This window comes from Macaca fascicularis, chromosome 2 (assembly GCF_037993035.2).
Source record: "Macaca fascicularis isolate 582-1 chromosome 2, T2T-MFA8v1.1".
In the NCBI taxonomy this organism is placed as follows: Eukaryota; Metazoa; Chordata; class Mammalia; order Primates; family Cercopithecidae; genus Macaca; species Macaca fascicularis.
The window spans coordinates 53,362,034-53,434,122 of record NC_088376.1 but is presented as its reverse complement, the minus strand read 5'-3'; the positions used below and the strand labels follow the sequence as shown (position 1 = coordinate 53,434,122).

The following is a 72,089-nucleotide window of genomic DNA, read 5'->3' as shown; positions in this document are numbered from 1 at the left end:
AGAAGATGCAAAAACAAAACAGAGTGGGCACAAAGATTCTCTCCAGTGAAATCACAATTCTAGGATTTGCTCTTTAGCTTCAATGAACATAGTCAAACAAAACTGTGCCTGGAAGTAATTTTGCCCAATAGTGTAAAGGCAAAAACCTCTGCTTTGCCAGGCCTGAGACTCTAAAAAATACAGCTGACTTTACTTTAAAAAAGAATTTAAGTCCTAAAAGGTTTGTGGATGTATTCCCAATCATATAGTGCCTGATTTGCAACTACTTCTGGGGTAAATCCCTGGGTTACCCATTCCTGGTTATCCGTTCCTCTCACTTCAAGAGTACTTATTCCCAACTCTCCCACTCAGTCCTCAAAAAAGAAACTGAGGTGGTGTCCTGGATGATGGCTCCCACTTAATTGCAAGGTCTCTCCCTCACTGCCCCCTTTCCTTCTCTCTTTCTCTGTCCCTCTTACGTATATCTCTTTCTCCATAATGCCTTTCTCTCTTTCACTCCTCATCTCCAGTTTTTGCTTAATGATCTTAGAAAAATCTGTTTTCTTTCTTTCCCTTCCATCATTTTGTTTGTAAACGCTGGATTACTTCAGTCATGGTTAAGCTTGAGAATGGTGAATTTTATACCAGGGAAAAGAGAAGATAAGCTTATATAAAGAATCAGTATCTAAAGCACAAAAAGCATCCTTGGGAATCTCCTAAAAATTATTTTCCCATACTTTTTCCTTCATTTTAATCTGGTTTTTCTAAAATAAAAAAAGTATTCAAACTTTCAACAAGAACTTTCATTCTATTTTCTTATTTCTTATTCTGGCATTAATTTTTAAATACTACATAGTTTTTTAAAGACAATTTTTGGGAGTTGTAGGTTCACAGCAAAATTGAGCAGAAAGTACACATTTCACACATACCCCCTGCATGTATAGCCTCCCTTACTATCAACATCCCCCACCAGAATGTGACATTTGTTATAAAGGATGAACCTGCCTTGACACATCATAATCAAAGTCCATAGGTTACATTAGGGTTCACCCTTGGTGTTGTATAGTCTATGGATTTGGAAACATGCTTAATGACACATATCCATCATTACAGCATCATACAGAATATTTTCCCTGTCCTAAAATATTTATGCTCCCCACTAATACCTGGCAGCTACTGATCTTTTCATTGTCTCCATAGTTTTGTCTTTTTCAGAATATTATGTAGTTGAAACCATACAGTATGAAGCCTTTTCAGATTGGCTTCTTTCCATTAGTAATATGTATTTAAGTTTTTTCTGTCTTTTCATGGCTTGTTAGCGCAGTTTTTAAAATCCTAAATATATTCCATTGTCTGGATGTATCACAGTTTATTCACTCATTAAAGGACATCTTAGTTGCTTCCAAGTTTTGGCAATTATAAATAAGTTTGCTATCAATGTATGCAGGTTTTTGTGTAGACTTAAGTTTTCCACTCCTTTAGGTAAATACCAAGGAGTGACATGCTGGATTGTATGTTAAAAGTATAGTAATAAACTATACTTAGTTTAGTAAGAAACTGCCAAACTGTCTTCCAAAGTGGCTGTACCATTTTGCATTCCCACCAGCAATAAATGAGAGTTCCTGTTGCTCCCAATCCTCATTAGCATTTAATGTTGTCAGTGTTTTTGGTTTTGGCCATTCTAATAGGTGTAAAGAGGTATTTGACTATCGTTTTAATTTGCATTTCCCTGATGATGTATGATGCGGAGCATCTTTTCGTGTGGTTATTTTCCATCTGTATATCATCTTTGGTGAGATGTCTGTTAAGGTCTTTGGCCCATTTTTTAATCAAACTTAACTTCATATATTAAACAACTTTTACATATTTTTAAATGAATTTTCAACTTTAATATATAAAGTTGTTTGCTTACTGTGGAGTTTTAAGATTTCTTTGTATATTTTCGATAATCCCTCTTTATCAGATACATCTTTTGCAAACATTTTCTGTGGCTTCTCAGTCTCTTGAAAATTTAAGTTAAACTTTTTTTTTTTTTAATGAGCCTATACTCAGTTTTTGCATTTAAGGGTTTCACAGGCTCACCTCAACACCAATGACAATTTACAATATTCTTTCAATGGGAAAACACAGTCCTCTTTGCAAATAGTTGACTTATAAACAAACTGTTGGAACGTGATTCATTTGCACCAATAAGAGATCACTATCACAGAACAAGTTTAGGAGGACGGTGGCAGTAAGTCTAATGGAAAAAGGCTAAAGAGGGTTAAGTTTGACAATGAGAAAAGACAGACTGGACAACAGTGTAAGATCCTGTCTCTAAATAAATAAATAAATAGCAGTAATCTAGGCTATTAAAATGGCAAGTTTTAAATGAGTGAACATATTTTCCAGTTATGTTCTAAAATTTTGAATTCCTCATTAATTTCCCTATACTCCAGATCTTTAGAACCCTCTAGTGTCCATGTGAGGAACTGGTTTAGGTGAACCAAGTAAAATGCTTTTAATTTGTACATTCATGTTATATATATATATACACATACATATGCTGGATGCAGTGACTCATGCCTGTAGTCCCAGCACTTCAGGAGGCTGAGATAGGTGGATTGCTTGAGCCCAGGAGTTTGAGACCAGCTTGGGCAACATGGCAAAATCCTGTCTCTACAAAAAATACAAAAATTAGCTGGGCATAGTGGTGCATGCCTATAGTCCCAGCTACTGGGGAGGCTGAGGTCAGGGATCACTTGGGCAGTGATCATGTCATTGCACTCCAGCCTAGGCAACAAGGCAAGACCCTGTCTCAAAATGTATACATATATTATAAAATACAAAAAACCTTTAGAAGTGTGCTTGTCTAACTTCCAATTTAAGATAACAGACTAAGCACATGCATCTGCCTCCCTCTTCTTAGGATCTGAGTGACATGACAGGAAAGTGGTATAAGCAATAATTTTGTAGCAACATTGAAAAGAAAGAAGGACCAGTGGTCCAGAAACTGCAATCCTCCGGGAAAGAAGGAAGGACCAGTGGTTCAGAAACTGTATTAAAAACTCTAGAAAACAGAAAGATGGATTCATAATAACTGGTTTACTTATCATTTCCACAACATACCAGCGGTAAAATGAAGTTTGGGGCTGGCGAAGTACTAGAGAGGTTCCAAGAACAAAATGGAGCATTATAGAGGGAAGGAGTGGCCTATAAAGCAGCAGCTCAAGAACAGCCATGTGTCACATAACAGGGATAAGTTCTGAGAAATGTATCACTAGATGATTTCCTCACTGTGTGAACATAGAGTGTACTTACACAAACTTAGATGGTATAGCCTATTGCTCCTAAGCTACAAACCTGTACAGTATGTTACTGTATTGATACTCTAAGCAATGGTAAGTATTTGTCTATCTAAACATATGTAACATAAAAAAGGTACAGTAAAAATATGGCATAAAAGATAAAAAATGGTACACCCATATAGGATACTTAACTTGAATGGAGTTTGTAGGACTGGAAGTTGCTCTGGGCAAGTCAATGAGTGAGTGATGAGTGAACATGAAGGCCAGGGGCATTAGTATACACTACTATGGACTTTACACTTAGGCTGTGCTAAAAATATTTTTCTTGTTTTAATAATCAATTAACCTTAGCTTACTGTAACTTTTTACATTTATAAACTTTTAATTTTATATAACTTTTTGACTCACAGTAACACTTAGCTTAAAATACACATTTGGCCAGGAACAAGCCTATAACCCTAACATTTTGGGAGGTTGAGGTGGGATGATCCCTTGAGCCCAGGAGTTCAAGACCTGAGCAACATAGTGAGACCCCGTCTCTACAAAAAGTAAAAAAAAATTAGCTGAGTGCAGTGGTGCATGCCTGTAGTCCCAGGTACTTGGGAGGCTGAGGTGGGAGGATCACTTGAGCTTGGGAGGCAGAGGTTGCAGTGAGCCAAGATTGTGCCACTGCACTCCAGTCTGGGTGACAGAATGAGACCCTGTCTCAAAACAACACACAAAAAACACATTCACACACATTGTACAGCTGTACAAAAATATTTTTTCTTTATATCCTTGCTTTAAAAGCTTTCCTCTATTTAATTTTTTTTTTAACTTTTAAAGACACAAACCCACACATTAGCCCCAGCCTACACAGGATCAGGATCATCAATATCACTGTCTTCACTTCCATTTCTTGTCTCACTGGAAGGTGTTCAGGGGCAATAACACACGTGGAGCTGTCATCTCCTACAGTAACAGTGCCTTCTGGAACTCCTCCTGAAGGGCATGCCTGAGGCTGTTTTACAGTTAACTTTCTAAAGTAGGGATACACTCCAAAATAACAAGTATAGTATAGTAAATACATAAACCAGTAACAGTCATTTATAATTATCCAGTATTATGTACTATACATAATTGTATGTGCTAGACTTTTTTTTTTTTTTTTAAGACAGAGTCTCGCTCTGTCGCCCAGGCTGGAGTCCAGTGGCGCGATCTTGGCTCACTGCAAGCTCCGCCTCCCGGGTTCACACCATTCTCCTGCCTCAGCCTCCTGAGTAGCTGGGACTACAGGCACCCACCACCACGCCCGGCTAATTTTTTGTATTTTTAGTAGAGATGGGGTTTTGCCGTGTTAGCCAGGATGGTCTCGATCTCCTGACCTTGTGATCCGCCCACCGTGGCCTCCCAAAGTGCTGGGATTACAGGCGTGAGTCAGTGCGCCTGGCCTTTTGTGCTAGACTTTTATAGGACTGGCAGCACAGTAGGTTTGTTTACAAACAGCATCACTACAAACAAGTGAGTAATGTGTTGTGCTAGGATGTTACAAGGCTATCATGCCACTGGGCAATAGGAATTTTTCAGCTCCATTATAAGCTTATGGGACCACTATCATAGTTGCAGTTTGTCAGTGACAAAAACATCTTTATGTGACACATAACTGTAGCTGATTAGATCACTAGCTACTACACTTCAGGGCAAAGACTTTCTTCCCCCAGGTGCAGAGAACAAATGGTTGCAGCATTTCCTCTGGTCGTAGTCCTGCAAACTGCTCACCAAAGACAGTACTGAGCCTCAGATGATGTAGACCTCCTCAAAGTCCTAAAGAGTAGAAAATGCTCCTCCCCTACAGAATAATTTTTTTTTTTGGAAATTGTGAGGCCCCTGTCATCCTACAACCACACTAACAGGACACTTGCCAGTCACAAGACCAACTGTGAGCAGGCACTCAGCTCCGCATTCAGGGCAAGCCTTTGGTGTAAGCAGCTCTTTAAAACCGCCATCGTGTCCACGCCTACCACTTAACTTCATTGACTCTGCAGGGCTGAACTGTCCCTGAAGAGGTGTAATCTTATGGCTGGGCCTACGACTGACCATTGATCTGATGCAGGGGTTACAGACAGTTAGCAGGTCTATGGCTGTTAATGGACTGTGTCTTTCCACAGAGAGCTGAAGAGCCAAGAATAAAATGCTCACCTTACAATTTACTTTTGGAAAACTCAACATCTTACCTTTTCGCCTTTTTGGATTGCAACAAAAACATCACAGAATTTCTGACATTAACTTTATTTTGGAATGTATGTTGTATTCTTTTTTACTTGGCAAGGGGTATAAATTTAGGAAAGGTTCAGTTTAGTTTTTTAAAATCTGGTTTAACAGTTTGTCTGAAGCGGATTAGTGGCCCATGATCTTCATTAATCTTTTGGGCAATAAATGTTTAAATTGTTCAATCTGTGTCAAAACCAATCTGGCCCATTGCTTTATTTCTTTTTTTAAACAAAGTTTAAGGCCAGGAGCAGTGGCTCATGCCTGTAATCCCAAAGCTTGGGAGACCGAGGCAGGCGGATAACTTGAGGCCAGGAGTTGGAGACCAGTCTGGCCAACATGGCGAAATCCCATCTCTACTACTAAAAATATAAAAATTAGCCAGGCATAGTGGTACGTGCCTGTAAAAATCTCAGCTACTCGGAGGCTGAGGCGCAAGAATTGCTTGAGCCCAGGAGGCAGAGGTTGCAGTGAGCTGAGATCAAGCCATTGCACTCCAGCCTGGGTAACAAAGCAAGACTCTGTCTCAAAATTAGATGTTAAAATGCCAATTGCGGAGTCACATCTGATTCACTTAAGTAACTTGATCATGCTTCCACTAAATGAAAACAACAGTCTCAGAGTAATAACAGTACCAAATGTGAAAATAAATTGAGTAAAAAAACCCCAAACATAGTGAAGGAGAAAATCAGCAAGTAAAATAAAGATGATGATAATAGTAATAACAAAAAGTATTTACATTTTGTTGTTGTTTGTTTTGGAGGCAGGGTCTTTCTCTGTCACCCAAGCTGGAGTGCAGTGGCGTGATCATGGCTCACTGCAGCCTCAGTCTTCTGGGCTCAAGTGATCCTTCAGCCTCAGTCTTATAAAGTACTGGGATTACAGGCATGAGCCTAAATTAGTGCCTGGCCTAAATTTTCTAATGTGACGGACGTGACTCAAGAATTCCACTTCCAGGAGTTTACACAGTCAAGAATACAAGAAGCAACATAATTACATGGTTATTTCCGTGTTATTTTGTATTCTTCTACAGAAGGAATCAGTAATATTTTTCTGTAAAATGCCAGAGAGTGAATGTTTTAGACATTGCAAAAACATGACTTGTTGTAAATATTCAACTCTGCAGTTGCAGCATGAAAGCAGCCATGGAAAACAAGTTAATGAGTGAGCATGGCTATGTTCAAAGAAAACTTTACTTATGGACAATAGATTTCACATAGTTTTATACCATTTTCACATGTCATCAAATAATCTTTTGATTTTCCAACCATTTAAAAATGTAGGCCAGCTGCAGTGGCTCATGACTATAATCCCAGCATTTTGGGAGGCTGAGGTGGGCAGATTGTTTGAGCTGAGGAGTTTGAAACTAGTCTGGGCAACATGGCAAAATGCCGCTGTTTAAATGGGGGGAAGTCCAAATGTTAGATTCTGGACTTGGCTCTTCCTCTATTCAGCTGCCAACCATGATAAACACTTTAAACCTTAAAAAAACAAAGAAACCATTTTCCTATTTAGAGCATGTTAAATCTTAGTTTTTCCCATAACGTCTTCCTTGATTCATTAGTTGTCCTTTACTTTTAAACAAACTGAAATTTATACTCTATATTGGTCTCCTCAGGTTGCCATAACTAAATACCAGACTAGGTGGTTTAAACAAAGTAAGTTTATTTTCTCACAGTTCTGGAGGTTAGAAGTCTGAGATGAGGATATCAACAGCATGGTTAGGTTCTGGTGAGGACTCTCTGGCTTATAGTCAGCTGCTTTCTCACCATGTCTTCACATGGCAGAAAGAGACAGAACAAGCTGTCTGGTGTCTTTTCTTGTAAGGACACTAATCCCAATCATGAAGGCCCCAAACTCTTCACCTCATTTAAACACACTTACCTTCCAAAAGGCCCATCTCCCAATACCATCACATTGGAGGTTAGGGCTTCAACATATGAGTTTTAAGGTGGCACATTCAGTCTATAACTTCCTGTCCATATATTAGTTATGTATTAGGTATTATGTATTACCTAATGCATAACCAATCTGTATTAGTCAGGGTTTTCCAGAGAAACACACACACACACACACACACACACACACACCCCCCGAGAGAGAGAGAGAGACAGACAGAGGGATCATGACCTCATCTAACCCTAATTACCTCCCAAAGGACCCAACTCCAAATATCATCATAGTGGGGGGTTGGGCTTTAACACGAATTTTGGGAGGATACAAACATTCAGTCCATAACACACCCAACTCACCTATTTATTTTTAATTTTTTTTTTTTTTTAGAGACAGGGTCTCACTATGTTGTCCAGTCTGGTCTGCAACTCCTGGGATCTAGTGATCCTTTTGCCTCAGCCTCCCAAAGTGCTGAGTTAACAGGTGTGAGTCACTGCACCTGGCCCCCAACTCACCTTTGTAATGCCAATTTCAGACTTAAGTACCCTGATGGATAAACGAACATTTTAAGCAATCACATGGTGCTTCCTGACCACCAACATATGTTGCCTTCTTGGTCTCCTCATCGGTATGTGTGCAATAATCTATTTATATCTAATATCTCATTATTTTAACCACATGAATCAACAATGAAAAAAAGTGGTAATACTTAGAATAAAAACCTTTAGTCTTACAAACTTAATTCTGAGGACAGATGGAATTAATTAGGTGTGCCAAAAGAGAATATTACTACCACATACCCACAGGATTTTGTTCAAATGTAAACAAAGAATAAAATTGTATGAAATATTATCAATATACTGAATAATATGTCCATAAAGCAAGCTGTAAAATATTTATATTTTAAGCTTTCTAGTGATGAACATATTCTACAGAAGAAAAAAGATCACTTTACTCTTACACATTTTCAGGAATGTATTAATACTGTAGGAAACTGAATAGCATAGGCTAGGTCTGTTTCTCAAACTTTGCTAACATATTGGAACAGCCTGGGAAATCTTTGAAAAATACCGATACCTGATTTCTATCACTAGATTTTTTTTTTTTTTTTTTTTTTTTTTTTGAGATGGAGTCTTGCTCTGTTGCCCAGGCTGAAGTGCAATGGTGTGGTCTTGGCTCACTGCAAGCTCCACCTCCCAAGTCCATGCCATTTTGCTTCAGCCTCCCAAGTAGCTGGGATTACAGGCGCCCGCCACCACACCCGGCTTTTTGTATTTTTAGTAGAGACGGGGTTTCACCATGTTAGCCAGGATGGTCTCGATCTCCTGACCTCATGATCCGCCTGCCTCAGCCTCCCAAAGTGCTGGGATTACAGGCGTGAGTCACTGCACCCGGCCCAATATTCTTATTTAATTGGAATGAAGGGGAACTTAGGCATTTGAATTGTAAAAGTTCCCCAAGTGATTTTAATGTGCAACAGAATTTGGGAATCACTGGCGTAAGTTATCCTGAGGATGAAAAGCATCTCCAAAATCTCAATGGTTTAAAAAACAAGTCTATTTCTCACTCATGCTACAAGTTCAAACTGAGTCAGAAGGGGGATTTTGCTTATCCTCCTTCTTTGCCATCTCAACCCAGGCCTCAGGGTCCATCACACCAGGCGAGAAGGAATGAAGAATCATGTACTGGCTTGTAAATGATTTTATGCAGAAACAATTCACATCACTTGTCCCTAACATTTCATTAGCTGAAGCAAGTCACTTAGTCATGCCTAATTTCAAGGAGATGGGAAGTGTAATTCTCCCACATGATCAGGAGATAAGAACAACTAGAAACATTGTTGAGGACAGTAATATCTCCACCCCACCTCTCCCTTTTTTTGAGATGGGGTCTCACTCTGTCAGCCAGCCTGGAGTGCAGTGGTGTGGGCTCACTGCAACCTCTGCCTTCCGGGTGATCCTCCTACCTCAGCATCCCCAGTAGATGGGACCACAGGCATGTGCCACCATGCCTGACCTATTTTTTATTTTTGGTAGAGATAAGGTTTTGCCATGTTGCCCAGGCTGGTCTCGAACTCCTGAGCTCAAGCAATCTGCCTGCCTCGGCCCTGTAAAGTGCTGGGATTACACGTGTGAGCCAACGCATCCAGCCCTATATCCCATAGTTTTATATCAATGCTTTTTTTTTTTTCTTTGAGACTGAGTCTCGCTCTGTCACCCAGGCTGGAGTGCAGTGGTGCGATCTTGGCCCACTGCAACCTCCGCCTCCTGGCTTCAAGTGATTCTTTGGCCTCAGCCTCCCGAGTAGCTGGAACTACAGGTGCGTGCCACACCTGGCTAATTTTTGTATTTTTAGTAGATACAGGGTTTCATCATATTGGCCAGGTTGATCTCCAACTCCTGACCTCGTGATCTGCCCACCTCAGCCTCCTAAAGTGCTGGGATTACAGGTGTGAGCCACCACACCCAGCCAATGATTGTTTTTATAATTTCCCCATGACACATCTTTTGGTACCAGGTCTTGAATCTTAAATTGTCTTTTATTTCATTTCAAAAACCAACTTATAAGTCTACGAGTAAGTATATCTACAAATAATTTGATTTTTTTTTTTTTTTGAGACAGAGTCCTGCTTTGTTGCCTAGGCTGGAGTGCAGCCGCGTGGTCTGGGCTCACTGCAACCTCCGCCTCCTGGGCTCAAGCGATTCTCCCCCCTCAGCCTCCTGAGTAGCTGGGATTACAGGGGCCTGCCATCATGCCCAGTTAATTTTTCTATTTTTAGTAGAGACACAGTTTCACCATGTTGCCCAGGCTGGTCTCGAACTGGGCTCAAGCGATCTGCCTGCCTCAGCCTCCCAAAGTGCTGGAATTACAGACATGAGCCACTATACCTGGCCACTTCAGTGACTTTTGTTAACATTAATGTGCATCACTGTGAAGCTAGTGTGTGTGTGTGTATATATATATTTGTATAAATTATATAGTATACATACAGTGTATATATATTTATATATAGTATATATAGTACAGTGTAAATATCTATATACTATAGTGTGTGTGTGTGTGTGTGTATATATATATATATATTTTTTTTTTGAGCAGGAGTTTCACTCTTGTTGCCCAGGCTGGAGTGCAATGGCGCAATCTCGGCTCACTGCAACCTCTGCCTGCCAGGTTCAAGCAATTCTCCTACCTCAGCCTCCCAAGTAGTGGGATTATAGGCATGTGCCACCATGCCCGGCTAATTTTGTATTTTTAGTAGAGATGGGGTTTCACCATGTTTGTCAGCTGGTGAACTCCTGACCTCAGGTGATCCACCCACCTTGGCCTCCCAAAGTGCTGGGATTACAAATGTGAACCACCACACCTGGCCTCCAAAATATTTTAAGGGAGTACAGAACCACTATGTTGAGTATAAGCTGGGCATGGTGATGCAAGCCTGTAGTGTCAGATAATTGGGAGGCTGAGGTGAAGGATCACTTGAGTCCAGGAGTTCAAGGTGCACTACAGCCTGGGAGACAGAGTGAGACCCTGTCTCTAAAAACAAACACCACCACCAAAAAACCCCAAACAGAACAGTGAGTATATGCCATCATTTTTTTTTTAAGTGTATGTATATGTATACTTGAATATCCATATGGTATCTATCATTAGAAAGATACACAAAAAACTGGAAAATGTGGTAGTGGAACAGACTTAATTTTCATTGCATGCCTTTGTATTGTTTGAATCCAAAAAAAAAAAAAAAATCCCGCATGTATACTTAAAAAAAAATTTTTTTTAAATAAAGGACTTTATGGGCCAGGCACGGTGGCTCACGCCTGTAATCCCAGCACTTTATGAGGCTGAGGCAGGTGGATCACGAGGTCAGGAGTTCGAGACCAGCCTGGCCAACATGGTAAAACCCCGTCTCTACTAAAAATACAAAAAATTAGCTGGGCATGGTGGCACACGCCTGTAGTTCCAGCTACTGGGGAGGCTGAGGCAGGAGAATCACTTGATCCCAGGAGGCGGAGGTTGTGGTGAGCCAAGATCATGCCACTGCACTCCAGCCTGGGTAACAAAGTGAGACTCCATCTCAAAAAAAGAAAAGAAAAGAAAAAAAGGATTTTATGTTACTACATAGGATACTCTTACAAATTAAGAAGAGTGTCAAACATCCAAACAGAGACATGGGCAAAGGAAAAGAGAAATAAATACACTAAAGAAATACAACCAAGTATCAAACATGGAAAAGTACATAATCCATTTCTAACAAAAATAAATGTATATAACAGTAATGAACTATCATTTCTCCTTTATCAATGTAGGAAACATTTGAAAGCCTTATCACTTCTGATATTGACAACAGTGTGGAAAACTTTAAATGGCGCAAGTACAAAGCTTGAGATAGGGCAATTTGGCAGTATCCATGAAAACTAAGCAGGGTGCTTAGTGTTACTAAATGATGCATTACCTGGGGATATAGGAGTAGTATATCATAGTAACCTAAAGCATAGGCTCTGGGATTAGATGGCCATTTCCTAGCTTTGAGACACTGGCAAATTTCTTAATTTTATGGCCTTAGTTTTTTCATTTATAAAATAGAGATTATAATAATTACTTCATAGAGTCTTGTGAGAATTAAGTAGTTTTACATGTCTTATAAATTAATAAAGGATATCTGAACTAAGGAACTTATAATAAAAACAAAGTGATTAAATTTAAAATGTCTTTATTCATTTATATGGTATATATCACACTCCACAAAAAAATGACACTTGTCTTTCAATCTGTCAAGCTTAGCTAAAAAATTCATGTATCTCTTTTCTATATCACATATTGACATGATATAGGATGCAAGATATAAATATCAATTCAATAGACATTATTAAATAATTTTACTTATGTAGAATCTTAGATAAGTGGTTAAAATTATAGATTGACATTAAGTGTGAGAACAGGAATATTCTGTGTATACCAATGGGTTTAACAGAAGATGTGTTTGCACTGATTTCTGGTCATCAACTTGCTTTCTGTGAATCTTTAAATACCCAATTCCAAATCTTCCAGCTCCTGGAGAAGGGCTGTTTCTTTCTGAATTTTCTCCAACTAGAAAAGTTTAAAACAATGAAGTTATTATGAAATAGTTAGTGGATATGTAACCAAAATAATACAGAAAAAAACATGGTATTTCTGACAATTTATTATGTTCACTAGTAAACACAGATTTTAAAACACAGGTTAGAAACAAATTCTGATTTGTTATCTGGTATGAATCAAGAGTGAAAAGAACAGACACTGTTTTATTGCATCCCTTTGGGCCCAAAACATTTTCAATTCTATATTTGGGATTAAAATTGTTGAAAGGAGGAGGGAAAAGGCAAACAGGGCAGTACAACTTGAGATAATAATCTTATATTTGTCTAATACAACAAATTGCTATTATTTTCAACAGTAATAGCATAGTATGCCTCTTAGGAATATTGACTTTTTCATTCACATGAACCATATCTCCTCTATTTAAGAGTAAAGCTATTTAAAAGTAAAAACATTAAAAAGAATATGGCATATGGTTTTCAAAATAAGTTTTTAAAATCTATGTGCTCTTTTACCTGACTAAATACTTGTTTATAATAAAAGGGGGAAGGCTGGTGGTCACCACAAGCCTAAATGGAAAATGCAGAAAGTACCTGATTTTTTTCTAGCTGTTTTCCAGTTGCTGCTTGTTCTTTCAGTTGTTCAATTGCTTTCAGTTTCTGCAAACATCAAATATGAGTCAAGTGGAAGGAAGTCACTTCAAATGCAAATTTCCTTATTAAGAATGTGAAACTCAAATAAGGAGATTAATAATCTTACATTTGTATCAAGAATGGTCTGTTAAAATGCTAGGATACACTATTTTTAAAGTTAAATGCTTTGGGAGGCCAAGGCGGGCAGATCACGAGCTCAGGAGATCGAGACCATGGTGAAACCCCATCTCTACTAAAAATACAAAAAATTAGCCAGGCATGGTGGTGGCCGCCTGTAGTCCCAACTACTCGGGAGGCTGAGGCAGGAGAATGGCATGAACCTGGGAGGCGGAGCTTGCAGTGAGCCGAGATCACGCCACTGCACTCCAACCTGGGTGACAGTGCGAGACTCCGTCTCAAAAAATAATAATAATAATAATAATAATGATAAGTTAAATACAAAATTGTAAATGTTAAAAACACGAAATTTCGAAAAATATTTTTCTCAGGCTTTTAATTAATGTTATCATGTATGTATGTGTATATGTAAATGTATCAGTAATGGCACATTTCAATGCCCCATTGGACCTGGGTGATGTTTCTGGCTTTGAGAGAAATCTCACTGAGAGCATTCTGAAAGACTGTTGGTCCAAAGTCCTACCCAATTAAAAAGAATGAAAGAGAAACCTCATAATGCAGCTGTGAAGCAGCTTGTTTTATCCCCAGGGCCACCCCAGCACACTGGCTGCAATATCACAAGTCAATACACTTCTTTTTCATCTCTGTCTCTTGATCTTCAAAACTAAAATATCTGCCCCTACTTATCACAAGGTTTCTAATGAAACACTGAGTATAAAAGTGTTCAGTGGCCAGGCATGGAGGCTCACGCCTGTAATCCCAGCACTTTGGGAGGCCAAGGCACATGGATTACGTAAGGTCAGGAGTTCGAGGTCAGCCTGGCCAACATGGTGAAACCCTGTCTCTATTAAAAATACAAAAATTAGCCGGGTGTGGTGGCACACACCTGTAGTCCCAGCTACTCGGGAGACTGAGGCAGGAGAATCACTTGAACCTGGGAGGCAGAGCTTGCAGTAAGCCGAGGTTGTGCCACTGCACTCCAGCCTGGGTGACAGGGCAAGACTCCGTCTCAATTAAAAAAAAAAAAAAAATTGTTCAGTATATTTCTATGCTAATGCACACTGAATTTTATTACTCCAAAAATCAAAGTATTAAGAGTCTTCAGACATTTGTGAATAGAACTAAAATCAATACTATTTCTAAGTGACAATGCTTCTAGTGAGAAAACAACAATGAGAACTGCTAATACCAACTTCTTAGATACCTGTCTTTAGACATCTAAGTACTACCTTATTTATATAATTTTCATGTATACCTTTCAATACGCATGTCTATTTTTCATTTAAGTCTCTCACCTTCTTTAGGTTCTTGATTTTTTTGTCTATCTCAGGGTCCCCAGAAATTGACTGAGAGATAGTGTTTCGTGGTGTGCTCTGTGGGGCAGGAGTAGGTGCCAAATCTGGACTCTTGTCACTTCTTGCTTCCTGCAGGAAATATTTTTAAAAATTCAATTTAAAAAAACCAAAAACATTACAGTATTTAAATCAACATAGCTTTGGTATATGAAATACAGAAACTAAATATGTGATTTTATCCACATTTTATATAAAAAATCTGAATTAAAGGTCTCATGAAGTATGCTACATACTCCCATATTAGAAATAAAATGACCTTATCAGAGTAAACTAGGGGGTTTCTATACCAGCAAACAAGCATTCCAAACTTTTGGATATTCTGAGATGTGCCAGCAGATAGATGGTCTGAATATATGAGAGGGCTTTTCTATTTAACGTGTTTCAAGTTTCACTCTTACAAGGCTCTCTCCAAAACTATAAAGAATATGTATGATCAAGTATATGTAATGGATTATGCTACAAGAATAAGAATCCTACAGATGTTAATTCATAATCAGATCAATTCAGCTCTGCAACAAAGTACCACAAAACTTTTTTCCCCTTAAAGGGATGCTATATTGCTTCCAATATGATCAAACCTCTGATAACTTTTCTTGTCCCTCCTTACTGATTCTGAATCACTTTTATTTCTGCTAAGATGCTCTATACTCTTGCCCCTGGCCTTTGTGTACGTCTCCCTTAACCATGGTTTCAGTAACTAAGGGTCAACTGCAGCCCAAAAATATTACATGGAAAATGCCAGGAATAAACCATTCATCAGTTTTAAGCTGTGTGATGAAATCTCTTAGCATCCAGCCTAGGACAAGAATCATTCTTTTATCCAGTGTATCCACAGTGTATTCGCCCCCCACCTATTTTTCACTAGTAGCTGTCTTTGTTATCAGATTGACTGTCACAGTATCAACAGTACTTGTGTTTAAGTAACCCTTACTTTACTTAATAATGGTCCCAAAGTGCAGGGTAGTGATGCCGGCAATTCGGATACGCCAAAGAGAAGCTGTAAAGTGCTCCTTTAAGTGAAAAGGTGAAAGTTCTTAATAAGGAATAAAAAATATTGTATGCTGATTTGCTAAGATTTACAGTAAGAATAAACCTATCCATGAACTTGGGAAGAAGAAAAAAGAAATTAGTGCTAGTTTTGCAGTTGCATCTTGAACTCTCTATCTTCTCTATCTTCTCTTTCTCTATCTTCTCTTTCTCTATCTTTGGCTACTTACTTCAGAGTCAGGACTAAGAAGGCCTGGATAAGGTGAGATTCTGTCAGGGGCCATTTAGCTTTGTTCCATCACACAGCCATAACTTTTACTAACTTCAGCCAGTCGTCCCCAAAATACATACTGAATAGTTTATCTTGCAAGTTGAAAACCTTTGCTATTACTGGAAAAACAACTCAAAAAGCAACTCTGCAATGAGGGATTACCGGTATCACCTTTGGTATCATCTTTAGTAAAAAAAGGTGTGTAGGTGCTTGATGAATGTATTGGCTCTTTAAAAAAAAAAACTGACAGTTTGTATAAACTTGTAACTGAGAGTTATAAATTTATAACTGATCAGCCCAGGTGATCATACTATTTTTTTTTTTTTGGAACGAAGTTTCGCTCTTGTTGCCAGGCTGGAGTGCAGTGGCACAATCTCGGCTCACTGCAACCTCTGCCTCCCGGGTTCAAGCGATTCTCCTGCCCCAGCTTCCTGAGTAGCTGGGATTACAGGCGTCCGCCACCACACCCAGCTAATTTTTGTATATTTAGTATACAAAATATACACCATGTTGAGCAGGCTGGTCTTGAACTTCTGACCTCAGGTGATCCACCCGCCTCGGCCTCCCAAAGTGCTGGGATTACAGGCGTGAGCCACCATGCCCAACGGTGATCACACTATTATCATGAGCTATAAAGAGTTACACATTTATAACTGAGAGTTATAACCATTATTTTTAATAATCATAATTTCATTATATTAATGTGAAATATTAAATAATTTATATTATAAAACATATAAATATAATTTGTATATATTATTTATATAATTAATATAATTTAGTATATTAATGGTTGTTATAATTATTAATAATTATAATCATGTCATTATGTAATTATTTATATAATAATTATAAAGGAATCTTTGTTCAGTATCACCAGTGGTCATATTAAAAATATCTTTTGATAAAGTGGAAAAAACTTTGCTTATAAAAATAGAATTCTAAGTTGAGTGGGTTTCAGAGAGGCCCTAAAACTCAAAGGGCATCTTAGTTATTAAGTTGTAAGGATACTACTACTGTGTTGTAATATCCAGGGCCAGTAGAGGTCCCTACTTGTACTGATGAAGGGACAAGACTTGCTTTTATACAAATCTAATATCAAATGCATGAAACAGATCGTTTTTACTTGGAATAACCTAAAGCTGACCAATTAAGATACTTCTGGGGATGAAATATATTAACTACAAATGAGCAGAATGGTTTTTCTAAAAGTCCAGATTTTAGCAGAATATGGTTGCATAAGACAATTCTACACCTTAAAATAGTAACTGCCTCCCAAAACACATAACTAGCCTAGACCTGTCAAAATTCAAGAATTATCAGCAAGACTGTACTGGTGATATAGCAATCAGCTGTTAAAAATCTGCTCTTTCTAGGATGGCCACAGTGGCTCACGCCTGTAATCCAAGCACTTCGGGAGGCCGAGGTGGATGGACCGCTTGAGCTCAGGAGTTTGAGACTACAGCAACATGGCAAAACTCGGTCTCAAAAAAAACCCCAAAACAAAACAAAACCAAAAAAACCTACCCCCATTTCCAGCCTGAAAAACATAGCGAAAACCTGTCTTTACAAAAATGAAAAAATTAGTTGGGAATGGTGGTGTACATGTATAGTCCTAGTTACTTGGGAAGCTGAGGCAGGATTACTTGAGCTAAGGGTTTGGGGTTGCAGTGAGCCGTGATCATGCCTCTGCACTCCAGCCTGGATAACAAAGTGAGACAGAGAGTGTCTTGAAAAAAAACAAAAACAAAAAAACCAAAAACCTTACCCCACTGCTACCGTCTGACATATTGGTGTTTCCCCAAAATTCATAGTTTGGGACCTAATACCCAATATGATAGTATTAAAAGGTGGGGCATTTGGAAAATGATTAAGTCATGAGGAGTAGCTTTATAAAAGAGACCAGCGAGAGCTCCACTGCCCCTTCCACCATGGGAGGACACACAGAAAGAAGGTGCCATCTATGAGGAACGGGTTCTCACCAGATACCAAATCTGCCAGCACCCCAGCTTCTAGAACTGTGAGCAATAAATTTGTTTATAAATTACCCAGTCTAAGGTAGCAGCCTGAATGGATTGAGATATGTACTCTGCCTGAATTGCAAAAATGTGATCACCATAACTTCACTAACCAGACATCCCCAGCCCAGCTGATCACATTGTCACCATGAGCTATACAATATCACAATTTGCAATTATTTATACTGGTGTGGCTTTTCAACTACATTAAATAAAAAATATTCTGGAAATATCCCATTATTTGGGTACTTCTGGTATTTTGATTCCCAGTTAAATAATTTCATATAGTACTATAATACTGAGTGCCCAAATGGCTTTCTAGTCATGTAATTTCCAGCTTCTCTTAGTAAATATATGCTTCAAGGAAAACAAACTACACCACTTTACACAAGTGCCACCAAAAGGGTCTACAGCAAATAACATGCTACATAATACTATTAGTGTCCGAGGTTATGATGTCAGGTTCCATTTCTTTTGTTACCCATAATATAGACAGGATTACTTAGAAATTCATAGGCAAACACAAACAAAAGATATTCTGCCTATTTAAGTCTAACTACAACTACATTTTATAATGTAAGAGCCAAGGTTTTTTGTGTTTTCTTTTTTTGAGTCATGGTCTTGCTCTGTTATTCAGGCTGGAGTGGTACAATCACAGCTCACTGCAGCCTCAACCTCCCAAGCTCAAGTCATCCTACCATCTCAGCTTCCCAAGTAGCTGGGACTATGGGGTACATGCCATCATGCCCAGCAAAAAATTTTTCGTAGAGACAGGGGTCTCACTGTGTTGCCCAGGCTGGTCTTGAACTCCTGGGCTCAAGCAATTCTCCCACGTTGGCCTCCCAAAATGCTGGGTTACAGGCATGAGCCACCACACTTGGCCACAGTCAAGTATTTAGGACCACAATTCTTTAAATTTTAAGGCTTAGCGCTAACTTAACTGCCTTTTTTTTTTTTTTGGAGATGGAGTCTTGCTCTGTCCCCCAGGCTGGAAGGCTAGATTGCAGTGACACGATCACTGGTCACTGCAACCTCCACCTCCCAGGTTCAAGCAATTCTCCTGCCTCAGCCTCCTGAGGAGCTGAGATTATAAGCCATGCCAAACTAATTTTTGAATTTTTAGTAGAGACAGGGTTTCACCACGTTGGCCAGTCTGGTCTTGAACTCCTAACCTCAAATGATCCACCCGCCTCAGCCTCCCAAAGTGCTGGGATTACAAGCGTGAGCGACTGCTCCAGGCCATAACTATTTGTTTGTTTTGTTATGAGGAAATTAGTGCCCCAAATACCTGCTTTGCGGCTTTCTTAGCTTCATGCTTCCTTTGATTTTTAAGAGCTGTTTTTGATAATGGCTTATCATTTCCTGATTGTGATTTCATATTCTGAGGTGGTTCCTCTTCATGCTATGGAAAATATAAAATAATTTTGAAATGGAGTCCATGTTGTAAACACCTACAACAACAAATTACACACTTCTGCTAATATAGGATAAACTTATTTTATCAAATTTAGGATCATTAGCAAAGATTATTTCAAAACTCATTGGTAGTGGCACACTCCAACTGTCAGGATGGATTTAATCAGGATCTTCGTATTAGTTGCTATATCTTTCAGTCATATCAGAGCTTGCAAAATTCACTTTAGTTTTGTTCAAACAACAGAATTTTTCTTAGTACTACTACAGACACATGAGTCTTATAAAAACTAGATACCAACAACAGCTTCTTCTGAGGCCTTTTTGGTTCTAACTACTGTCAACAGAAATCTAGTTGCCTCGCTTATTTTCTTCACACAAAGAATTACTTGCTAGATCTTTACTTGTAAAATCAGAGATTAGAAGATTAAAAATAAAAGCAAATGGAAAACCAAGAATAGATTATAAGAAAATAAGTGAAATAGAAAGGAATAATTAACTAGATAATTATAAATCTGGGACTGACATAATGAAGAGGCCAAAAAAAAAAAAAGTACATGGTTTGTCAGATTACACAACGAAGATAATAATTTCCAACATCAGATATTTATGTAACCATGTAACAACTATATTCCACAATAGAAAATATAGTGAATTATAGGTTCAATGTATCTCCAGAATAGTTTTAGACAACATACAGTACAAGTGATGGCACTACAACTCCCTATCAGATTCATGTACTTACTGATTTCTATCTGTGTTGCTATTATTTTAATGTTAACTCTTAGACTCTATCATAACTCAGCACATCAAAAGTATCAGCTCTCCATGAAGTTTCATGAGTACTAGGTCTCAGATCTGCATTTTATTTATAAGTCCTATGTGGAAATGAGCAGAGCTCAAACACTTAAGATGCCGAATAATAAATAAGAAACCATAGAGTGACCTTATCTTAGCAATTCCATCAACTATTTCAGGTCATCAAAGTTCTGGGCATGTTCATATTCTACTTGAAACAAACTGAATATTATGAGAACCCACATTTGTAGAACAGCAGACACATTTAGAGTGCAAGGCTTTTTCATTTCATGTTTACCCATGTTGCATAAAATGCTACTTAAGTTATATAATATTTGCTGAACATTTGTTTTATACATAATATGAAAATCCTTTCAATAGCGGGCTCTTCTGTAGTAGTTTGCTTTGGCTAAAAAGTTTCTGCTCAGGAGAACTTTGATTAAAAATGATGCAAGAAGAAAAGGTAAGTTACAAGTCTCTTCCACACTTACGAGCATCATGTAAGCTACTGAGAGCCTTTCACTTGAGACGAAAAAGTCCACACAACTACTATAAATCATGAGTTTTTTCTGGTTTTGGTACTATGTGCTCATTATGCATAATTTCATTCTTATTAATAAACTTTGTTTATTCAGTTATATCAGTTATTATGGGACTGTTTTTGATGAACACATTTTAATTTCTCAGCTCAATGCAACCTCCTCCTCCAGAGCTCAAGTGATTTTCCCACCTCAACCTCCCCGAGTTGCTGGGACCACAGGCAGACACCACCATGCCCAACTATTTTTAAAAAATTTTTAGTAGTGATGGGGCCTCGCCATGTTGCCCTGGCTGGTCTCAAACTCCTAAGCTTAGGTGATCCATCCGCCTCAGTCTCCCAAAGTGCTGAGATTACAGATGGAAACCCCTGCGCCAGACCAACAAACACACTTTAAAAGGTGAAGGTTTTTTGGAAAGCTAATAAATATTCTTTAAGTATAATTTATATATAAATTTGTACTTATAAAATTTTTTTTTCTGCGGGGGAATAACCCAACACCTTTTTTCCACTGCTGTGTAACCCTCCTCCTTTGTAAAGTTATCTACCACGCTGTCTTTGTTTCTAGTAATTTCTTGACAGTATTTTCTTTGTAATTTAGCTCATTTCTGGAATTAGATACATGTAAAAATGTCTAATTACTGGGCATATAGCTACTTCAACTAAAATGATTTGACAGGACCACACAATCATCGTACCACATAAAAAAGCAACAATTTAGTAGAAATCTTGAATGTTAAAAAAAAATCCCGGCCGGGTACAGTGGCTCATGCCTGTAATTCCAGCACTTTGGGAGGCCAACGTGGGTGGATCACCTAAGGTTGGGAGTTCCAGACCAGCCTGGCCAACAGGGCAAAACCCCGTCTCTACTAAAAATAAAATTAGCTGGACATGGTGGCAGGCACCTGTAATCCCAGCTACTCAAAAGGCTGTGGCAGGGGAATTGCTTGAACCCGGGAAGCAGAGGTTGCAGTGAGCAGAGATAGTGCCACCGCACTCCAGCCTAGGTGACAGAGACTCTGTCTCAAAAACAAACAAAAATCCTGATTTTAAGTTCTTACCTAATTTCATCACCATTTCCAAAGTATTATTTTCTGTATCAATTTCTCCCCCTCACCAAAATAAACCTACTAGTTTTATGGATCAAAGAATTGTGCCATCATGCACAGATAAAGAAAGCAGGATGGGTTGGAGTTACTTTTGTTTTTATCTGAGGTAAGGAAAATTCCAATACAGAAATAGGACAAATCCAAAGTCTACTATATATTTTCTTTTTAAATCTAAATAAATATGATAAATACAAATACCATGTGTTGTTTTTATATAATTTTACATAAATAAAACAATACTGTTTAAACAGTAAACTTTTTTTTTTTTTGAGACGGAGTCTGGCTCTGTCGCCCAGGCTGGAGTGCAGTGGCCGGATCTCAGCTCACTGCAAGCTCCGCCTCCTGGGTTTACGCCATTCTCCTGCCTCAGCCTCCCGAGTAGCTGGGACTACAGGCGCCCGACACATCGCCTGGCTAGTTTTTTTTTTTTTTGTATTTTTTAGTAGAGATGGGGTTTCACTGTGTTAGCCAGGATGGTCTCGATCTCCTGACCTCGTGATCCGCCCGTCTCGGCCTCCCAAAGTGCTGGGATTACAGGCTTGAGCCACCGCGCCCAGCCGAAATAGTAAACATTTCGATGGATATTAAGAAGTTTCAGACCACTGATACATTTTGTCCAGTCCAAGAGAAAGGTGGTGGTGGTTGTTTGTGAGACGGAGTCTCGCTCTGTTGCTCAGGCTGGATGGAGTGCAGTGGTGTGATCTCGGTTCACAACCTCCGCCTCCAGGGTTCAAGCGATTCTCTTGCCTCAGCTTCCTGAGGAGCTGGGAGTACAGGCATGCGCCACTATGCCCAGCTAATTTTTGTTATTTTTAGTAGAGATGGGGTTTCAACATGTTGGCCAGTCTGGTCTTAAACTCCTGACCTCAAGTGATCCTCCCACCTCGGCCTCCCAAAGTGCCGGCATTACAGATGTGAACCACCACTCCTAGCCCAAAATAAAACTTTTTTCTATAAAAGTAGTAAAACTTTACTTACCAATTTGGAATTGGTGATTGGTTTATTTCTTAAAGCTGGGGGTCTATAAGCTGTTGCAACTTTAGGTTCCTCACTGGGTACTTCACTTGGAACTGCTTGGTAAGTTATTGTTTTTGCTGGAAATACTCCATCCAAAAATGGCTGCCAAGAAACCTGCCATAATTCTGCATTTGATGGCACATCATACTTGTGCAAGATAGAGCCAGTATAATGCCAAATTTTGTATCCATTATTAACCCGTAACCTGGGAGCACATGTAGCTGTTAAAATATGCTCACCATCTGGGCACCAAGCAAAATATGTAGAATCAGAAGCCACTGGTTTAGAAATAAGTTTGTAGTTTTTCACATCCCACACTTCCATTTGTCCTCTCAGATTTCCAAATCCAGCTAATACTAATATATGTCCATGAGGGCTATAGTAGGCTGCATTACGAGGACCAGTTCCAAAGTCAAATACAGGATCACATCTCAAGTTGAAAATTGTCGCTTTGGCAGGCATAAAACCATATACAGCACAAAACTCAGTAGAACTAGAATTCCAAACTACATCATAAATGGGGCCATTTTTTGCTAGAAAAAGAATATAAAGCCCAAATTAGCAATAAAGAACTATATAAATATTTGTTAGCAAAAGTTACCATCATATAGTACTCACGAACACATCAAACAGATAAAAAAATTTCAAGGAATGTTAACATTAAAATACTCTTATATTATATACTAGGGCGATTAATGTATAATCATAAATTTATATTTAAGAACCCCTACTGAATCTTAATGTCTTTTAAACATTTTGGTAATATGGCCTTATAGTAATAGTTACTATTAATAAACATTTTTTTTGGAAAGGGTAATACGTGCAGACGGTAATCAAAATACAAACTATTTTATTTATTTATTTATTTATTTATAGAAATGGGATCTTACTTTGTGGCCCAGGCTGGAGTGCAGTGGCATGATCAAAGCTCACTGCTGCCTCGACTTCCTGGGCTCAAGGGATCCTCCTGCCTTGGCATTCCAAAGTGCTAGGATTATAGGCATGAGCCACTGTGCCCTATATTTTTTAAAAAGGCACAAAAGGCCAGGTGCAGTGGCTCACGCCTATAATCCCAGGACTTTGGGAGGCCGAGGTGGGCAGATTACCTGAGGTCAAGAGTTTGAGACCAGCCTTGCCAACATGGTGAAACCCCATCATTACTAAAAGTAGAAAAATTAGTGGGGCATGGTGGCATGCACCTGTAATCCCAGCTACTCGGGAGGCTGAGGCAGGAGAAGCACTTGAACCTGGGAGGCAGAGGTTGCAGTGAGCCAAGATCGCGCCACCGCACTCCAGCCTCGGCGACAGAGCGAGACTCCATCTCAAAAAAAAAAAAAAAAAAAAAAAGCCACAAACACAGGTCACTTTACACAAAGGCAACCCTATGTTATATTTCTTGGATATTCTTTCAGAATTTTTTTTTGTTTTTGAGATGGAGTTTCACTCTCGTCACCCAGGCTGGAGTGCAGTGGCACGGTCTGGGCTCAACACAACCTCTGCCTCCCGGGTTCAAACGATTCTCCTGCCTCAGCCTCCTGAGTAGCTGGGATTATAGGCATGAGCTACCACGCAGGGCTAATTTTGTATTTTTAGCAGAGATGGGGTTTTACCATGTTGGTCAGGCTGGTTATGAACTCCCGACTTCAGGTGATCTACCTGCCTCAGCCTCCCAAAGTGCTGGGATTATAGGCAAGAGCCACTGTGCCTAGCCTCTATCAGCAGTTTTTGATGATGCAGGCTTCCCCCTCACTATACTTCAACCATACTGTGTAGTTTCATATTTTTATCTTCATCAGCCTATTAAGTGAAAATATCTATCTTGTTTTCATTTCTATTTTTTTAATTATAAGTTAAGCATCTTTTAATATAAGTAATTTTATTTCTTTTTCTAAGGGCTGATTTTTTTTCTTTTTTTTAAAGAGATGGTCGCATTCCGTCACCAAGGCTGGAGTACAGATGTGGGATCTTAGCTCGCTGCAGCCTCAAATTTCTGGGCTCACACAATCCTCCCACCTCAGGCTCCTAGATAGTTGGGATTATATGCATGAGCCACCACACTGGCTCTGAGGACTAATTTTTACTATCCTACGCCTATTTTATTTTTCTCCAATTATTGGTCTTTTACTTGGCTTACTTGATATATTAAGAACATTTACCCTTTCTCATAACACATCACTTGACTATTTAAAAAATATATTTTCCCCAAATTCTTGTTCATTTTGTTTAATTTATGGATGCTTTTCTTCTCTTACTGCAATAACCCATTATTCTATGGTCAAATTCATCATTTTCCCCCTTAGTACTTCTGTCTTGTTTAAAAAGTCTTTTTCCACTCTTAAGATTAGAAAAAAAAATTCTCCCATATATTCTTCTAGTTCCTCTGCAGTCTTATGTATAAGTTTTTGACCCAACCAGAATTTATCTTGGTGAAGAAGATAATAACCTTTTGTTTCAAATGACTAGCCAGTTGTCCCAAACCATATATTAAATGATCAATATTTTCTCCTCCATTGATTCATTGATTCAAATGCTGACTTTATCATATATTAATGTCTACAAAAGTATGGATCTATTTCTGGACTCTGTTCTCTTCCACTGATTTATCAGTTTTACCAGTATATCCATATACCACAACCAAACTGTCTTAATTACAATTGCCTTACTTTTCTTTTTTGTGACGGAGTCTCGCTTTGTCACCAGGCTGGAGTGCAGTGGCGCGATCTTGGCACACTGCAACTTCTGACTCCTGGGTTCAAGCAATTCTCATGCCTCAGCCTCCTGAGTAGCTAGGATTACAGGCACATGCCACCACACCCAACTAAATTTTGTCTTTTTAGTAGAAACGGGGTTTCACCATGTTAGCCAGGATGGTCTTGATCTCCTGACCTCATGATCCGCCCACCTCAGCCTCCCAAAGTGCTGGGTACATTTTAATATCTGGTAGTGTCAGAACTCCAGATAACTTCCCCTGCCATGCTCTTCTTTTACACAAGTTTCCAAAATACTCTTGTGTGTTCATTTTTCAACACCAACCTTAGAGCCAGTTTATTTAGTTAAAAAAAAAAAAAATCAGTCAGCATTTAAATTTAGTTTTAGATTGATAGCAGAGAAATGACATCTTTATAAAAATAATTCTTCTTAGTAAAGGCCATAGTTTGTCTCTCTGAAGAGTTTTAAAGTTTTCTTCCCATTGGCCCTATATATTTGTTATTTTTTTTTGCTATATATGGAATCTTTTATTTTTTTAAAGTAGCTGTTGGTTATAGTGTGACTTCGACTACATGAGCAGAGATGATTTTGTTTTCTTTCAAAACTGTATATATTCTACTTCTGCTGATTAGTTAGAGTGACTAGGTATTTCAGAATGTTATTAAAATAAAGTGAAAAGGGGAGCCATCCTTGTTTTTTCTTTGACTTCAATGGAAATACAGTTTTTTAAAAGGTAGATTACCCTACTTACATAAGTTCAATTCAAAACGAGAAAATTAGGAAGCTGTCAGTATTTTAAAACTATTATTTTAAAGTTTTAGTTCATTAAAACAACAGATGAAGTGGTAACATTCTTGGATATTATTATTTTGAGACGGGCTTTCACCCAGGCTTAAGTACAGTGACATGATCATAGCTCACTGCAGCCTTGAACTTCTGGGCTCAAGTGATCCTCCTGCCTCAGTCTCCTGAGGAGCTGGGACTACAGCCATATGCCACCATGCCTGGCTAAGTTTTTCTATTTTTTGTAGAGGCGGGGTCTCACTATGTTGATCAGGCTGGTCTTGAACTCCTGGGCTCAAATGATCTTCCCATCTCAGCCTCCCAAAATGTGTTGGAATTATAGGCATGAGCCACCATGCCTGGCCTCTTGGATATTACTAACAATTCTAAAGATAGTATTAAGCAATTTGCTGTCATAATTAGCTAAGTAAGCTCCAAAAGAGCTACTACAACGGAATTACCTCACTCAGGAAGTTTACTTCTAAAACGCTGGCATAACTCAAATAACTAATTGTATTCTGCCAAAATAAGGTATGTTTGAGGATGATTTTAAGTTTCTTAATTAAGAAGAATTTTATCTTGGCCGGGCGCGGTGGCTCAAGCCTGTAATCCCAGCACTTTGGGAGGCCGAGGCGGGTGGATCACGAGGTCAGGAGATCGAGACTATCCTGGCTAACATGGTGAAACCCCGTCTCCACTAAAAATACAAAAAACTAGCCGGGCGTGGTGGCGGGCGCCTGTAGTCTCAGCTACTTGGGAGGCTGAGGTGGGAGAATGGCGTGAACCCGGGAGGCGGAGCTTGCAGTGAGCCGAGATCACGCCACTGCACTCCAGCCTGGGAGACACAGCAAGACTCCGTCTCAAAAAAAAAAAAAAAAAAAGAAGAATTTTATCTTAAAGGTTATTAAGGTATTTGAATTCTATCTTTTGATCAAGAATTTAGATTATATCATCTTTATGGCATAGTATTTTTTACTACCATTGTTTCTAATCAAAGGAAGACTGCTGGAATACTCACGTAATTGCACTACAGCACTTTCGCCATTTGTTGCAATATAGTGCAGAGTTTGCTCTCCATAGTAGGAAGCTCCTGTCTTGTCAACATCTGTGCTAGCTATTACCAACACAGCAGTAGCTATAACAGTAAAAACTTTAATTAGATTTAAAACACAAATTACATGGGCATTGATTCTTCTGTTATATGCACAGGAATATAGCCTAAATTAACAACTGGTAAACAAGAGGGATAAAATATACTTAGCATACCTTTTTTATTCCACAGCATTGTAACTTTATCTGCCTTAAAGAAACTTTTATTAGCTAAAGCTGCATGAGGTCCAGCAAAGTTGGGGTACTGATATAATCTAACAAATGAAGGTGCACCTTTACTTCCTGGAACATAGACAGCCACCTAAGATACACACATAAATCATTACTTAATTTTTTGAGAATAAAAACTGAGATGGACATGTTTTTACAGTCACAAAAAACTAGGAAAAGGTTTAAACACATAATATTCCACTTAAACAAAAACAGCAATTACCTTGTATGGTTGGGGTCCAGGTGATAATACAAAATCATTAATTTTTTGCAAATGCAATTTATTTGCAATTGTGTCTAAAAAAAAGAGTAAATTAAATCAGATTGATGAGAGAGGCTAAAAGGAACATGTTAAACTCTGAATACATCATAAAGGATTACTATAACTACACACTAATAGTACTCACTGTAGTCTCCTGCTGGTGACACACAGTAACACAGTGGAAAAAGCATGGGGTAGGAGCAAGACAAATGTAGGCTTCAATTTCTACTCAGTCATTTACTTGCAGTGTGAGCTCAGGCAAGTAATGCGATTAAACCACCCAACTCTCAGTAATTGGTTTTAAGAGAACAGTGCCAGGCACATGGTAGGTATTTGATAAATGTCAGTTATCCTCTCTTCAATCACTGAAATAAAGTGGTCTTAGAGCCTATTAGAAGGAAAAGATCAACCTTGGCCTGCTACTGCAGAATGTGGATATGGAAATTCTATAACTTAATGTGATAAACAGATGCATGATAACCATGATCACAACCATAGTAACAATGGCTGATATTAAAAGCAGTCCAAATCATGCTGCTATTAATAAAACTGCTACCCTAGTTAATTAGATCAAGAGCTACTATACTTTCTTTGTTTGATTTCAGAGATCAATGGCTTTTCAAACGCAGCGCACCAAATTGTCAAAGTGGTGATCCCTCTTCATTTGGCATGCTCACAAAGAGGCGAATCAGACAAGAAAGCAAGTTAACCCTGAAACAGCGAGGTGACAGTGCGCCTCAAACACAGGAAAATGAAAGGCATAATTATACTGATTGGATATTGCTCAAAATCAGCCTACATGCCATCTTTGGTATGTGTGAACAAAGTTACCAATTCCTATTCTAACTATGATATACTCAAAACTGTACAATCAGTAATGGGATGCTCTAAAGACAAAAATAACTGCAAACCCTTTTTAAAAAATTATTTTCAGCAATAGTGTCACTTTTTGGTATTAAGATTCTTTTTTTTTTTTTTTTTTTTTTTGGAGACGGAGTCTTGCTCTGTCGCCCAGGCTGGAGTGCAGTGGCCAGATCTCAGCTCACTGCAAGCTCCGCCTCCCGGGTTCCCGCCATTCTCCTGCCTCAGCCTCCCGAGTAGCTGGGACCACAGGCGCCGCCACCTCGCCCGGCTAATTTTTTGTATTTTTAGTAGAGACAGGGTTTCGCCGTGTTAGCCAGGATGGTCTCGATCTCCTGACCTTGTGATCCGCCCGTCTCGGCCTCCCAAAGTGCTGGGATTACAGGCTTGAGCCACCGCGCCAGGCCGGTATTAAGATTCTAAGAATACCCTGTGGATAATGTGGAACAAACCAAATGAACGCTTATGTGAATGTGATATTCTCAAATTATCATCCCTGGTATTCCAGAGAAACAAGATTCTTGGTGGTAACAAAAGGCAATACAAATAAGATAGAAGAAATTAAATAAAAACCTTGTAGTCTTTAATTTAAATAAAACTATAAGCATAAAACTTTAATTTTAAAAAAACTATGATTGTTACATTTTTTAAATAGAAAAAAATGCCTAGAAACAATGACCAATGCAACAGCTAATAAGAATCCCTAGAACCTAAATACAACTTTTTTTGCTAGACTCAGCCAATTTTTCAAGAAACCCCATTTCCTTTTAATGTTTCCTTTACTGAGATCAAGAGCTAATACTTTTATTTGTTCAATTTCAGAGATCAATAGCTATTCAAAAGTAGCACACCAAAAAGGAGACAGGGTTTCCTGAAAAATTAGCCAGTTCTAGGTGTAATGGTTAGAAATGTACAAATTAATCCTAGAATGACTTTTCTTACCATATAGCAAAGAAGTCACTAAAGACTAATTGGTCAATGATGAGACGATTTGAGCATCCATAAGAAAAATAACTACAATGGACTGAAACACATATATTTTTAATCCACATTAAGAATGGGACTAAAAAGTCCAAGCACGGTGGCTCATGCATGTAATCCCAGTACTTTGGGAGGTTCAGGCAGGTGGATCACCTGAGATCGGGAGTTTGAGACCAGTCTGACCAACATGGCGAAATCCCATCTCTACTAAAAATATAAAATTAGCTGGGCGTGGTGGCACATGCCTGTAATCTCAGCTATTCAGAAGGCTGAGGTAGGAGAATCGCTTGAACCTGGGAGGCAGAGGTTGCAGTGAGCCAAGATCGCATCTTTGCACTCTAGCCTGGGCAACAAGAGTGAAACTCCTTCTCAAACAAAACAAAACAAAACAAAACAAAAAAAGAATGGAACTAAAAAACAGCCTGGGCAACACAGTGAGATCCTGTTTCTACAAATAATCAAAAATTAGTCGGGCGTGGTGATGCAAGCCTGTAGTCCCAGCTACTTGGGAGGCTGAGGCAGGAGAATTGCTTGAGCCCAGGAAGTCGAGGTTGCAGCAAGCCATCATTGCGCTCAGCTTGGACAAAAGAATGAGGCCCACTCTCAAAAAACAAGAATGGGGAAAAAGCTAATTGATTACAATGAAGGTTGCTAGAAATAGAATACATTATATTAAAACTGATAAAAGCAAGAATATTGATCCTGCCTTTTCTATATAAATGCAGCACTAGGTAACCAAATAGTAGAAGGGGAAATTTTTCTTTATAGAGGCAGTACAGCTGAAAAATAAGGGAGGGAGAAAACACCAGAATATCAACAATTTGCAACCACTGATGAAATAATGCATCTAGGCATGAAACATTGTCAGCTAACCCTACAAAGTTAAAGACAACCAGACATTATGTGCTTCTTGATAAAAGAAGTGAACATCACCTTATAATGTAGTCTTACCCTTACTCATTTAAAAAGGAACCTGAAGCTGACCAACTCTAGAGTTAACTGGCAATTTATAGGGGACAGACGAACATGTTAAATTACACCATGGGATACAAAAGCAAAATTCAAACTGTGGGAAAATACGCAAGACAAATAACCTTGTTTCTTAAACAATAAATTATGAATAAAAAAAAAAAAAAAAAAAAAAAAAGATGGTGTGGGAACTTATAGGACCAAAAGAAACATAAAAGATATATCAACCAACCACAATGTGCAGTACCTTATTTGGATCCTGAGTTTTAAAAAAATTGTAACATTTGCAAGTAGTAGAAATTTGAACACATATTTAATAATTTGTGATAATGGTTTTGTGGCTAAGTTTAAAAAATGAAAGGCCCCAATCTTCAGAAATCTACCCTGAAATATTTACAATTATATATTTAACAAGTATATAAAATTATACCATGTCTGGGATTTGCTTTCACTTAGTAAGAGAGATGGTAGCTGGAGAGATGCATGGATAAGACTGGCCATAAGCTGATGTTAGGACTAGGTGTCTGAAGTTTTATGTTTAAAATTCTACAGTATAAAATATCTAAAAAATTTGTGTCACAGAATTTCAATAGCAATTACTTTCAGGAAAAGATATTCAAATGTCTTAATAGCAATTATCAGATAATAAAAAGTTATTGTAAAAGAAAACCTTTGTGTTATAGATTTTCACTGAATTCAGACTTATAAAAAATTATGAAAATGAATGTAATAGCAATTATTGATTAATAAATTAACAGTATTTAGGAAAACCCTATGGTGTCATAAAAGTTAATGAAAACTGTATACGATTACAGTAAGTAATAAAATTATGTCATATATCTTTCCATACTAAAATTGTTGTTTTCAAAGAAGTGAACTTCATTGTTAACATTGCGGGCACAAAGAGTTTCATCTTCTGACCAGGATGGACACCTATGTCAAAAAAAAAAAAGTATAAAAAACATTCAGACGGAACGTAACATCACATTAACATGTTAAAGTAATTTATGATACTGGTTACTATTTAAGGAAAAACACTTATAAACACTTATAAATATGATATCAAGTCAGTTACTAATAGTTTTAGTCAATATATGTTAATAGAAAAGTCTGGGCACAGTGGCTCATACCTGTAATCCCAGCACTTTGGGAGGCCTAGGCGGGTGGATCACCTAAGGTCAGGAGTTCCAAGACCAGCCTGGACAAATGGTGAAACCCCGTTTCTACTAAAAATACAAAAATTAGCCTGGCATGGTGGCACGCACCTGTAGTCCCAGCTACTTGGGAGGCTGAGGCCGGTGAAATCGCTTGAACCTAGGAGGTGGAGGTTGCAGTGAGCCAAGATCACATCACTGCACTCCAGCCTGGGCGACAGAGCGAGCCTCCGTCTCAAAAAAAAAAAAAAAAAAAAAAAAGAAATATTGTTCCTTTCCACTTAATACTAAAGGAAAGAAAGATCAAGTTTTTGCTCTATTACATTCCTACATACAAAATCCTTAAAAATGTAGATTTTTGTCTGATAAGTTATTTTTTTAAATCAATATCAGGAAAACAAATATTATACAGTAATGACATTAAAAACACTATGTAAAAAATTAGTATTTTAAACCATTTATTTACCAATTTTGCGTTTTTTTCTGGATGAAAGATTTCAAACATGTCCCAGTTTTCACATCATAAAGTTGTAGGTTGGGTATCCCAGCTGTGCCATCTTTAGAAGCTGCAATAAATTTTTTTTTTTTTCAGTAATTGCCTTGTAACATTTGTAAAAAGATTATTTTTCTTATTTATTAAGTTTGACATGGATTACTATCAAATGGGTTAAATCATGAAAGCTTGCCTCTGTTACCAAAAAAAAAAAAAAAGGTTACATAAACCATTCATGATTCTACACTGATTCTCAGTATCTCTTTCATTCACTTGGAAAAATAAGATTCATTAGAGTTCATGCCTTTTGAAAGAACAAAAACTCAGGATGTTTGTAACCCAATGACCTATTATCATTTACTTATTCAACCATATCAACATTATTAGAAAATGTTTCTTAAAATAAGCCCTATAATATATTATCATTAGGTATCCCTTTAAATATATTGGAAAATGGCACAACATTTTCTACTGTTATACACATCCCTTAGATGTTCTGTCTACTGTACTTCCTTTCACGTAATAATTATTTAAAATGTCTTGATTTTAAAAGTCATTATTATTCTTAATCTTCAGAAATCTCTATCCAGCAGTTATTTACTTTCTGAATTTTCCCTTGAGCTTTTTCTTTTCCTTTAGCTCATAAGGGCTCTTTACATTAACTTACCATAGACCTTGAAATTACTTTCAATACATTGTTTATTTGGAGAGTACAAGATTCACTGTTGATCATAAATATTCACAAACACAAAAGTATCGTAAAGACAAATTACTTTCTTATGAGGTTATAAACTTTATAACTTTTTCCCCCGACTAAACGTAATTGATCCTGTCAGAGTATTTTTACACTGAGAAAATACTTACTAGTATAAGGCTGCCACGTTGCCAGGACAGTATTTTTGGGCGAGAATTCAAGGCAAACTGCCTTTGGGAGGTCGAAGGAGTGCAGTAGCCCCTTGTTAATGACACTGATAATATTTACTCTGGTTTCAAAAGAAATTATTTCAACAATGAAATACTGTTTTATAGTAGTCAACACTAACCAAAACATTCATAGCTCTTTTCAAACACAGATCACTCCAAAATGTTCATTTTTCATAAAAAGCAACTTCAAGTTGGTTCTAGAAAATATCCAGGAAATACCTTAACTTAAAAAAAAAAAAAAAAAAGCCAGGTGCAGTGGCTCACATCTGTGATTCCAGCACAACCTCTGTCTCTACTAACATTACAAAAATTAGCCAGGCGCGGTGGTGGGCACCTATAATCCCAGCTACTCGGGAGGTAGAGGCTGCACTGAGCTGAGATCGTGCCACTGCACTCCAGCCTGGGCAACAGAGTGAGACTCTGTCTCAAAAAAAAAAAAAAGTATATATTTTACCAAAAGCCTCCTATATAAGGCTAGTGTTGGGAAACGATATAAAATAGAAGACACATGGATGATTCCACTTTCAGCTGAAAAGGAAAAAAACGCCTTTAAGTGAACACAAAACTAATCTACAGAGTTGAGGTCTATCAAATCAAAGGAAAGGCAAAGGTGCTAGAGAAAATGGCAAAAGCATACTTTGGTTTTATTTTTTATTTGAGATGGAGTCTCACTCTGTCACCCAGGCTGGAGTATAGTGGCACAATCCTGACTCATTGCAACCTGGGTTTAAGTGATTCTCCTGCCTAAGCCTCCTGAGTAGCTGGGACTACCGGCGCATGCCACCACACCTGGCTAATTTTTTGTATTTTTGGTGGAGATGAGGTTTCACCATGTTGGCCAGGCTGGTCTCGAACACCCGACCTCAGGTGATCCACCCACCTTGGCCTTCCAAAGTGCTGGGATTACAGGCATGAGCCACTGTGTCTGGCCCACAAAAGTATACTTTTAAATTTGAATAAATGGGCCAGGTGCAGTGGCTCATGCCTGTAAACCCAGCACGTTGGGAGGCTGAGGTGGGAGGACCACTTGAGCCCAGGAGTTCAAAACCAGCCTGGGCAACATAGCAAGATCTCATTTCAATTAAATTTTTTTTTTTTTTAGTAAATGGAAGCTATAGCAGCTAGGGAAATCAGTAAGGAGACATTTGACGTCTACTACAATCTCAAGAGCAATCTTTAAAAGATATGATTCTAAGAATTATTATAGTACAAAGACAAAAATGACAATAATTGTATGATAAAAGCAGTTCCATTTTGGGATGTTTTCTATGTACCTAACCACTTTACGTACATTTTCTCATTTAATCCTTAGAACAATATTATAAACCTCATCATTTCTGTTTTACATGTGCTTAAATTTAGGCTTAGAAAAATGATTTGATAATTTGCTCAAGATCATACTATTGATAAATGCCACAGCCAAGCTTTGAAATCAGTTTGGCCTGGCTTGCTTTTATGTACTAAACACTCTGGGGTGTTAAAAAAAAAAAAAAAAGACACTCCATCTTATTCCAGAAGTTGCTGTAAGTAACTTTGTTCTACTCAGGTTTGAGGAAGATAACTGAGTTTAAGATAAGCAGTCACTGAAAAGAATGAAAAACTACCACATATTATTTAAACACAGACACCTACATGGAAGTCTTTACAACTTGCTGCAAATAACCTATTTTAGAATTACGAGACGCTTTCTTGTTTTCTTGTTGTTGCTGTTGTTAACCTTCATTTTTTTCTTTGCTTTTCAACCACAGCCTCCTCAGAATTGATGGTCTTTAATAGTTATTCTTAGTTTAATGACGGATGTTTATTTTAATTAAGAAAAAACATATTTAAGGAAGAATCATAATGGTTTCTGACTTAGTTAACCAGAAACTGAACAAAGACCACAATCAATACATGAAATCTAGTTCTCTTGGCCCAGAACAATAAGTACCATTGTGGTCACAGCACTTTAATGAAATAAATGCTAGAACGTAATATAGATGAAATCTATTAAAATCATGGACATGACATACGGGGACATACTAAAAGGATTCAGAGTTGAATCCAACAGAAGGTTAAGTGCAGATACGAGTGAACTATTAACAATAACTGCCAAGGTAAAAATAGACTTATTCAACAAACTCTAAGCTAGAAGAACAAGGAATACCTCAAAAACAAAACAAAAAAGACAATGAAAAGAAGTATAGTATAGCCCATTAGGTAGTAAATTTCGATTGACTCATTACTCAAATAATACAAATTAAAATATGGATTAAAAAATAAAATTTAAGTACCCACAATAGGTTACACAAAATAAGAAATTTTGAGATCACATCTTATTTTTTGAGGCTGAGATTAAAACTGTTAACATTGTAGATAAGACTCATTATAATTATATTATTAATGATTTGAGAGTAGCAGATTCAGGCTGGGTGAGGTGGTTCATGCCTGTAATCCTAATGATTTGGGAGGCTGAATGAAGCGGGTGGATCACTTGAGGTCAGGAGTTAGAGACCAGCCTGACCAACAGGGTGAAACACCATCTCTACTAAAAATACAAAAATTAGCCAGACATGGTGGTGTGGGCTCAGCTTGTAGTCTCAGCTACTGGGGAGGCTGCGGCAGGAGAATCGCTTGAACCTGGGAGGTGGAGGTTGCCGTGAGCTGAGATGGTGCCACTGTACCACTCCAGCCTGGGTGACACAGTGAGACCCTGTCTCCAAAAAAAAAAAAAGAGAGAGAGAGAGAGAGTAGTAGATTCAATAACTTAAAAAAAAAAAGGGCTGGGCACAGTGGCTAACACCTATAATCCCAACACTTCGGGAGGCCGAGGCAGGAGGACTGCTTGGGCCCAGGAGTTTGAGCCTAACCTGGTCAACATAACAAGACCCTGTTTCTATTAAAATTAAAAAAAAAAAAAAAAAAGAATAAAAGACCAATTTTTTTAAATTATAAAAGCTAATTCTGCCAGCTACTTAAAAAAGGTGAATCAACTAATTCAACATGTTCTCTTTAGTAGTCAATTTTTAAAAAGCAACTATTAATCCAATCTCACCTGGTAGTTGAAAGACTTCTGAATACATTACCATTGTAAAGAACAACGTTTAAAATTTGCTTTTCAAACTAATGCATGTATTTTCTCCCTTTTGAAAAACCTAACAGTATTATATGTGGTTTAAAACAATGTAAATAACTTTAAGCCAATCAAGTATTTGGGCATTTGCATGGTCTGTGAAATAAAATGTTGTAGTAACTCTTGAAAAATTAAAAAGGACTGGTTTTCTTAACAAAATATAAGCATTTAATCAACATAATTTTTTGTGCAAGACCAATTTTGTAAACTGGTATTTTATGTAACATATATTATACTAAACATTCTTTTGAATAACATACACTTTTATATACATAAGATTAATAATAATAACTGCAGGCAGTTGTTAGCAATTTAACAGCAAAGATAAAGAGTATCTACATCTAGGATTAAATGAGTAAAGAGAATTATTCTCTCAGTGTTAGTGCAGATTTAAGGAACTCCAACCAATAACTTAGAGCACTATTTAAAACAACTTCTCAGTTTCTTTAGCATTAAATTATGTTTTTCATACATTAATTTTTAATTCTAGGTAACTAGATAACTAAAGCAAGTCATGGCATATATATAGAAACGAACAACTTTGAAGGTATTCTGTGTAATGAGAGGTAATATCTCACTACATCATGACATTAAAAGATGGATTTTATTAATGACACTCAAATATCTGTTATTCAAATAATGCCAGTGTTTATATTCATGATACACAAAATATGTTATGTAAATGAACACTAACTTTTCTCCATTGCCCCAGGCAAACAAGGTCCCATCCTTACTAAAGGTATAGACTTTGCAATTCTTCCCAGATTCCCTGAAAATGACAAAAAAAAAAAAAGTTTAAATGAATAAGCATTAATACTTTTCAAAAAAATCTGATTATAAAGTCAACCATTTCACTATCAATTTAATAACTCAGAACTTGCACAAATTTAAGAAAATTCCCAAATGCTTTCATCTGCCAAAATACTTTAAAATGCAATGCTAACAAACATTGTAAAGTAAGCTGGAAAATGATTTCATACTAACAGATGGATTAAAAAAAAATAGAGCCTTTTGGGTGAACAAGTTTGTGTGGTAGGCCTTCCATCAATTTCTCATGTGTAGAAATAGAAAGTATAACAATAATAAGAGGCTCCTCACTTAACTACTTGGGAATATTCTATCAAGTAATCAAAACTCTAAGTACTGTATCTCTGAACTGAAGATGTTTATTATGAATACATCACCCAGTGATAATGAATACCCAAAAAGAAATGTGTATCTATGCACATGTAGATGTACATTAGTGTAGTCACAACATGAGATGAAAACTTCCTGGCTAAAAAATAATTTGAATTGCAAAATAACAACAAATGCATTGAGAATTGACTAATACATCCCTTACACTATCTTTGCATTAATTCATCGGCACAAATGAAGATGACATTTGTGCTTCTGCAATCACACAATAATGACAGTTTACACTCAGTTTATAGATATCAAAACATTTTTAAAATCTCTTTCCCATGGTGCAATGGCTCACATCTGTAATTCCAGCAGTTTGGGAGGCCGAGGCAGGCAGATCACCTGAGGTCAGGAGTTCGAGACCAGCCTGGGCAACATGGCAAAACCCTGTCTCTACTAAAAATACAAAAATTAGCCAGGCGTAGTGGTGGTAGAGTCACTGGTCAGTAGAGTCAGATGACAACAGCCTGATTATAAAGCTCCCCATTAACAGTCATCAAACAGTTCAGCTAAAGGTTTCAGCGTCTTTTGATGATCATCTGCCTAGATCAGTGGTTCTTAAGTGGGGTCCCCAGATTTGCAGCATCAGTATCACTGGGGAATTTGTTAAAAATGCAAATTATTGGGCCCTACCGCTGATCTAATGAATCAGAACATTTGGAAAGAGAGCTGTAATCTGGATTTTAATGAGCTTTTCAGATGATTCTGATGCTTGGTAAAGTTTGAGAACCAGTGGCCTAGATTCATTTCTTGAGGATGACAAAATGGTAATTGTCTGATCCAGCATCCATTCTGTATTTATTAACTGGAATTCGTCTACAAAGCTCTTTTTCAAAATCATCAACCATTTGGTTACTCTGATAAACAGTTTGTATAAGGCAAGATAAGTGCTTGATTCCTTCCCTTTATTTATCAATTTTCAAAGTAATGAGTGAGGACTCCATCAACCATCAATGCTGACCAGTAAGGTTTAAATAGAGGGGGGATTTTTGGGGGAAACATTTATATACTTGACACGCTTTATCTTTCTATTCATAATTCTTAATGTTCCCATCTTAGGTTGGTGTGAATCTCTTCAAGTTGATTCTTACGACCCCTTAACAAAATCTCATTAAGTCTTTTATAGCTTCTTTGCTTTCTGGCACAAAAGTCCCCACTGCAACTTGTACATTTTCTCTCCCAGACCTCGAGTTGACCACTTCTCCAAGGAAGTGGTTCCTTTTAGTGAAGAACTGTATTTAGAGATCACAATCTGTGAGGCTGGGGTATTCACTGCTTCTGTGTTATTGCTGCTTCCAGGCCTTTTCATTGGATAGAACTAGGAAATGCAAATGTTTTATGAAAAGAAATCATGAGTTTATATTGATACAGGCAAGTCTATCTTTTCACTCTAATGCTGAAAAATCTTGGTGCCTAACGACATTAATACAATTAATTTACTCTATCCTATAGTAGATTTAAATGACAATATCAACTTTTAGTTAAAATAAAACTATTAGGCTGGCACGGTGGCTCACGCCTGTAATCCCAGCACTTTGGGAGGACGAGGCCCATGGATCACCTGAGGTCAGGAGTTTGAGACTAGCCTGGCTAACATGGTGAAACTCCATCACTACTACAGATACAAAAAAATTAGCCAGGTATGGTGGCAGGCACCTGTAATCTCACCTACTTGGGAGGCTGAGGCAGGAGAATCACTTGAACCCGGGAGGCAGAGGTCGCAGTAAGCTGAGATTGCACCACCTTACTCTAGCCTGGGCAACAAGAGCGAAACTCAGTCTCAAATAAAAGAATTTTGCACATTTTCATATGGTTATACCACCAGCCTGATATAAACCTAGAATTACTTATTTTAGTTTCCCATTGTTTTATTTTTAATTTTGTTTTGAGACAGAGTCTCACCTTTTTGCCTAGGCTGGAGTGCAGTGGCACGATTTTGGCTCACAGCAACCTCCACCTCCGGGTTTTAAGCGATTCTCCTGCATCAGCCTCCTGAGTAGAGTAGCTGGGACTACAGGCACCCACCACTACGCCCGGCTAATTTTTGTATTTTTAGTAGAGACGGGGTTTCGCCATGTTGGCCAGGCTGGTCTTAAACTCCTGACCTCAGGTGATCTGGCCCGCCTCAGCCTCCCAAAGTGCTGGGATTACAGACGTGAGCCGCCGCGCCCAGCCTTTAATTTTCAAATTTAAATCAATTATATGGTCCAAAGTCAAAACTATACCAAAGCTCTTTCACAGATGTGTCCCCTGCATCCTGTAACTCTCTCCCCCTATAGATAAGCATTTTTAACTAGTTTTTGGTTTACTTGTCCATTGTCTTTTTGGGGAAAAAAAAAACAGCTAGCTAGCTACATACTATGTGTATATATATGTCCTCCCTTTTTAATATCTTTTTCATTATGATTTCACTAAGATTACTGGCAGCGATCTGGCTATCAAATTTGCAAGTTTTTCTCATTCCTTAAAACTCTTGTAAACTAAAGGCTTGTATTCAGTCACACTAGTGTCTACACTTTTTCTTAGTATTGCTCCTCCTACCTTATAGATAGGCTTAAGTTACTATTTTCAGATCTGAAGATCATTTTCCTTGATAGAGAATATGTATTCTCTTCATCTTCGGTTAACATTATACAATACAATATTATACAATACAAACGAATTCATCTCTTCTTTTCCTTTCTTGTTCAAAACACACCACCAACAAAACACTTTAGATTGTACTGTATGTTCCCTGTAACATATAACATTACTTAACAAAATAAACCGTACCTTGGAAACACTGTGCTTTCTGTAAAATGTGGTGGTCCATTCACCATGTACAGTCCTTCTGATCCTCGGACTAAAGAAATAAAATAAAAAGAACAACAATTACTTTGTTAATAAAGACTCAGTTAACACAAATGTCTTTTTTTTAAAAAAAATAGCTTTAGTAAAAATATTAATGAAATCATTAAATATTTCATTGAACTATAGAATATTAGCAACAAAAGGGCATATTTTCTTACTCTGTTACATAAAATCATATAATTGCTGAGAAATACGTAACTTTTTAAATAAAAACTCGAAACTTTGTCATCACTGAAAGAAAGGCAGCTGTCTTATGGTAAAGAGGACATGAACTCAGAGGCTGACCTAAATTTGTACCTGCCTGTGGAATATTCGATACATTACCACCTCTGAATCTGTGACCTAATCTGTAAAATGGAAATATCAGAACACAGGATAGCTGTATGCTTTACATAAAGTAATAAAAAAATATAGTATATGTTTAAACTTTTTAGAAACATAAGGCATTATTAATATATTCACAATTTCTCAAACTAAGAGAACAAGTGGAATGAGACATATTCATTTACTAAGGCCCCAATGACAGCAATAGCCTAAAAAATGAAGTGGAAACAAAGTTCAAGATTAAATAATCATCTACAGAACTAGACCATACTTCTTATTTCTATGTTTAAATTATTTTACTTTATTTATGTTTTTGAGACAGGGTCTTGCTGTCACCCAGGCTGGAGTACACTGGCACGATCAAGGCTCACTGCAATCTCAAACTCCTGGACTTAAGTGATGCTCCTGGCTCAGTCTCCCAAGTAGCTGGGACTACAGGTATGTGCCACCCTGCCTGGCTTTTGTTTTGTTTTGTTTTGTTTTATAGAGACAGAGTCTCACTGTTGCCCAGGCTGATCTTGAACTCCTAGGCTAAGGCAATCCTCCCTCCTCAGCCTCCCAAAGTGCTGAGATTACAGGTGTGAGCCACCGCGCCTAGCCTAGACTATACTTTTTTAAATGGTTGAATTAAATGCTTCTAAAGCTGAACCAAATAAATAGATTCATTTAGTCAACAAATGCTTAACGGGAAAAAAAATGAAAAAACTACTTCCTAGGCCCTACGTTGAACACTGGCGATATAATACGAAAGAAAATCAGCCTTGTCTCTGACCTCATTGAACTTTGCAAACAGTAATCAAATAATTAGCCAAATATACGGAACTGTATACCTGTGTTTAGAGCATCAAAGGAAAGCTATATGGTACCACTGAGGGTATAATAGAGAGTTTTGACCTAAAAATGGAAGGTTAAGGAAAGCATCCTTTAAAGTGTTTTGTATCCTGAGATGTAAAGGATCAATGGCAGTTAACAAACAAAGAGAACAATAACAAGTGCAAAAACCCCATGGAAAGAAAAATGACAGAGCATCAAGGGGATGGGAAGAAGGCCTATGTGGCTAGAGGATGATGAAGCTGGAAAACAAAATAGGGCTCAGGCCAGGCGTGGTGGCTCACACCTGTAATCCCAGCACTTTGGGAGGCCAAGGCACGAAGATGGCTTGAAACCAGGAGTTCGAGACCAGCCTGGGCAACATAGGGAGATGCTGTCTCTACAAAAAGTAGCTGGGCATGGTGGCACATGCCTGTAGTCCCAGCTACTCGAGTGGCTGAGGCAGGAGGATCCCTTGGACCTGGGAAGTCAAGGCCACAGTGAACCATGATCATGTCACACACCACCAAGCCATGTTAAGTTTTGTATTTCTTGCAGAGACGAGGTTTTGCTATATTGCCTAGGCTGGTCCAAACTCCTTAGCTCAAGCAATCCAATCTGCCTTCCTCAGCCTCCCAAAGTGCTGGGATTACAGCTGTGAGCTACCTCGCCCAAACTGACATTTTGTATTTCTAAGATGCCTTGCTAGATTTAATTACTTTGTAGTTTCATATAAATTTTAATAAAGGGATACACAGTTTAATTAATTTACTCTTGATAAGCTGTGATACAAAGTTTATTAGAAAAAACACAAAATCAGGTCCATAACAGAACATAAACTGTTTTATAACTAATAAAACCAAAAATAAATATGGACTAAAAAACCTTTCAATACTGAAACAATTTTTTTCTACATGTAACTTTCTAACAAGGAGTCCTTTTTAATTACAAGTATCTGAACGTGAAACTAAATACGATGTGAAGTTAGCTCAATATAGTATATTCTGAGTTTGTGTGATTCCCCATTTTCAGAGATTTCCCTCATCAATCAAATAGGATTGGCAATATGTTCTAGCAGAAAGAAAAATCTACAATGCAAGCAGTTCTTTTCATTAAAACAACAAATAAACGCCAGAGATTCACACAGTAGCTGTGTGAAATACATTAAACATCTACATAATCTTTTCAAAGCTTACTAGCCTTTTTAGACACTCATATACTATTTATTGCTCTAGGCCTGCGTTAGAGAGAGAAAAACACAGGGCTTCAATAAACAAGGATCCTATGGCAGGTGTGTAGTCATCTTTAAAATATGATACTTTTCCCAACTCTTACATTCACTGAACTATGTATTAGTTTAGGAAAATGACTCAATTTTGAACAAATTATCTCTGTGATTTCAACTGGTCAAGCAGATTAGACAATGTGAATTTCATATAATGGACATTGCTGTTTTATGTGCCTAGCACCCAGCTCCTCTTCTTTAGGAGGCTCTCATTTTCTTTTGAGGAGTATCCAGGAGTGAGAATATAATTTAGTCCTGACTACATGATTAAAAGTTGACTGATACAAAGATGAGCCAAGCAAAGTCAAAGGCAGTTAGCCTTGAGATTTTCGCTGAGACTACTGGCAAAAATGTGTTCTTTCCTTTGGAGCTGGGTGTTTGGTTGAATGTCAGTTTAAAGATGAATTTAATCTGGAGGAAAGCAAGAGCCTAGAGATGAAGAAAAACAGATTTCTGGACGGGCGTGGTAGCTCACGCCTGTAATCCCAGCACTTTGGGAGGCAGAGGCCGGTGGATTACCTGAGGGCAGGGGTTCAAGACCAACCTGACCAACACAGTGAAACCCCATCTCTACCAAAAATACAAAATTAGCTGGGTGTTGTGGTGCATGCCTGTAATCCCAGCTACTCGGGAGGCTGAGGCACAAGAATCGCTTGAACTTGGGAGGTGGAGGTTGCAGTGAGCCAAGATCACGCCATTGCACTCCAGCCTGGGCAACAAAAGTGAAACTCTGTCTCAAAAAAAAAAAAGAAAAGAAAAGAAAAGAAAAGAAAAGAAAAGAAAAGAAAACAAAAGAAAAGAAAAGAAAAGAAAGAAAGAAAGAAAGAAAAACAGATTTCTGAAGCATGTGAGTATCTGGATCTAGCAGCAGTGAGGCTTTTAGGTTATATGAGTTTAAAAAAAAATTCCTTTTTCACCTGCTTTGGCTTGTCATTCCCAATTAAGAGTTGGGGTTAACAAAATTTACTGGCTAATCTGCAAGCTATTCATAGCTCTAAAATCCCATGAGTCTAAATTTAACAAAAGATCTTGGAAGTAAAATAATCTACTGTTGAATGAAATATGTACATTGAAAATGCTTAAAAGATTAAACAGTTTGTTCTTGTGAAAGAAAAATGGACCACAGAGTTGAGCAATCTGAATAAGTATGATCCTAATCCTGCCAATCTGCAGCATGAATCTGACCACTTAATCTCTCTGGGCCTCTAAGAATATGAGAATACGAAGAGTACACTGAACAGACAACATTTAAGCTCTTACAAATTCCCTCATTTTAAACACTGTAAGACAATTGTCATCCTTGGTTAATTTACTATAAAGTGGCTATCCTTCATTTAGAAGGATAGTCTAAACAGATAAATCTAACCTAGATCTCTTGTATGCACAGTTCACAATACGGTTTGCGCTCTTATGAGGCTCTAATGCCCCCACTGATCCGACAGGAGGGGGAGCTCAAGTGGTAATGTTCGCCCGGTACCAATCTGGCCCCGGGGGGTTGGGGACCCCTGATTTAAAGTATCTATTGTCTACCAGGCACTGCACTAGTACTGAGAAGACAGATATGAATAAGACCCTGTCCCTGACATTGAAGGACTCACAGTCTAGCAGGGGAGAAAGGCAAGTGAATGTCTAATTATCCTACTTAGTAAGTGAAACAAAATTTCAAATATACTTAAGGTACAAAAATAGCCCAGGAAGTGACTGACTCTATCTGGGTAGCGTGAGGAAAGGCTTCACAGAGCAATGATATCTAAAATGAATTTTAATTTCAACAGATGATAAAGAGTTTGCCAAATCAACTAGAGGCATAGGATAGTACTAGACTGAAGAAACAGGTTGTTCAAAGGTACTCACAAGCAGTTCAGTATTGATGGAGTACAAAATAGGATGGGATAGCAAGGAAATAAATGAGTCTCAAGAGCAATTCAAGGATTATAAATGGTTACATACCCTATGCTACGTGGGATGGAATTTACCCTGTAAGCAGTGAGGAACTAACTACTGTAGGCATTTTTAAAGGAGAGGTTATTTATCAGATTTTTAAATGTCGTATTGTTTTCATTAGAGTTCAAATAAGAATTTAGTATTAAAAATTGTGAATAACAAGCTACCTTTACGAACCTAAAAAAAATTTATTATGTAACTTTGCCCAACAGTCTCTGCCTAGCATATTACCTAGCACATTATAGCCAGCGTTTGATAAATGATGACTAAACTGTAGAAGACAGACTATCAGTGGGCATGGTGCTTAATAATAAAGATTTTAAAATGTAGAAATAGAAACGTAGACTGGCAAAAAGTGCAAAAATGTTTTAAGGTTTCTTTCTTTCTTTCTTTTTTTGAGACAGTCTCGCTCTGTCGCCCAGGCTGGAATGCAGTGGCGCGATCTTGGCTCATTGCAACCTCCGCCTCCCGGGTTCAAGCAATTCTCCTGCCTCAGCCTCCCAAGTAGCTGGGATTACAAGCGCCCGCCACCACGTCCGGCTAAATTTTTTTGTATTTTTAGTAGAGACGGAGTTTCACCATGTTAGCGAGGGTGGTCTCGATCTCCTGACCTCGTGATCTGCCCACCTCCGCCTCCCAAAGTGCTGGGATTACAGGCGTGAGCCACTGCGCCCGGCCCTTAAGGTTCCTTTCAGGGGATGGGGGAAAAGGGAGGAAATGGCCTTCCTCCTCAAATGCAGACGTTTCTCTTAATGACTTTTTTCCTTCTGTATAGTTACCAGAACTTAACCAAAGCCTTCTTTTCCTTCCCAATTCTTTCCCTTACATAATACTCACATGCAAATACTCCTAGCCACAACCTAGTAAAGCAACTTCCCCAGCATTGTCCAATCTAAGTTTATTATCTTCTTCAACACTACACACTCTGTCTTCAGCTTCAAAATTTCAAAAGTCCTCTAATGTTCTACTTTTAATATGCTCATAACCATTTCAAAATAAAATGTTGCTAGAATATCTCTATCATGCTCACTGCTATATCCTCTTCCAACCCCACCTTCATCATTTGAAATCTGCATTACAGCTCCACTCTCCCTATTCAGTACTACAAACCCCATTAAGGAAGGCAGGCCAGAATTTGGAATTACTTAAGTCCAGGTGTATTTAATGTGCGTGGTCATTCTAGTGGACTAACTCTGTTTGTCTTTGTCCTTACTGTAGAGCTAAATGACTTCACAAGGGCCCGTGTAACACCAGTATTGCAGACCCAAGTGTCACAAATTCAACTAGCACATTCTGTTTTTCTCCCCCTTCTTCTATTCCTGTAGAAGATGAATCCGCAGGCAAGAATGATGGATCAGTGAAAGGGAGGGGGAATACGAAAGCCCAGAGGCGGAGACTTCACTTCCGACTGCCACGCTATATCAAGAAAGCCAAGAGATAGTCTGGCCTTTCCGCAAGCCACAAGAAAAGGCAGATCAGACTTTTCGGGCTCCTCGGGTAGTTCTCAAAGACAAAGACAAAAATAAGAAACTAGTCTGAAGAAAGAGAGTCCCTTGCTTCTTCAGAACTCACCTGTCAAGAGCGGCGTGGACGGCGCCATGTTGTCCCGGAAAAAGAAACCGCTCGGGTGAGAGTTCACGAGGGCCGAACCCGGCCCCTACACGTCTCCTCCTGCGTGGAAACAGCGAGCTGGTGTTTCCGGAGCCATCAGCCTCGGGGCCAATTCACTTCCGGTTGCGGAGTGACGCGGAAGAGGCGCCCGAACGCGCAAGCACAGATCTGGGGCGACGCTTGACCGAGCTTGGGAGGGCTGGACTGGGGTGGGTGCGTCTGCTTTCGCCCTCCTTCTCTAGCAGGAGGGGCGCGCACTTCCGCGGGGCGGAGCCCACCTAGTGCTGACGTTGGCAGCCGAACCCAAAGTAGATCGAGGCGGCGGGCTGCACATTCCCGTTGTTGCGTTGCGTTTCCTTCCTCTTTCACTCCGCGCTCCCGGCGGCGGCCAAAGCGGCGGCGACTGCGGTGCGAGAACGACCCGGCGGCCAGTTATCTTCCTCCCGTGCACCCGCCAGGCTTGGCCAGTCAGTCGGCGACCGGCGCCCGGCTTGTGCTCAGTCCCCGCGCTTGCCGCGCCCAGGCCCAGCGGCCGTAGCCAGCGCCTGGCCTGAGAACCTCGGCGCTCCGGCGGCGCGGGCACCACGAGCCGAGCCTCGCAGCGGCTCGAGAGGAGGCAGGCGAGCGAGCGAGTCCGAGGGGTGGCCGGGGCAGGTGGTGGCGCCGCGAAGATGGTCGCCAAGCAGAGGATCCGTATGGCCAACGAGAAGCACAGCAAGAACATCACCCAGCGCGGCAACGTCGCCAAGACCTCGGTAAGGAAAGAGCGGTCGCCCCTCTGCGTTCCGCAGCCGGGGCACAGTCGGGGTCCCTGGGGCCGCGTCGCGTTTTCTCCCGGATCCGGCCGACTGTGGGCTGTGCTGTGGAGGGGTAGGGGCCCGAGTCTGCGAGCCGCCAGACTGTAGGGGCTCGGGAACCGAAGGGGAGACCTGTGGGTGAGGGGACCGGCCACCGGGGCTGTGGGAGCCTGGGGTCCGAGTGGTTTGTCTGCATCTGAAATGGTGGATTTTCGCTTTTGCAGAGAAATGCCCCCGAAGAGAAGGCGTCTGTAGGACCCTGGTTATTGGCTCTCTTCATTTTTGTTGTCTGTGGCTCTGGTAAGTGTCTTGCGGGCTCCCATCAGGTAGAGTCTTGGGTTGAAAGGGTTTGGGATGACGTGGTGACCGGTCAGTAGTGGGTCCTACCTGCGTAGTTCTCAACCCACCTGCCGAGGACTCCACATAATTCTGTTTCATCTGAACCAAATTACTTGTTCCACATATGCACAGAGGGTAGTGCTCCAGAAACTTCTCCTAGCTTAATTTGTACTCACAGGAGATCAGAAAGGAGGTCAAGTCTTGGTAATGATCGAGTTGGAATAAATGTACGACCGGACAAAACCTAACGGAATGATAATTTAGAATGTTTTTTAGCTTCATTATCAGCCTTTGCAAAGGAACTTATAAATATGTACATACAGATGTTAGCACTTGATTTAACATATACCAGAATTTAATATCTTAATGTCAAAATTGAGTATATTTTATGAAGTAAAGCTTGTGCAAAGAATTGATTCACTGTAGAGGAAATGTACCTGATTGGCATTTTAATGTGAGTCAAATGTTTTTAGGTTAATAAAAGAAACGTTTGACATATGGTTTAAAAAAAATTGTCAGGGCAGCCTGCTGTCAGAGTAACAGACACTTGCCTTTGCAAATAGATTACAAAAAAAAGGTCTTTCCTCTCTTCGTTTATCATCTTAATATGCAAGCTGTTAATATTGAAGTAGATGTTGGTTTTCCACTTTCTAAAGTTACTGAGATTTCTGTTTAACGTTTCACTTTGCCTTTCTTTTGCACTTACCAATTGGAAACTTTCCTGATAAATGGCTGAGAGCCAAGCAGTTTATATAACCTGAAGATTATTGAATTTCAGCTTTGTGAGAATGAGGAAACATGCTTGTGTTATAGGCCAGGCCTTAAAAGGATGCTTAATTATTTAGGGATAAACCAAAATAATTCTATGCTGGAAAAACCTGTTTGCTTTGGTGCTTTAAGTTCTTTGTAAAATGATTACTTATCTGGAAGTTCTCTTGGTAATACTTAGACATAAAATTCAGCGAAGCTAAGATTAAAAAAAATAACTCAGGGACATTTCATTGTTTTATTTGTTCAAATAGGCCTATCGTCACTTCTTATTATAATGAAGTTATGTACCATTTGCAAATGTAAGAGTACCTTTGGATTCTTCAGCTACCTTAATTAATATTTGTTAGTCACTGGACCTGTTTTATTCAAAGCTTATTTTAATATTTGCTCTTTCTTTTTACAGCAATTTTCCAGATTATTCAAAGTATCAGGATGGGCATGTGAAGTGACTGACCTTAAGATGTTTCCATTCTCCTGTGAATTTTAACTTGAACTCATTCCTGATGTTTGATACCCTGGTTGAAAACAATTCAGTAAAGCATCCTGCCTCAGAATGACTTTCCTATCATGCTTCATGTATCATTCCAAGGTTTCTTCATGAGTCATTCCAAGTTTTCTAGTCCATACCACAGTGCCTTGCAAAAAACACCACATGAATAAAGCAATAAAATTTGATTGTTAAGATACAGTAGTGGACCCTACTTATTCAGTCAATTAAGAGTAAGTTTTTTTATGTGGTTATTAAAACACTACGAATAATTAGTCTAAGTCTGCATAGACAGGGTCTAGATTTTGTTAACCCTAATGTATAAATGCAGTTAGCTTAAATTACAATTTGAAGTCTTGTGGTTTTTATATAGCTAGGCACTTTATTACTCTTGAACTGAAAGCACACTCCCTTATAGGTTCATGTAACTGTCCTGTAATAAGGTGCTTATAAATCGAACAACTACACAGCCTAGTTTTGCCACAACCTTTAGCATCCAAAACTTTTTAAAAGCTTCTAAATGTCTAATATAAAGGGAGATGCTTGTAGCCACAACATCTATTTTACCAATATTGTTTCCATTACACTACCTTGGATTTTGCATGAGTGAGTATAGTAACCCAAGATGCCATAGAAAAAACTTGATCATTTTCTGACCTAATCAGTTACTGTGGTTTCATTAAAAGCTGCCGTGGTGGAGTGAAGTCAATCAGGGAAGGTTTGTTTATGTTACATTTATTATGTTACATTGATTTCACCAGAATTATTTTAATGTATCAAAGGGGTTTACTATGCCAAACAAAATTCTAGGGAAAAATACTACTAAACATGGATGCCTCATTAGAACATGCTGTTGAGTCCAATGTGCCATAAGATATTTTATTTTAGCATGTTAAATAGCACTTTTAATAGCAAAAAAAGGCACATCAACTACAAAGTTATCCTTAGTTTGGAAATGCTTTTCTAGATTAATGATCGAAATGCCGTTAGGGTCCTAGACACATCAGCCTAAAGTGGCATCTGGAATTGAATGGATTTACTGATAATGATCAGTCTTTAGTCTTCCCTTTGTTATATGATTTTATAGGTTATGATTGATCAGATTTACGTTTTACTAATGGTAAGGGTGAGGGTGATAGGGCAGGTTTTGGGTTTTCTAGTACTGTTGAAAACTGCAAGTACTGGCTGTTTGTATACTTAGCCATAACTTGGTGAATAAAAACCTGAGCAGTGTCTATGTATTAATGCGTTGGAAAGAAAGCTGCTTGTGTTTGCTTTGTTAATTGCCTCAGGATATTTCTTTTAAAATAAGCTGTTTTAAGAGGAACAGAAGGGAAATCTGCTACCTAGTCTATACACAGTGTGAACCTCATAGAGGGCTTCTGATACCCTCAAACGTGGAGAGCAGTAAGGGAGTGGAGTGGTTAAGGACTTTCAGGAACTTAACTATTCTGGAATAAGAAATTAATCAACTGACCTTGGGCCAGCAGGTTTTTAACTAAATTGTTACTTGCCTTTCTCACCCAGTTATCAATTTCTGTACTTGTTTCCCTTTTTGAAACAAGTATCTTGGTTAACTAATTCTGTTTTATGGTTGCGCTAAATTCATAGCAGGTGCCTTATTCTTTGCTTTGAGTCAAACCATTCCGTATCAGAATTTTCCTTGGTTTACTATAGATAATTGGCTTTAAGTTGTTTTTGTTTTTTAATGTACAATGTTCTGATAAATTTGACTGTTAAATTGCTATAGCTGGCAATCATTTTACATATGTAAAATTGCGTTCCCTTTGTATTTCATGTGTAATTTACCAATTAAGTGCATTTTATATTTAGGTCGGATTATGCATGTTTGGGTAAACGAAAGCTGTGTCTTATTTGATTTATTCTTTAAAAATAAAGTTCCCTGAATATTTGATGCTTTTCTTCTAAAAGCAGATGCTTTTACAGTTATCTGAGTGTACCTTTTGTAGTTAGTAGAAAATGATTTTAAAGAATGTTTAGTATTGTACTTAAATGGTATGCAGAGGCACAGATGTAAGATTTATAACTGGAAATAGGTAGTAAGAAAAATATATAGAAAGCACAATGATTTGAATATTTTTCCACTTAGGATTTCCTAATCTCCTTGTCATCCAATTCAAGCTCAAGATAAAGCACAATTCTTTGATCTCCCTTTGCCAGTTGAATTTTATAGATCATCTAATGTTGAGCACAGCATTACTCAGTTACTCTTTGTGGTTTAGCTCTAACATTTCAACAAGTTGTCAATTATTGTATCTGTTTATCTGTTGGGTTGTATATAATGTTGCTCAAAATAATAAGTGGACTTCCAAAAATGAGATTTCCATTGTAACAGGATGCATTGTAATGGGCTTTGACTTACATTAAAGAAATGTGGATAGTCAACTGCAGGGCCATGACTCTTCTCACTGAGGTTACTGGAGTCTGTTGGTACAAAGGACGACCATGTAGAGCTGGATTATGTTCCTGGGCTCAATAGCAGGTTCACCGACAAAACTTTACTGTGCTTTATAATCTGTAAAACTTAGAACACCAGATTCCCCGTTTCGAAATTGTTTTTAAGTTTGATTTGCCTTTACCTGGCTTTTTAGTTTTTAAATTTATTTTTTAGATGCAAACCCTAACTTCAAGAGGTAGGAGTTGGTTGGCTGCAACAGCAAACTCTGTGGCACTCCCTCAGAGAAGCATTTCCTGTCTAAACTTAGTACCACGCTAGCTACTTGTACTACTTTATTTTCAAATTGAATTAGGACACATGTCCTTATTTAGAAAGAGGATTAATGAGCAATAAAAGGCTACAAATTAAGGGAAAAAATTAACTGCCTAGGCTTAGGTAATTCAAAGTAAATTAAAATGTATCACAGAAACATAAAGATAGAAGGGACATGGAAAATTTAATCCAACTGCTTCAATTCACAGATTAACAAAAACATGCATTTTAGTCAATGAATAACTTACATGCCAGGTATGGAACTGTGAATACATAGTCCTGACACTGAAATATCTGTCAGAGCAGTAGAGAAGGAACAGACATAAAACGAAAGCATAACCACAATCGTAGTAAGTATTTCAAAGGACAAGTAAAACCAGATAAAGTTTTTTGTTTTTTTTCATCACAGAGCTAATTGGGGGAGTGCAGAAACGAACCAAAGTTTCTTATACCCTATGGTAATAGGAATGATTGCAAAACTTGCACTTAGAACACTTCTGTTTTCACGAGCTCTTTGCTTCTGCTTTCACAGAAGTTCTTTAATTTTTTAAAAATTGCCAATTCAAAGAAGGAAAAAGCAATCCGTCCTTTTATGGGTGCATTAAAAAAAAAAATTAGTGACAAATTTACTTTTGGTGCTCCCTCTACAGCACAAAAATGCAAGGGTCAGTAATGTTACCACTGTGATACATTCAAGGTTACATTTTTAAAAATAATTTTGCTAGAGTTTTGTTGAATGAGTTTTCATCTGGGCCGGGCGCGGTGGCTCACTCCTGTAATCCCAGCGCTTTGGGAAGCCGAGGCAGATGGATCACCTGAAGTCAGGAGTTCGAGACCAGCCTGGCCAACATGGCGAAACCCCATCTCTACTAAAAATACAAAATTAGCCGACTGTGATGGCACATGCCTGTGATCCCAGCTACTTGGGAGGCTGAGGCAGGAGAATCACTTGAACCTGGGAGGCGGAGGTTGCAGTGAGCCAAGATCGCACCATTGCTCTCCAGCCTGGGCAACAAGAGCAGAAACTCCGTCTAAAATATAAAAAATAAAATATTTTTCATCTGTGATGTCGAAAAGTCTAAAATTATTTTGTCTTTAATTTTTTAAAAAATAGAGGTGGGGTAGGCCGGGTGCGGTGGCTCACGCCTGTAATCCTAGCACTTTGGGAGGCCGAGATGGGCGGATCACAAGGTCAGGAGATCGAGACCATCCTGGCTAACACAGTGAAACCCCGTCTCTACTAAAAAATACAAAAAACTAGCCGGGCGCGGTGGCGGGTGCCTGTAGTCCCAGCTACTCGGGAGGCTGAGGCAGGAGAATGGCGTGAACCCGAGAGGAGGAGCTTGCAGTGAGCTGAGATCCGGCCACTGCACTCCAGCCTGGGTGACAGAGCGAGACTCCGTCTCAAAAAAAAAAAAAAAAAAAATAGAGGTGGGGTCTCTTTATGTTGCCCAGGCTGCTGTTAAACTCCTGGGCTCAAGTGATCCTCCTGTCTCAGCCTCCCAAAGTGCTGAGAAGACCGGCAAGAGGCACCACACCTTGGCCAAAATAAAAATTTTTAATAGGCAGTCCAGTAGTCCGAAAAATGAAGCAATGTGCTCTCCAGAGATACTTTTTGTATCAAAGGGTTTAATGAATGTTTTCCAGTGTGCATATTTCTATTTTGCAATGCAGATAGAACAAATCTGTGTATTTATTAAAAGTGATTACAGTATCATTACATGGACTAATAACAAATTTTTATTTTCTAACAGTGTGTTGTGGAGAAAGCCTGCCAAACAGGAGAATGAGAATAATTTATTTTGAACTGAAATAATTGATTCAGGAGCTTTAGAAATGATCTTGATTGGCCCTTTTATTTTACATTTGAGGACATATGGCCTAGAGATACTGTCCTTCCTAACACCAATAAAGCAATGACAGAGCAAGGATTAGAAAACTGGGTTTGTAATGATGAAATTGGCACTTAGTATGTTGAATGCCAAGGAATTATGCTTTAAGCATGTCTCCTCTTTTTTTTTATTTTTAGCAATTTAAAACACTTTTATATTAAGAATGTAATGTCTCATTTTACCTTTGAAGATTATATATTAATCTAACGAAAATCTGAGTTCTCCATGGTGATAAAATCTGAAGATTTGTTAACCTCAGATGGCTTCCCACTGCCATTGGGAAGAAATAACTCTTTTTGCCTTGGTTTTCAGGAGGCTTCACAACCTGCATTTCAGCCTTGTCCTCCACAGCTTCCCTCCATAGAACTGTTCTAGCCCTGATTTTGCAGATACCTTGTACTTTAGGTGGTTTTGCCCACTTTTCCTGCATTAAAATACTACCTACCCTTTCCAGCTTTAATTTCACCTCTCCTGTAAAACTTCCTCTTGCCATGGGATTCAGGATGACTCTCTTTGGGACGTACAGCTCTGGACCAGTTAGCATTTATTATGTTTACATGTTTATTATGTGTGTTTCTTAGTTTCTCAGACATGGAATACTCAAGGACAAAGGCCATATCTTTATTTCTTCATCTACTGCCATCACTCCCTTGGCTAGTACAGAGCTTTACACATATAGTGGGAGTTCAACATATTAGTTGAGTGATAGAGTGAAAAAGATGGATGAATGCCTTATATCAGGATAATCTTTAAGAAGCAGGTCTTTTTGTAAAATCCTCTAACCCTGGTATAACAGTCATCCCAACTACTTCCAAGCCTGGTCACTTCTGGTTGATGACTAGGCTCAACACCAGAATTCAGTTTCTTTACTCTTTAAACAAACTCCTCCAGGATAGGCTTGATATTTGGAAGTACTTAAACAGTCATATTTGAGAACGGTTCATAATGTGTCATTGAGAAAACAAAAAAGCACTTTATCAAAGAAAGTTGACACTTTACCACACTGGTCAGTCCGGTTAGAAGGAAAGGGTCAAACAGCCATGCTTGCTGTTAGAGCAGGTGCTTGTGGGCTGTCAGCTGCCCTCTGTCCCAGCCCCATCGTAGGGTATAGGACGGTACAAGGACACCACACCAGTGCACCCTTCTCTGTGCCAGACCCATGCAAACCAGGCGAGTATACTCCAAACCAAATCCAGCCCCTGAGTAGAGACAGCTTGTTCTCCTCACAAAGGAATTCCCCACAGTAAGTCCACACCATTTTGACTATCATTTAGGATGTGGTGTGTTTGCCAAACCAAGTCTCACATTGGGCAAAGTCATCCATGGAGCCACACAAAGCACCCTAGTCACAGCACATTTAGCTTCTGGCACCCATGAGACCAGGGTAAACCACCAAGACGCTGCGACTTTGTTTTCTGTTTGACATGTGCAGCACCAATAAACCCACAACTGCAGATCCCAAAGCACAAATGCATATGGGATTGAGATAGATTGTAATTGCAGATAAAGCCTAAATCATAAAGTCGATTTTACAGTGGGAGTGTCCAAGCATGTTTCTGCCTAGCTCCAGCCCTAGTTACTAGTGCACAATCTGCCTGTCAATTACTCATGGATGAAGTGGAGAAGAAAGGTACCACAGACAGTGAACAACACCCGGAAAGTCGTTTGTTCTTGCTTGAGAATAGTATAAAGATGTTTTTCAAGGCCAGATTCCTTTCTTTTTGTAAACATCCCAATAAAATTCATCTATGTTGCCAAACATACACAGGGAAAGCTGACCCAGCAGAGTTTAATACTCAGCCTGGTTTTGTCCAGGCGCGGTGGCTCAAGCCTATACTCCCAGCACTTGGGGAGGCCAAGGCAGGCGGGTTGCTTGAGCTCAGGAGTTCAAGACTAGCCTGGGCAATATGGTGAAACCCTGTCTCTACAAAAAATACAAATATTAGCTGGGCTTGGTAGCGTGTGCCTGTGGTCCCAGCTACTCAGGAGGCTGAGATGGGAGGATTGCGTTCAAGACTAGCCTGGGCAATATGGTGAAACCCTGTCTCTACAAAAAATACAAAAATTAGCTGGGCTTGGTAGCGTGTGCTGTGGTCCCAGCTACTCAGGAGGCTGAGATGGGAGGATTGCTTGAGCCCTGGAGGCAGAGATTGCAATGAGCTGAGATCACACCACTACACTCCAGCCTGGGCAATGGAGCCAGAACCTGTCAAAAACAAAACAACAACAACAACAACAAAACTCAAACAAAAACAAAAACTCAGCCTGATCTAATCTATTACTCAGAGTGTAGTTTGGGGACCAGCAGTAACCTGGAAGCCTGATAGAAATGCAGTGTCTCAGACACCCCACCAAAGGCCCACTGAATCAGAATCTGCATTTTCAAAGGATTCTCAGGTGATCTATCTGCAAACAAAACTTTGAGAAGTATTGAAAAGGGCCCTGAGTTCTGGTTCCAGCTCTGGCACTAACTAGTTCCATAGTCTTGCATCCCAAAACCTCCTTGAGCTTCATTCATTTCACTTGAGGAAAACAAAACACCCACCTGCCTCATACAGTGAAGTCCAATGATGGTAAAATCACTTTGAAAAATTAGAAATACTCTATGCAAATAAGATACCACTGACTTTGTGAGCTGCAAAACCAATAGAGCTTTGATAGGTTGAAGGACCTTCCTCACTGAAAACAAAAAGAAATCATAGCCTTCATATTGATATTTGGCTTGGCTGAAAGTCACCTACCATCCTAGGATCACTAGCTAGTTTTAGATCTCAAATTATACTTTTACCTTTCCAAAGTTTTGCCTTCCAAATGGCTTCTCAAAATTTATACGACTGTGCATCATATTTTGCTATTTAGCTTCCGCTAAAAAACGTTTTGCACGTAGCAGGTTGAGAACATATTGGTCTCAAAGATTACTCTTCCACACTAGTTAGCTCTGCTTCAGATGCTCCCATGACACCCCTTTTATTACCTTACACCAAAATTGCCATAACTAGGAAGTGCGGTGATTGTACCTACAGGTAATGCCACCCTGGACATGAAAAAGGCACTTGGCAAATATATAGGCTCTTAAAACTTGTCCTTGAAAAGTTGAATTCCCATTAAAAGAAAACAGAAAAATGTTTAGAGAAAATATATGGATTTGGACTGGATGTGGTGGCTTATGCCTTTGATCCCAGCACTTTGGGAGCTGAGGTGGGAGGATTGCTCAAGCCCAGGAGTTTGAGACCAGTCTGGGCAATGTAGTGAGACCCCATCTCTACAAAAAATAAAAAACGTAGCCAAATGTGGTGGCTCATGCTTGTAGTCCCAGCTACTTGGGAGGCTGAAGTGGAAGGATCGCTTGGGAGGTCAAGGCTGCAGTGAGCTGAGATCACACAACTGCACTCCAGCCTGGGTCACAAAGTGAGACTCTGTCTCAAAATATACAAACAATATGGAATTTGATTTTATACCTTCCTCATTTTCAAATAAACTTAGATTTACAGAAAGGTTGCAAAGATAGCATAGAGAGTTCCTGTATATCCTTTACTCCACTTCCACTAACATTAACATCTTATATCCATGGTACGTTTTTCAAAACCAAGAAACTAACAGTACAGGAATACTTAAACTAACTTAGGACTATATTTGGATTTCACCAATATTCCACTAATGTCCCTTTTCTGTTTCTGGCTCTCGTGAAAGTTACCACACTTCAATGTAGCCTTCAGTCTTTTTGTTTGTTTGTTTGTTTGTTTCATTTTTTTTGAGAGTGTCTCTTTCTGTCACCTAGGCTGGAGTACAGTGGTGCGATCATTGCTCACTGCAGCCTAGAACTCCTGGCCTCAAGTGATCCTCCTGCCTCGGTGTCCCAAAGCGCTGGGATTACAGGCATGAGCCACTGCACCTGGCCCTCTTTTTTGTTTGTTTGTTTTTTAGTAACGAGGAAATTGTGCCTCATATCAGATACCAGATAAAAATTCAGTACACTAGATTTTTTAATATTTTAATTATAAAAAGTTCAAATATACATAAAATAACATGACATGTCTACATGTCATTATCAATATACCACAGTTGTTAAAATTTTGCCATATTTGCTTCAAATCTCTTTTTAAAAATATAAACAAAATGTTACAGTTAGGATGAAAATACCCCTTATTTGCCCCCTAAAGTCAATGTAGGCTATTTACATATTTTTCTGGTACTTTTAGAATACTTGTATACATTTATAAATGAAACATACCCTTGTATACTTTTAAGATTTTAATAAGTGGTATCAAACTGTACATTGTCATATGAAACTTTACACTCAATGTCATTTTGAGGTTTCTTCAGTGGATCTGTTTCATTCATTTGAATTGCTTTATAGAATTTATAAATAAGCCACATTTGTTTATCTAACTTCCTTATGAGGGATACTGAAGTTGCTTCCACTTGTTCCCACTTGTTTGAAATCTGGGTTGTAATGAATATGGGTGTTTATATTAATATATTTTCTCCTTGTTTAGCTGTATACAGAATTTCTCTAGTCTAGAATTTGGAATGTCTGGGCATGCGGTATGTACATCTTCAAATGTATGAGGTATGGTGAAATTGCTATCCAAAAGAGGGTATACAAAACATTGTTTCCGCTAGCAATGTGCAAGAGTTCCTCTATCCTCAAGTGCTCACTAAAATTTCGTTTTATCAGATACTAACTTTTGCCCATCTAATAAGAAGGTAAAGTTGCCTCCCTGTTTTAATATGCATTCTCTGATTACTAGTAAGGTTGAGTGACTTTTCAAGTGCTGGCTCTGAAGCCTGGATTTGTATCTGTTTTTTGTCACTTTGTATCTATATGACCTTAGGCAATCTAAGCCTCAGTTTTCTCAACTATAAAATAAAGATTAAATGAGCTTATATATGTGAAACACATAGAAATGAGACTGGTGTAACAAGATGCCCTGGATTCATCTGAGATATTTCCTTCTCTAAACTTGGAATCAGCCTTTATCCCCAGGAGTTCTGGTTCTTTTTATCAGGATATGGTATTTAGAGATTGCAACCTGGACTCTAGGGGAGCTCATTACAGCTGTGTTGTCACTGCTTCTAAGACTTTTAGTGAACATAGCTTATAAAATATGTATTTTTAAGAGGAAACTTATACTGTTATTTATACTGGTATAATTTATACTGATATTTCCAATTCAAATGTAAGACTATAGTTTTCACTTATGTCTTTAATTTTATGTTTGTATCCCTTAAAAAAATTTTGTTTAAGAGACAGAGTCTTGCTTTGTCACTCAGGCAGGTTTAGTGGAGTAGCTCATTGAAGCCTCAAACTACTGGGCTCAAGTGATCCTTCCACATAAGCCTCCTGAATAGCTAGGACTACAGGTACTCACCACCATGGCTGGCTAATTGTTTGTATTGTGTTGTAGAGACAAGGTCTCACTATGTTGACCAGGCTGGTCTCAAACTCCTGGGCTCAAGTGATCTTCCCACCTTGGCCTCCCAAAGTGCTGAGATTAGAGAGAGCCACTTTGCCCAGCTTTCCTTCATGTCTTTCAACAATGTTTTGCAGTTTTCAGAATATAAATTTTGTTCTTGTTAAATTTATTTCTAAGTACATTTTTCTTTTTGATTCCATTGTAAGTGGAATTTTTCCCTTAATTTTATTTTCTTTTTGCTCACTGCTACTGTGTAGACGTTCAGTTGTTTTTGTATATTGATCTTGTACCCTGCAACCTTGTAGAGCTCATTTACTAGTGCTAATAGTTATTTAGTGAATTCCTTACGATTTTCCACACACAAGATTATGTGATCTGCAAATAGAGAGTTTTACTTCTTTCCTTTCCGGTCTGAATGCCTTTTCATTTACTTGTCTAATTACCCTGGTTAGAATTAACCTCCAGTATGATATTGAATAGAAGTGGCAACAGTGGGCTGGGCATGGTAGCTCATGTCTGTAATCCCAGCACTTTGGGAAGTTGAGGTGGGTGGATCACCTGAGGTCATGAGTTCGAGGCCAGCCTGGCCAACATGGTGAACCCCGTCTCCACTAAACATACAAAAATTAGCCGGGCGTGGTGGTGCACACCTGTAATCCCAGCTATTTGGGAGGCTGCGATGGGAGAATTGCTTGTACCTGGGAGGCAGAGGTTGCAGTGACCCAAGATTGAGCCATTGCACTCCAGCCTGGGAGGAAGAAAAAAAAAAAAAAAAAAACGGCAACAGTGGACATCTTTGTTGTTCTGGATCTTAACAAGAAAACATTCAGTCATTTACTGTTAATTATGATGTTAGTTGTGGGTTTTTTGTAGATGTCTTTTTCTTTTTTTTTAGATGGAGTCTCACTCTTTTGCCTAGGCTGGAGTGCAGTGGCATGATCTCGGCTCATGGCAACCTCTGCCTCCCGGGTTCAAGCAATTGTTCTCCCTCAACCTCCTGAGTAGCTGGGATTACAGGCGCCCGCTACCATGCCAAGCTAATTTTTGTATTTTTAGTAGAGATGGGGTTTCACCATGTTGGTCAGGCTGGTCTCGAACCCCTGACCTCGTGATCCACCCACCTCGGCCTCCCAAAGTGCTGGGATTACAGGCATGAGCCACCGTGCCTGGCCAGATGTGCTTTTTCAGATAGAGGTTTTGGTTTGCTAGTATCTCTGTAGAATTTTTACATTTATGTTCATAAGAGATCTTGGTGTAGTTTTCATTTCTTGTTGTGTAGGTTTTGTTATCAGGGTAATACTGGCCTCGTAGAATAAATCAGGAGTTATTCTCTTCTGTTTCCTGGAAGAGTTTGTGAAGAATTGGCATTAATTCTTTAAACGTTTTGTAGAATTCACCAATAAAGCCATGTGGGCCTAGGCTTTTCTTTGTGGATATTGTTTTGTTACAAATTCAATTTCTTTTCTTCCCCCCTTTAAACAGGGTCTTCCTCTGTCACCTAGGCTGGAGTGCAGTGGCACGATCATGACTCACTGCAGCCTTGACCTCCTAGGCTCAAGCAATTCTCCTGTCTCAGCCTCCCGAGTACCTGGGACTACAAGTGTATGTCACCATGCCCAGCTAATTATGTATTTTTTGTTTTGTAGAGATGGGGCCTCGCTGTGTTGCCTGGACTGGTCACAAACTCTTGGGCTCAAGTGATCCTCCCACCTCAGACTCCCAAAGTGCTGGGGTTACAGGTGTGAACCACTGTGCCCACCACAAATCCAATTTCTTTACTTGTTAGAGGTCTGTTCAGATTTTTTGTTTCTTCTTGATTCAGTGTTAGTAGTTTATGTCTTTTTAGAAATTTGTTCGTTTTGTCTGTTATCTGGTTGGTGTACAGTTGTTCACAATATTCCTTTATAATCATTGTTATTTTGTAACATTAATAGTAACATTTCCTCTTTCATTTGAGCCTTCTCTCTTTTTCTTGGTCAATCTAGCTAAAGGTTTGTCAACTTTGTTGTTCTTTTAAAAGAACCAACTTTCAGGTTTATTAATTCTCTCTATTGTTTTTCTGTACTCAATTTCTTTAATTTCTGTTCTATAGCCCTTGGTATTCTAGGCTTGCCTGTGCTGGCATGGAACCTTTGCTGTATGAATGGGCTGGAGTGAGGGGGATTGGACCCAGTATTCTCAGTAGATTCTGTATCCCATGAGTGGGGGCTGGGTAGAAGAACGGGGCTCCCACCTTTCAGCTACACTACCCAGAACTTAGCATTTGCAACAGGTAGATGGGGAAGGAGGAGAAATGGAGACATGCTGCCCTGATGGGAAGATACTGCAGCCCTCTAGTTGGGAGGTGAGGGCAGAGGGAGCCCTGTGTTCTTGGCTGTGTCTACCTGGAGTAGGGTTCCCAGCATTCCGAATATGGAATGGTAAGGAAATTGGTCATGACTCAAATGCCATAGACTCTTACTATTCCTAACTAGTTTTAGTAGGTTAGGTTTTCTTTTCTTTTCTTTTCTTTTTTGAGATGGAGTCTCACTGAGTCACCCAGGCTGGAGTGCAGTGGCATGATCTTGGTTCACTGCAACCTCCTCCTCCCGGGTTCAAGTGATTCTCCTGCCTCAGCCTCCCGAGTAGCTGGGACTACAGGAATGCATCACAACACCCAGCTAATTTTTGTATTTTTTAGTAGAAACGGGTTTCCACCATGTTAGCCAGACTGATCTTGAACATCTGACCTCTCAGGTGATCTGCCTGCCTCGGCCTCCCAAAGGGCTGGGATTACAGGCATGAGCCACCATGCCCGACCAGTTTTAGTAGGTTTTCTTGAATAAATGTTTCTTCATTTGTTATATGGCCTTAAGACAATTTCTAAAAAACTTAAATTTTGTTTTTTAATGATCTTCACCAGTTTCGTTGTGGAATGGATCCATAGAGGTCCTCAGGTTGCCATGCCAGAAAGATAATCTCAGTGGTTGCTTTTACATTTTTAATTCAATTTAATAACTATATATTATATTTACTTTGTTTTAATATCAAATCTGTTAAGCCAGGTATATTCAGAGAAATCTAGTTCTTATTTCTTGTATTCTTTCTTTGATACAGGGTCTTACTCTGTTGCCCAGGGTGGAGTGCAGTGGTGTGATCACAGCTCACTGCAGGCAGCTTCTACCTCTTGGGTTCAGGTGATTCTCCCAGCTCAGTCTCTTGGGTAGCTGGGATTATAGATGTGTGCCACCATGTCTGGCTAATTTTTTTGTAATTGTGTGTGTGTGTGTGTGTGTGTGTGTGTTGAGATGGGGGGAGTTCACCATATTGCCAGGCTGGTCTTGAACGCCTGGGCTCAAGCAACCTGTCCACCTCAGCCTCCCAAATTGCTGGGATTACAGGTGTGAACTACCGTACCTGCCTTCCGTTCCTATTTTTGTTCTTTCTACTTTCTTGTCTCTTCCTATTGATAAGGCTACAATATTTTGTGAGATTAATATAGCATAACATTCACCCTTTTAAAGTGTACATTTCAGTGGTTTTTGGTATATTTTACAAAGCTATGCAACCATCATTACTACCAAATTTCAGAATACTTCATTTCCCCAGAAATAAACTTTGTATCTGTCACTCCCTTCCCCATACCTATTGATGTTCATTGCCCCTCCCCTTTCCTCTAACCTCTAGCAACCAGAGTCTACTTTCTCTCTAGATTTGCCTACTCTGGACTTTTCATATAAATGGAATAATACAGTATGCGACCTTTTGTGATTGACTTCTTTTACTTAACATAATGTTTTCAAGGCTCATTCATTTTAGAGCATGAAACAGTACTTCATTCTTTTTGATTTGCTTCCCCATTCATCAGTTGATGGACATGTGGATTGTTTCCATTTGGGGGCTCTTATGAATAATGTTGCCATGAACATTCACGTACAAGTTTTTGTGTTCGACATATGTGATTTCTTTTTTCTCTTGGGTATATACCTAGGAGAGCAATTCTTGGGTTTTAGATAACCTTTTTAAAAAAGGCTTTCTTTTATGCTTTTATTAAGAGATAGATAATAGAGATAGGGATATATAAATATTCACTTTCTTAGATAAATGGTAGGATTGCACAGATGCCCTTTTCTTTATCTTACTTTTTCCACTTAAAATATATCCTGGAAACCAAAAGCAAAAAATATATATCCTGGGCATCAGCCCATGTAAGTGTATAGAGATATTCCTCACTTCTTTTTATAGCTCCATGATCAGGATGTGCCATGATTTATTCAACCAGTCACTATTCATAGACATTAGTTTTACTGTCTCTTGCCATTACAAATAGAACTGGAATAAATTACCTTATGTATTATATCTTTTCATATATGTGCAAGTGTGTTTTAAGGATAAATTCTTGGAGTAAGATTTCTGAGCCAAAGGATAAATGCAGTTCGGTATTATCAAATTCCCTTCCATTGAGGTTATTCTGTTCTATGTTCCTATCAGCAATGTATCAGAGTGATGGTTTCCCTATATGGTTACTTTTTAAAATGTACTATATATTATTAAAAATAATAGGCCGGGCGCGGTGGCTCACACCTGTACTCCTAGCACTTTAGGAGGCCGAGACGGGCAGATCACGAGATCAGGAGATCGAGACCAGCCTGGCCAACATGGTGAAACCCCGTCTCTACTAAAAATACAAAAATTAGCCGGGTGTGTTGGCACGCGCCTGTAATCCCCAGCTACTCGGGAGGCTGAGGCAGGAGAATCGCCTGAACCCGGGAGGCAGAGATTGCAGTGAGCTAAGATCACGCCACTGCACTCCAGCCTGGCGACACAGCAAGACTCCATCTCAAAATAATAATAATAATAATAATAATAATAATAATAATAATTTTAAAAGTGTATTCTCTAGTTTTTGGCGCCAGTTCTATGTTTGTTCCTTTGTTCAAGTTGTTAATTATGTTGTTTACGTCTAGATTCTTACCAGTTTTTTACTTTTTGATACAGGTTTATGGACTTGTACATTTCTTCCAATATTTCTGTAAATTTTTCTTTAAATATTTTGAGGCTCTGTTAGGTATATTCAAATTTAGAGATATCTCTCTGATAGATGATTTCTTTTTCATTATGTAACATCCATCCAAGTCTCTAATAGTGCTTTTTCACTTACAGTCTATTATATTTGATATTATGGTTACATATAATCTTTAGTATATAGATATACACACACACACTAGTATATGTATACACACATATATACATATATATATATATACTCAAATACATAGTCAGCCTTCCATATCTGTGTGCATCTGTGAATTCAACCCTCCAAAGACTGAAAATATTCAGAACAAAATTCCATAAAGTTTCAAAAGGCAAAACTTGAACTTGCCATGCCTAGTACTGTGTTGAATTTACACGAATGAAATGATATGTAGGCATTGTCTTAGATGTTATTAGTTGTCTAAAGATGATTTAAAGTATGTGAGAGAATGCGAGTAGGTTATATTCAAATTTTGTGCCATTTTATATAAAGGACTTGAGCCCACAGATTTTTGTATTTGCCAGGGTCCTGGAACCAATCTATGGATACCTAGGGCAACTGTATACATTCAAACATACTGAACAATACATACTCAAATATATATTTATATATTCAAATAATATGTGTAATAAATGTATGTATTTACCTTTCTTTTGGATGCAGTTTGCACAGTTTTTTTCTACTCATTTATGTTCAATATCTCTATGTCCTTGTGTTTTAAGTATCTAGTATAAATATGTGGATTATAATTATGTTTTTATGTAGTTTAAAAATACTGTTTAATTCATCTACATACATTAAAATTAGTAATGTTTTGGACTTACTAAGCCTTTGTGTTTACTGTATGTTTTAGTTTTTATTATTTTGCTTACTTTTAAGTTACTTCTGTTGGATTGATTGGGATTTGGGATATCTCGCATGGCATATTCTCCCTTCCTTCCTTCCTTCCTTCCTTCCTTCCTTCCTTCCTTCCTTCCTTCCTTCCTTCCTCCCTCCCTCCCTCTCTCTCTCTCTCTCTCTCTCTCTTTCTCTCTTTCTCTCTTTCTCTCTTTCTCTCTTTCTCTCTTTCTCTCTTTCTCTCTTTCTCTCTTTCTCTCTTTCTCTCTTTCTCTTCTTTCTTTCTTTCTTTCTTTCTTTCTTTCTTTCTTTCTTTCTTTCTTTCAACAGATTCTTGCTCTGTCACCCAGGCTGGAGTGCAGTGGTGCAATCTCGGCTCACTGCAACCTCCGCCTCCTGAGTTCAAGCGATTCTCGTGCCTCAGGCCCCCAAGTAGCTGGGATTACAGGGATGCACCATCATGTCAGGCTAATTTTTGTATTTTTGTAGAGACAGGATTTCACCATGTTGGCCAGGCTGGTCTCGAACTCCTGACCTCAAGTGATCCACCCACCTCAGCCTCCTAAAGTGCTGGGATTACAGGTGTGAGCCACCATGCCCAGCAACATTTTGTTTACTATAATGCTTACCTGTGGCTCTTGTATTTCGGAAACTGGTGGGGAGCTTTTCATTAAGTTGTATTTCTTTCCTCTCTCCCACTTTAGGGATAATTTGAGAAAGGCTTAATTTGTAGAAATTAACATGAAATTGTTTTTTTCATTTAGAAATCATAATTTATGTTTACATAAAGTACAGAAAACTGTAGCTTACCATGTAGCTTTTGGGGTGAAAATGACATTTTTATCATAATCTTTTGTACTGTAAAAATAATATATGTAATGCTTACTATCAAAAGATAGACTCTTTTGAATAACCCCATTATTGGGAAATACATGCCAAAATATTTAGGGGTAAAAACCCATGATGTATATAACTTACCCACAAATAGTTCAGGAAAATAATTATATCCAGAGAGAAAGAGAGAAAATAATGAAATGAATGGTATAAAATGTTGAATAGATAAATCTGGGTAAAGGGTATATGGCTGTTTTTGGTACTTGTAACAAAGTTTTTGCAGAATTTTATAACTTTGAAATTATTTCCAAATAAAAAGTTTTAAACTCCATATTTAGCAAAGGATTACAAAAATCCCTTCTTTGTGAAATTTTTCATTCACATTAAATTTTAAAAAGGTGAATGATAGTATTTTTTATAATGATTGGGTTCCCCCTAGTGTTCAATTTTCACAACTACTAATCTTACAAATTCAAACCCAACTTCTTACAGCTGTATTTAGAAATGCCTTTTTGTTGATTTTTTTTTTTTTGTGGTGACAACATAAGATTATGTTTGTTTGTTTTTTTTCTTGAGACACAGTCTTGCTCTGTAACATAAGATTATGAGAAGAATGCGTATAATATCAACATTTGTATAAAAGAAAAATAACCACAAGCTACTAAAATATGAAACCAGACCCATGCATTATGATATCAAATGCAGATTTCTGCCTCCCCTAGGACCTTAATCAGTACACAAACTAGTTAAAACTGCAGTTTTTTACATAGTCTATGATAATTATAGGGCATAGAATTATTCAAAACATCCATTTACTGGAGGTGAAGTGGTCACAGCAGGAAAACTAGCAACACATTTTCTCCTTTTTTCTTTAAACAGCAGATGTTATTGTCTTTCATCCAAATAAATTCCTTACGACAAAAGAACAAGTAGGTTTAACATTTGTCTTAAGGTAAATCAGTATCGTAAGTTGTGAAAGAAGCATACAATTTTAAAACAAACATCAAAAATCAGTCTGCTTTAACAAACTTCACTCATTCTGATGATCTTCTAAGTCTTCTTCATGGATTGTGGCTATCATCAAAATTGTGCAGCGATTCTCTGAAAAACCGGAATGTAAAATGTTGAGTTCAATTTAAATATCCCTGGTATCTTCATCATTTCCTGTGTCATTGACTGGATTTAGGCATCATCTCCTGGAACAGACGTAACCTGCTTTTGACAGTGGTTTGTCCTGGAAGCTCAACACGGACCTTTAGATGTCCAGCTTTATTAGTAACGTAATGTGAAATTATGTAACTTTGTTGTCTAGTAATCTTGCAAGCCCAGCCATATAATGTCCAAAGTCTTTATCCAAACCTTTTCTTTCCATTTCTTTTGACCAACAAAACATGTTGTTTCAGTTGGGTGCAGTGGCTCATGCAGGTAATCTCAGCACTGTGGGAGGCTGAGGCAGGCAGACCACCTGAGGTCAGGAGTTCGAGACCAGCCTGGCTGAGACAGGAGAATCGCTTGAACCTGGGAGGTGGAGGTTGCAGTGAGTTGAGATTGTGCCATTGCCCTCCAGCCTGGGTGACAAGAGTGAAATTCCATCTCAAACAAACAAACAAACAAACAAATGTTGTTTCTAACTGTCCATTTGCCAACATGTACATTAACTGAGCTTACTGGTCCATTCTCCTTTTCAGATTCATTCTCATTTCAGATTCATTCTCATTCTTACCACCATACCTATTTTTACCTTTGTTCTGGGCAGAGCTGGATGGAGGGCTGGGTCTTTATCTCCCTCCGTGGTGTGTGGGGCACAGCAGTCACAGGAGGCCTGGTACTGTGTGTGGGAGAACGCTGGCGCATGTGGAAGAGCGTCCATTTGAGGTTTCCTTATTATATTCTCCCCTCTGTATTTTTCATAGTTACACGCTCTATCTCTATTCTCTCAAAAACACCTTTTAAACATAATCAGGTATGTTTGATGAAGTCTAAAATGAATCTTTGTTTCTACTTTCTTCTTGAACAAAGCCTGTAAAATACTTTGATTTCAATTATCTCTTCCATATTTTACATTAATGTCATCTAGTATTTTTGCCCAAATTAGCTATTATTTTTTTTTTTATAAGCATGCACTTTTTTTGTTTTTACATTGCTTATCATTCCTTCTTGCATCTTATTCTTTCTGGGTTCCATTTTCTTTTTCCTGAAGTACATTGTTTAGTGTTCTTTCAGCAACCATCAAGGACAAGTTCTTGAATCTCTTTGTATGAAAATGTTTTGATTTGCCTTCTCTCTTGAATGAGTTGGGTATTCACTTCTAGGTTGACAGTAATTTTCCCTCAGCCATTAGATGTTTTTCTATTTATTTATGTATGTGTTTATAGACAGGGTCTCACTCTGCTGCCCAAGCTGGAGGGCAGTGGCATGATTGTGGCTCACTGCAGCCTCAACCTCCCTGGACTCAGTGATCCTCCCACCTCAGCCTTCCTAGTAGCTGGGACTACAGGTGCATGCCACCACACTCGGCTAATTTTTGCATTTTTTGTAGATATGGGATTTCGTCATGTTGCTCAGGCTGGTCTTGAGTCACCGTGGTCACCAATCAGATTATTTCCTGGCCTCTCTATTATTACTGTTATAAAGTCAGTTATCAGTTTTATTGTCTTTTGGTTTTTTTTTTTTTGAGACAGAGTCTTGCTCTCTCGCCCCAGGCTGGAGTGCAGTGGCACAATCACGGTTCACTGCAGCCTCAACCCCCCTGGACTCAGTGATCCTCCCACCTCGGCCTCCGGAGTAGCTGGGACTACAGGCGTGTGCCACCACACCCTGCTCATTTTTGTGTTTTTAGTAGAGATGGGTTTTCACTATGTTGGCTAGGCTGGTCTCGAACTTGTGACCTCAAGTGATCTGCCCATCTCGGCCTCCCAAAGTCCTGGGATTATAGGTGTGAGCCACTGTGCCTAGCCAGTTTATTGTCCTTCTTTGTAATATATATTTTTTCTCAGGGTCTTTAAGTCTTAAAAGTATTTTATCTTTGATTTTGGTGTTTTGAAGTTTCACTAAGGTACATGGAACAGTAGTTCTATTTTTTACTTTTCTGACTTTGTGAACATAGTGATCTCTGAATCTGGGGTTTATGTCTTTGACCAAGGCTAGAAACTTTTCTGCCCTTTATCTTTTCAAATGTCTTTGTTTTTATTTCTTTGTTTTATTTTACTTTTCAGAGACAGAGTCTCTCTCTGTTGCTCTGGCTGGTGTGTATTGGCACCATCAGGGCTTACTGTAGCCTTGATCTCCCAGGCTCAGGCCATCGTCCCACCTTAGCTTCTCAAGTAGCTAAGACTACAGGCTTGTGCCACCACTCCTGGTTAATTTAAAATTTTTTTTTTTGTAGAGTTGAGAGTCTCATTATGTTGCCCAGGCTGGTCTTGAAGTCCTGGACTCAAGTGATCCACAAATGCAAGCCACTGTGTGCCTAGCTCATCTCTTCAAATTTCTCTCTCTTTCCCTCCAGAATTTCTATTAAAATGTTTAACCTTCTCATGTTGCCTTTACATTTCCTAATCTCTTTGTTACAATCCTTTCTTTTTATCTCTCAGCAATATTTTGGATAATTTTCTCATATCTACCTCCTAGCTTGATAACGATCTCTTTAATTTGGTCCAATGGATTGTTTTGCTCATCCTTTGTGGCTTTGAAGTTCCAATAATTCCTTTTCACTTCTAAAATTACTCTTTTTTTCTTTTTCTTTTTTCTTTCTTTCTTTTTTTTGAGACAGAATCTTGCTTTGTTGCCCAGGTTGGAGTGCAATGGCAATGTCTCGGCACACTGCAACCTCCTCCTCTCAGGTTCAAGCAATTCTCCTGCCTCAGCCTCCCGAGTAGCTGGGATTACAGGTGCCTGCCTCCACACCTGGCTAATTTTTGTATTTTTTGTAGAGACAGAGTTTTCCCATGTTGGCCAGGCTGGTCTCAAACTCCTGACCTCAAGTGATCCACCCACCTCGGCCTCCGAAAGTGCTGGGATTACAGGCGTGAACCATCATGCCCAGCCAACTTCTAAAATTTCTATTTGATTTCTTTTAAGATTTTTTCTGCGATCGTGCTTGTTTTTTAAATAAGGTCTTATTTTCCTTGGTTTTTCTTTTTCTTTTTTCTTTTTTTAATTTGGCTTTCTTCAGACCAGAGGTTTTGATTTTTTAAAAACATATTTTTAATAATTTTAAACATAATTATTCTTTTTTTATTGTCTCAAGTTTTGGTACTTGTGTTTACTGACTCTCACTTCTGGTGGAATAATTCATTGTGCTTTAACAATTTTTTACAGTAGGACATCTTTAGTGGGGGCTCTGTTTTCCTTGAAAATTATCAGTGGCTTGAGTTGTAGAAATATTCTTTCACAAAAGGGCATCGGCTTTGCAAAGAGCCACGGGACCCAAGGATATTGTTAATCTCACATTATTTTATGTTAATTTTTCAGCCAAGGTTTGGGGGTTAAAGTTCTTGGATTCTAAAATTTTACACTAGACTGGGTGCGGTGACTCACGCCTGTAATCCCAGCACTTTGGAAGGTTTAGGTGGGTGGATCACCTGAGGTCAGGAGTTTGAGACTAGTCTGGCCAACATGGAGAAACCCCATCTCTACAAAAAGTACAAAAATTAGCCGGGCGTGATGGCAGGCACCTGTAATCCCAGCTACTCGGGGGGCTGAGGCAGGAGAATCACTTGAACCTGGGAGGCAGAGGTTGCAGTGAGCCGAGATTGTGCCACTGCACTCCAGCCTGGTCAACAGAGCAAGACTCTGTCTCAAATAATAATAATAACAATAATTTTACACCAGATCTGGGGTGAGTTAATTAGGCCCAAGATTTTAAAATTCAAACAAATAAATAAATTTTGTTTTCTGGACTCCATAGTCCAGAAAAGAGAAAGATAAGCTCCCTAATTAAGCATCTTTCTGACTTGGTAGATACATTTCATGCTGCTCCACTTTTTTACTCAAAGATCTCAATTTATTCACCTTCACCTCCCTAACCTTTGTGGATTCAAGAGTTTATCTCTAGTCCCTTTGTAGCTTCTAGGACAGCCACAGGATTATCTGCTGTGCTCAGTTTTCCATTCCTTCTTCACTCTGGCACTTGGAGATTCTCCTTTATAACTTGTGGGTTTAGCTACTCAAGAGGATTATTGTATTTTATTTAGCAGTTCTTTGAATGTAAGGGTCGATTTTCCTAGTCCTCTTATTGAAATTGGAAGGCTTGACCTTGTTAAAGGATGGTTTTCACTATATATATATATATTTTTTGAGACCAGGTCTCTGTCACTCAGGCAGGAATGCAGTGGCACAATCACAGCTCACTGCAGCCCTGACCTCCTGGACTCAAGCAATTCTCCCCCTTCAGCCTCTCAAGTAGCTGGGACTACGTGTGCCATCACATCTGGCTAATTTTTTATTTTTATTTTTTGTAGACATGGGGTTTCACTATGTTGTCCAGGTGGTCTCAAACTCCTGGGCTTAAGTGATCCTCCCGCCTTGGCCTTCCAAAGTGCTGGAATTATAGGCATGAGTCACTGTGCTTGGCCAAGGATGATTTTCAAAAAGAGGTAAAATTATGACTCTATACAGATATAAAATGAATGTGTTAAAGATTTTATTTAAGTCATTATAAATGAAGACATAGTAAGATGTCAAACAACGAGTTCAAAGAAGAAGTCAAAGAAGCACAGATTTATGTGGAGCAAAGCAATACTGCAATGAATTTACAAATGGATAGAGAAACTGACTTTTTCAACAGGGAGCAGAAAATTGGATCTCTAACAAAATGTCTTTGTAAACAACATTAACTTAGCACCATTATCATTTATTGACAATTTACAGAGTTGTAAAATAATTCAAAAGCAATGGAAAGGTACAATCAGATAACCTGATAGGTGGGTTCTAAATAGTGCTTAGTTTTCCATTTGAGATACCCAATAATCTTTTTTGCTATTTCCAAATGTTCTAACCCTGGATTTTTTAGGAATTTTTCAGAGAAGACTTTCTTATACTTTTTTACCTTCATAGTGAAAGAAAACGGTATTTTTTCCTGTATCTTTTGCTCAGTTGATAGATCCAAACTTTGGAGTAGGAGCCGGGGATAAAGAAAGAAAAGGAATTATAGTCAGGTACTGTATAGTAATGTTTTAGTCAACATTTGACCACATATATGATGGTGGTCCTATAAAATTATAATGAAATTGAAAAATTCCTATTTCCTAGTGACATCATAGCTGTCATAAGCCATCGTAATGTCATAATGCAATGCACTTACTTTTCTATGTTTATATATATTTAGATACACAAATACTTAACATTGTGTTACAATTGCCTACCACATATTGCCAGCAACATGCTGTATGGGTTTATCGCCTAGAAGCAATAGGCTATACCATGCAGCCTAAGTGTGTAGTAGGCTATGTTATCTAGGTTTAGTACAGTATAAGATGTTCCCATAACTGTGAAATTGTGACATATTTCTCAGATGTTCCTGTTGTTGACACCTGACTACACTTTAACATCATTATTCCCATTTTCTCCAGAAACTTCTGAGAAACTCTAAGGGGCCATTAAATGAACACTTGATTCTAGCCACTGTCAGGGAGTTACCT

At 38.6% G+C, this 72,089-nt stretch overlaps 2 protein-coding genes across 4 annotated transcripts; one reads left to right on the top strand and one right to left on the bottom strand.

The window, feature by feature from the left end:
* Positions 1–12,100: 12,100 nt before the first annotated feature.
* Positions 12,101–46,350, bottom strand: EIF2A (eukaryotic translation initiation factor 2A). Of its 3 annotated transcripts, XM_005546091.3 has the most exons (14): positions 46,294–46,350; positions 40,281–40,350; positions 37,021–37,095; positions 33,155–33,273; positions 32,264–32,363; positions 31,494–31,576; positions 27,794–27,867; positions 27,517–27,661; positions 27,269–27,385; positions 22,720–23,291; positions 19,172–19,285; positions 14,548–14,676; positions 13,076–13,141; positions 12,101–12,494 (listed from the first exon to the last, which is right to left on the bottom strand). In XM_005546091.3, the coding sequence occupies exons 1-14, from the start codon at positions 46,319–46,321 to the stop codon at positions 12,429–12,431; spliced, it is 1,758 nt and encodes a 585-aa protein (XP_005546148.1). In that variant the 5' UTR covers positions 46,322–46,350; the 3' UTR covers positions 12,101–12,428. The 3 variants fall into 3 exon arrangements, with proteins under 3 accessions (XP_005546148.1, XP_005546149.1, XP_065396157.1); XM_005546092.5 differs by lacking the exon at positions 33,155–33,273; XM_065540085.2 differs by lacking the exons at positions 33,155–33,273; positions 40,281–40,350; positions 46,294–46,350 and adding an exon at positions 38,694–38,832.
* A 281-nt stretch (positions 46,351–46,631) lies between these two features.
* On the top strand, positions 46,632–51,132 carry SERP1 (stress associated endoplasmic reticulum protein 1). The gene is made up of 3 exons (XM_005546089.5): positions 46,632–47,087; positions 47,354–47,429; positions 48,643–51,132. Exons 1-3 carry the CDS (start codon positions 47,004–47,006, stop codon positions 48,681–48,683), a joined length of 201 nt encoding a protein of 66 aa, XP_005546146.1. The 5' UTR covers positions 46,632–47,003; the 3' UTR covers positions 48,684–51,132.
* Positions 51,133–72,089: the final 20,957 nt, after the last annotated feature.

Excerpts from the sequence above, each read along its gene's own strand:
- EIF2A (XM_005546091.3), bottom strand. The coding sequence starts at position 46,321 with ATGGCGCCGTCCACGCCGCTCTTGACAG. Across the intron at positions 40,351-46,293 it reads GTCCACGCCGCTCTTGACAG|TCCGAGGATCAGAAGGACTG; the intron begins GTGAGTTCTGAA and ends TTATTTCTTTAG. Across the intron at positions 32,364-33,154 it reads AACGTGGCAGCCTTATACTA|CTTCTAAAGATGGCACAGCT; the intron begins GTAAGTATTTTC and ends AATTTATTGCAG.
- SERP1 (XM_005546089.5), top strand. The coding sequence starts at position 47,004 with ATGGTCGCCAAGCAGAGGATCCGTATGGCCAACGAGAAGCACAGCAAG. Across the intron at positions 47,088-47,353 it reads GCAACGTCGCCAAGACCTCG|AGAAATGCCCCCGAAGAGAA; the intron begins GTAAGGAAAGAG and ends TCGCTTTTGCAG. Across the intron at positions 47,430-48,642 it reads TTTTGTTGTCTGTGGCTCTG|CAATTTTCCAGATTATTCAA; the intron begins GTAAGTGTCTTG and ends TTCTTTTTACAG.